Raw genomic sequence first — 72,089 nt, 5'->3', positions numbered from 1 at the left:
CTGTGATAAAATAACATATCTTTCTACTAATTAATCTCATTAAACGTCAGGTCCTAAACAACTTCATCTGGATTGCTAATTACAGTACAGGTTACAAAATTAAAAAATACAAATTAGACAATAAAAACAAATTGTCTTAAAAAATCTGTAAAACATTAGTAATAAACTCAAGGAACTAAAAAGTAAAAACTGGTTCATACTCTGGGAAAATAAAGTTTATTTGAAACCAAATACCACATAATTGTTTGAATTAATATTTTGAACAAGTGGTAAAATTTACTTCAAAGTGAAAATGGAATAGAAATGATAATGGAGGTCTCCTCTATCACTTATGGTCACTAACATCTTTATAAAGAAATATTTGAGCAAAAAAATATGGTTTCAACTCAGTTCAATCCAAAGATTTAATGGTTACAATATTTGGATTTACAACTGTATTCCTTCATGAAAAGTAAATGATTTTATTGTCCCATACAAATAGCATTTTTCTCTCCAATCACCTAACCATAGAAGTAGAAGTCTAAAACAAACTTCTCTTTATTTATGTGTATAATGGATAGCAATGTTCTTCTTAAGACAATTTATTGACACTGGTCAATATTTAAATTTTCAATCAAACCATAAAAAGCAATGATGAGTTTAAAGAATAAATAAAAAGTATGAATCATATCTTATACAAAATGAAAACCATCAGTCTGTCAAAAAATAAGTGCAAAATAAATTATAGGAAACATCCTGTTTCAGTAAATGATAACAAAGAAGAATATACATTCATGTCCACCCCTTATGTGCTAAGATTATCAGAGAAAATTAGAATGATAGGTCGAAAATCCAAGTTTAGAACCCAAAACACTCTTAGGCTGTCTCAAAAAACTAAGTACCATGACTGGATTCCTTCGAATATATAATTTTCAATATTCTGTTATTAGTTTTGTAAAAATGTTAAGCTAATTTTAATTAGTAAATTTTGTACAGAGTAAAAAGTGTACATACAAGGATTATTAACTTGTAATCACAAGAAATATATTTTTATATAAAATAACATTTTCTTACCTAACCAATAAAATACGGTCATTGCTAAAGCCAAGATAAAACATACACTTCTCTGAGTGACTGGTATTTTGACACATTAAACTCTCCGACTTTATCAGTATATCAGTATAAATCATTCTCACAAGACCAAACTGTTTAATTACAAAGTTGAAGCTCACAATATGTAATTTTAATTCAAATTACTTCTTCTTAGTTCCTTTAGACTTTGGGGACAGTGGTTTGTCACTAGCAGCTTTTCCTTTCTTCCCATCCTTTTTCTTCTTTGTCTCTTCCTCTCTAATTGGCGGATTGTATGTCCTTGTGAACTCTGATCTGGCTGCTGTTTGGACCATGTTCACTTGACTCTCCTGTGCCCCAGTGAAAATGGATTGTCGAGGAGCGATCATGTTGACCAACACGATATCTTCAGGCAGGGCGATGTAAGTGGCAGCAGTGTTCCTCAGCCATGTCGTGCTCCACTCACGGTCCACCAGATACAGGTTGTTATTCGTGTCTGCGATCAGGGAAAGCATCGACAGGTAAGATATGTAATTACTCACGGGTAAAAGTTTAGATGCAGAGTATTTCCAATAAAGATAAAAACTGGTTTTGTTATCAAACTCAGGACATACTTCTTTAATCTTTGCGTACAGGTTTGGCAAATTTGGAGTTGCTGTGTTCAAATATATTGTATATTTTTCAATGTGTTTTATTTCAGGATCCACTGGGTCTGGACAGGGTTTTCTGTACAGAGATAGATCCTTTCCAGGTTCGTCTACATACCAGTCGCTACCCAAAATCTTTTGTTTGGCTCTTATTTGATAAGGTGGTCTCAGAACATACAAGTTGTACTTTGCCATTTTCCAAAAATCTTAACCTCTTTTAACAACATTACATCACAAAATCAGCTGATAAACAATTTTAGTCTGCTTTTAAAAAAAGATAAAAACAATGTTCTGGTTTGTCTCTATCAAAGTATAATAATTCTTAGTTTACCAGATATTTATGATATTGTATTGGAATAGTAGATAAACACAATTTGTTTTTTCTCTTTTAAGCCTCAGCTACAGCTATGTAGGCTTTGGTGTGCAATGGTTTATTTTCAAAGTACACACACTTTTTCGTGTCTATACATTATTGGCCCTCCCCGGGATTTGAACCCGTGATCTCTCTAACTAGAGAGCCGAGACTATAACCATTAGTCTACGGAGGAGGACATAAACACCATTGTGTACAATTACAACCAATTATCATCAAATTTGCTTTACTTCATTACGTTTAGCAATTAATGCATGCCTTTTTGCCACAATTTAGATTAGAACCAAAAAGCAAAGCACTGAGTTATATAGACAGATAAACTAGACACATCATAGCAACTTTTTATAGGAGCAGTAAGATGATGAGCAGTCAGAATTTTCTTAACAAGATGTGAATGATATGGTAGCTAATTTTGTTAGTCTATTTAAAGTACTGTTTACAAGTAAAAACACTATACACATGGTTGGCTCAGTCTAATATGAATGTATGTGGACTCAACCTTCTTTTTGTACCTTTTGAATTTCCATGCAGCCGAGTCATTCACTTTTGATTATTGAACTACTCTGAATTTGTTTAACTTCAATTATTTCTACATTGTGGTTGCCGATTCTGAGTTACCAGACTTAAAGAAGTTAAGTATCTATCTATTTCATACAGATTATTAATTAACTCTCCATCAGGCGCTTAAAATTAGAAACACCATCAGGCGCTCACGGAGGTTTCCTCCAGGTTAGAGAAATAATGGATATCATAGTCGTTTAAACTGTTTTTATTTGTTTAAATATTCATACTGATTTAATTACAATGTAATATATTCATTTTTAGAAATTAAATAAAAATTACTCTCTTATGTAATGAATTTTCCAAATAAGAAATTCAAAATAAAAAAAATGTTATTGTATAATAACAACATGATTTATTTTAAGAAATAATGCAATTAATTGTAAAAATGTTTAACCTACTGCAATAATATATGGAAATTAACTTAGTTTTTAACTTCTTTACAAAAACAACTTACTTCAATTCTTGAGATATACAATTGTAATGTCAATTATTACTCTAAAATCAAAATTTATTCTTTACTAAAAATTTTTTAAACACTACACAAAGTTTAAAAACATTTTCCTTCTGGTTCTTATAACGACAATGTTCACTCCATAAACAGTTACTGAAATGTTCCCTAGCACACGGGTACTGTACTGACAAGTCTCTCGTCTTCATTCTCCATTTCACAAAATTCAAATAAAATATATTGTAAAACTTAAAAAGAAACCATCACAGGTCACACATTTAGGCGCACACGGATTATTACTCCATAAAAACTAAACACTATAAGGCGCTCACAGAGATTTCGTCCAAGCACTACAAACACAACATCGGGCGCTCACGGAGGAATCGTCCAGTCTCGCACGGAAGTAGACCTCATACTGACAGATTTTGACAAAGATAAGCGGGAGGCTATTGTTTCGCTTCCCCGAAAGATGCTCTTGAAGTACACTGCGGGAAACGACTGTCAACATCAGAAAAGTAGTACTATTTTTTAATAATAAAAAATACACGAAGGAAAACTCCGTTTATAGCGCCCGATGTAGGGTTAACATTTTATCTTTCTTTGTTCCCACAGTGTTGTTGTTGGATAAACAAATTTTTGGTTATGATTAATGATTTACCTAGTAATATTAATTGTAATTCAGTCATTTTTACTGACAGTTTCAAATTTTTTAGCTCAAACATCAGTTTTAACACTCTTTTCTTAGAAATGCTTCATAGTTTAGAACAAAGTAGTTCCTGCCTCCTGGCTTAGTATAAATGATGTTTTGCAGAATGAAAGTAAAACTCAAAATATCTGTTTAGCCTTGGTTCTCAATCCATTCCTTGTAATAGTCTTGACTTGCAGTCAAATGTTAAGTTATTGGGTATCACTTTAGATAGTAAGCTATAGTGGAGCCCTTATGTGAGCAATGTTTGTAGTAGGCCGACAAGAGTAATATTTTTATTGAGTCACTTTAAAAAGTTTGTAAATAAATCACAACTTAAATTAGCCTATTTTGCTTTTTTTTTTCCATAGCACTTTATCATATGGTATGCTGGTACTGTGGGGAAATGGCCAGGATGTCAATAGGGTTTTATTGTTACAGAAAAAGGCAGTTAGAATTATGACGTCACCTTTTTTAGCTCACTTTAGTCGTTTATTTACTAGTGACGGAATACTCACAGTCCTCTTCCGTAGACTAATGGATATAGTCTCGGCTCTCTAACTGGGAGATCACGGGTTCAAATACCGGGGAAAGCCAATCATGCATAGATGCAATAAATAATATACTATTTTGTTAATAAATAAACAATGCACTTTGAAGCCAGAATAGCTCATTTTGAGGCTTAATAAAAAGAAATAAAAAAAGAATAATCAGTTTTCAATCAGTTCATTTTTTATAACCTAATTAATGTAAAAAAATACATTTACAGTTATCAGTTAAAAAGTTCTGTTCATGCTCATTTTACAAGAAATAGTCATAAGATTGACCACTCAGCAGGGTCACTTCTGGCTGGTTTATACCTTCCAGTTGAACCTATCATGGGCACAGCAAAAAACCGATGTGTCACTTAAATCTGGGCAACCTTATGGATGATCAGGAGCAGCATATCACTAACCGCAAATGTCAAGATTCTGGGGTGCAAGGGTGATTCGATAGATCTAGTCTACTGCAGGAGCTGACTGTGGTGGGATTCACTCCCGAAGTATCAGAGGTTCTTACTAGCCTCAGTAAGGGTGTACCACCCCCTGCCTGCTTTAACTGGAGGAGCTGATTCAGAGCTGGCCTCCCCTTCTTCCGGGGGAACATGACTGAGGTTAGTGCCCTAATTCTTCCTCATGGATCTTGATAGGAGGCGGTCCCTACCCCCTAACCTTACCTATCCTGAATATATTGTTACTCTGGAAGCAGCGTTGGGGTTCTTATAGGACTAAGTGCAATTTATAAGCTTCTTGTCCTAAGGGAACAAAAAAAACATACCAAAAAGATGGATTGACTGAAGGAATTCAAAGTGGAATTTGGGAATCTTCTCGTCTAGTACATCCTAACCTGAGGAATTCCTAATCCAAAAAGATAAATCACGGAACTATCACCTAGGAGATTAAGACATTTATGTATGAGATGAAGCTACAGGAATATTAGTTATAGAATTGTCAATGGCGGTTTCTGATTTATGATTCTCGTAGGAAAATCTACAAGATATGGAAAAGTAGTTTAAGCAAAAATGAAAGATTAGGTTTAAGAATTTTAAGAAATTGTATAACAGGACTATTTCTGAAACAAATTCAATGCAAATTATACTTTAATCACAAACCATTAAAACATATATAAAATGACAAACAGATCCCTTGCAAGTACTTATTTATACTATAATTTAAAGTGTGAAAGAAAATATTAATGTAATTTTTTGCTCATGAGGTTGTACATGACTATAACTCAAGGTTTCCACAAAATCTTGTAGCACCTGAAATACAACTGTCTCGAACCTACATTAGTTATAGTTACCAACAAGTTACCATTAGTTATAAGGGATTTACCAATTGGTTCAAATTTGTTTGGTTGTTAACAAATTTGAACTTAAGATTTCAGCTGCAACCTCATGGCGTCGCAACCGGAAGAGGGCACCTTCCAGTGGAATAATAATTAACCGTGGATCCACCACTAGATTCCCCCTACCCAAACCTAACCAGCTTTGATGACTAAAGATAAACTAATAATTTAGATATGGTTCCCTAACAACAATAATACTTAATCCTAGACCACGTACACTCACTTCCCCCTGGTCCACTCTACCCGATCGCTGCACAACGACTATCCACCAACCTCCGCTCTCTGCTTGCTAACCTAGCAGGAATCATCCTACCAGAACCTGTCCAGAAGAATACCGGATAGTAGGAGGCTCTCAGTTTAAGATATGACCTAGAGGTCGGCGCAGCTGGCTATCTTGTTCATGGCTACTGAAAGATTACGCGCGCCAATTTCAAATCTATAGAGGCACTCGCCGCACAGCTTGGCTGAAGTCTTAATGCCATTTACTCTACTGATGATTATATAAGCTGTTACATGTCAGATATATTTGTGGGTATTAATATAGTGTGCTTGATAAGTTCCAAAACAGTTTAATAACTTCTAAACCATTTCTTGTAAAGCAATGAGGCTTGGTATATTAATATTACCCAAAAAATTCTAATATTTTTGCGATTGTCAGGTTTTTATCTCATCAGGGAGATTTTAGGAGTTAGAAGAAAATCTTAAATTAGAACATAGGTCGAGATATTTCATCAAATTAAAGGTCTCTTTTAGTAGATATCAATGACTCACACCGGACCTCAAAAGGTTTTTTACCATATCCAAAATGGCAGCATTTTAAAATTCCCCTTAAATTATGCAAATTAGTATAACACATACTATTTTATTTCTTAAAGATAACATTAATGTACTGCAGTGAAATAAAAAAATCTAGTACTTACAGTTACATAAAGTGTTCAAAATATTCTCCGAGTGTCTGTTGGCAATATCCTAATCTATGGTAGAAACCAGTAACATTTTGTAACATATCCGGAAGTATTTGTGAAGTTTCTTCATTAATGCGATGAATTAGTTCTTGTGTATTGGCAGGCTTAGTTATGAGTTTTAAATAACCCCTTAAAAATAAATCTAAGGTTTAAATCTGGTGATCTAGGTGGCCACTCTATTGTTCCTTTATGTCCTATCCAACGATTGGAACTCTGTCCAGCATTAATGTATATAATTAGGCATAATCTTAATATAACTAGTTAACATATGTTTTTACATAAATATTTGTATGTAAAAGAACTAAGATTGTTATTTAATGGCTAATAAAGGTTTTGAATCTTCATTTTATTCCATGTCACTTTAGCATTTTATTAAGCATTGTCTAGCCTTTTCTCTGTAATGGTATACTACGTATACTCCTGAAGTGCTGGCTACAAGAACATCCTTTCTACCAACTTGACGAATTTTATCAACTGACTGACAATGCCTAACCACTGAATTTTAACATGTATTTCTATGACCCTTGTTCTTATCTCTATGATAATGTACAAAAGAATGTCAATAAACAATAAATAATAAACAAATAAATATAGTCTCTCCAACTCAACATGACTCATATTATGCTCTGTAACAAGTACTCCTGGATTAACTACATTTAAAAATAGTGGTCCAATTTCTGATGATGTCTTGTACATTTTGATGGAAACAGTTCAAATAATTGTTTGCAAGAATATGTTTGTCAGAATTTATTTTATATTTTTCTTCCCTTAATTTTTAGGTTTTCTTTATCCTTAGAGCTGTTACAAAGTGTAAAGGAGAAAATTCGTTATGTCACTAGATAAATATGTCTATTATAGCAATCAACACTAATACTACTAATTGACAGGTATACTACATGGAGAGAAGTCTTTCGCCACAAGAAGTAAACTGTTACTTCAGCTTCTTGCAGAGCTCTGTTCTTTTAGAGTGCTGCCTCTTGCCTGGACATGTCAGTATTTCAAGCAGTCGTGCTGTCTCTCCTAGGGTTTCAGTGATGGATTTAGAGAAGGGGTCATTATCCCTCCCTAAATAAGTTTTTAAAATTTCAAGCTTTAATGGTTGCTTTGAAAAAAAAACACTAATGTATAAGAACAGAGAACCAATAATTTGAAGACATTCATTCTTTTTTCTTTTATTTTGATGTGATCAACCATTCCTTAGTTCTATATAAGAATCACTTTGTTTATTAACTGCTACTCATCAACACCATTCAGAGGTGCAGCACAGAAACCAGTCCATGCATGATCCAGCTTGCTGACAATTCCAGGCTACCTTTATCATGACTTCTATCCCCACCGCCCATCAATAGCCGCCATTCATCTTTATCATCAGCTACCCATAGCCGACTCTCTCTCACATAAATTATCACTTGGCCTGGGCACCGGGGTAGCTTGGATCCTCTCCCTTTGAGATAGGTGCATGTGTGAAGTGAAACCGTACATCGCCGCTCGCACACCCACAGCAAACCATCAGGGAAGCGCGCGCCCATGGTGGCGAACGGGATGCCGGATCAAGACTAAACTAGGTAAAAAAAAAGAACAACCGTGGTCAGTATACTCAGGTTCATTTACTAAGACACACATAGGCCTATCCAGTCAATATAAATAAATATGTATATATACTATAAATAAAAAAAAAAAATAAAAGGTGCCTGCAGTAGTAGATACCTCAAACAATCCTTGTCAGGTGCACCTGCATACAAAAATTAGAAACGCCATAATTTGAAACAAGAAAAGCCAATTTCACCCGGTATCCTTCGGCTAAGGGCGGGCTCCTAATGAAATCCAAGAAATAACTAAATAATATCTAAAACTAACTTAAAATTAAATAACAAAATATAAACTATATAAATGGCAACAATAACAATATCACAGGGTATCACAGATGTTGACTGGTAGAAATGTCCATCATGGTGGCCGTCCTTCAGTAGAGCGCAAAAGCGAAGGTTCTCTGCGACCACGCATGATGGAGAGATGACAGGAGGAAACAATTCATCCCTTGGACCTCATCAGTGAGGGGCCGTAAACTTAGCCGCACATGTCAGAAGGAAATCAGCTCAGCAAATAAACAAAACACTTAATTAAACTAATATAAACTGGAGCTACTCCTAACTTGTACACCACGGCTCGGAGTCTTTGCCACTCTGCCGGAAAGGCCAAACGCCTTCAAAAGGTCAGTCGCCAATAAACCACACACACACTATATAAAACACACATGAGCCGGGGAGATATAGGTATTGAACCGGCTCAGACTCCCCCCCCAAAAGGAGGAACACCCCTCTGTAAATTTCTTCAAAAAGAAGAACCGAACGAAATGCCTCTCCCCCCAATGGTTGAAGAAAAATAACCGGAAACCCTGAAGTCAGCAGAAGGGAAAACCAAGAAAATCCAGTTGGAGGCAAGAAATCCCTCCAAGAGTAGCATGGTTACAAAGAAGAAAACAGGAACCTTGATCAGGAAGAAAGAGCAGAGGTGATCAGGCCTCTGGAGCTAAAACCCTCCCGCACAGACTAAAGAGGAATCACGGATGACTCCGGCAAGGCTTCAGATGGGATATGTGCGCCTTCCTGAAAATCTTCTCGGACTGAGGATCTCCCAGTCGGGCAGTCACCGGAGTCAGAAAACTTCAAGATGCGGTGGGGACCAGTCCACCTGTAGCAAAGTTTAGCAGCTCTTTTATCCACAGCCGAACTGACTGGGTGAGCCTTGCAGTAAACTAGATCCCCCACCTGGAAGGGATTGGCAATACGACCTCGGTTGTACTTCCTCCTTACTAACTCCCTAGCCCGAATGAGATTCCGCCTGGCTGCCTCCCAAGTGGCTTTCACATCGGGAGTACCAGGAGGTGGCAGAAGATCGCTAATTTTCCAAAGGTTCGCCAAAGGGTTGTTTGGCGGAAAGCCAAATAATAACTCGAAAGGTACCGCCTTGTGACTTTCATGCTGGGCCGTATTAAAGGCAAATTGGATCCAAGGTAGTTGTTGATCCCAGGTGGTCTGATTTTCCGCATGAAAGGCAATGAGAGCAGATCGAAGATTGCGATTAAAACCGTTCGGCGTGAGAAGGCTGAGGATAGAAAGGGGAAGTAGTCACATGGCGGATTCCGTGCCCAAAGCACATTCTTTTAAAGATATTGGAGACAAACTGTGAACCATTATCGGAAACTAAGGTGGCGGGGATTCCAAAGTGTTGAAAAAAATGGTTACGAAGTGCTTGCACCGTGAGCTGCGCGGTAGCACTCCGCAATGGGAACAACCAAACAAACTTGGAGAAGGCATCCACACAAACAAGTAGGAACTTATTTCCGGACTTGCTACGCGGGAGAGGCCCAACATAGTCAATGAAAACCTTCTCCAAAGGTTTTTCCGCCACCTCAGATGACAAAAGACCCAACTTGGTATTTTGAGCGGGTTTTTTGCTTAGCGAGCACAGTTCACAAGAACGTACTCGAGCTGCAATATCCCGGTCCATACCTTTCCAGATGAACTGATCCCTAATCTTCGCGATGGTCTTATGAATTCCTAGATGTCCACCCACAGGAGAAGAATGAAAATACTGAAAGACCATCGGTACAAGAAAGCTTGGCAGCACTAACTTAGGTTTTCTCCGCTGCTTGTCACGGCAGCATAGAGCACCTCGGTACAGAAAATAAGGAGGGTGGGCACCTCCGTTTTTAAGCTCATTGATGATAGCAGTCAGCTCGGGATCCTTAAGTTGGTGTGGAACAATGTCCGAAAATGCCAGAGGAAAGTCTAGGAGCACGCCACAACATGGCGGCTCTGATAAATTCTGGTGGTCGTTGGGTAAGTGATACATGCGTGACAGAGAGTGTCCGCTATGATATTTTGGGTGCCTCGCACGTGCTGCACTGTGAACTTAAGGGCAGAAATTTGGACTACCCAGCGACCAATCTTCCCGAGCTGACGGGGGTGGGCAAGGAGCCAAGAAAGTGCCTGGTTGTCGGTTTCCAACAAAAATTCTTTATGTTCTAGGTAACGCCTGAACTTGTTAATTCCAAACACGACAGCCAAACATTCCAGCTCATAAACAGAACAACTCTTCTTCTCACAAGGGGTTAACGTGCGTGAAGCATAAGCTATGGGCTGCCGGATACCATCTACTTCTTGGGATAAAACAGCAGCAACGGCTAAGGAGGAAGCATCAGTTTGCAAGACGAACCTACGACTGAAATCAGGCATAGCCAAGACTGGAGGCTGCATCACTGCCTCTTTCAGCTGCTCAAAAGCAGTCTGTTGCGCTTCACCCCACTCAAACTTGGCACCCTTTTTCCTAAGAGAGTTCAGAGGGGCCGCCACTTCAGCAACATTGGGGATGAAACGACGATAAAAATTTATCATTCCCACAAAACGGGCAATCCCCTTGGCATCCTTAGGAGGAGGAAACTCCCTGATTGCCTGGGTTCTCTCTGGATCAATACAAACACCTCGAGAAGAGACAAGATGACCCAGAAACGATATTTCAGGCTGAGCAAAACTCACCTTTTCAGGATTGACGGTAAGGCCAGACTCTCGCAGCCTAGTTAGAACTTCCTCCAGATGAGTCAAGTGCTCCTCATAACTCTCACTGTACACAAGCAGGTCATCCAGATAGTTGAACACGAACTTAAATTTGACATCATGAAAGATAGAATCCAGGAGTCTGGTGAGTGTTTTGGGCCCCCACAGCCAAGCCCATTGGCACTCGGGTGAGCTGGTACAAATTCCAAGGCACACAAAAAGGCAGTGAGAGGTCGAGACTCGTGTTTTAGAGGAATCTGATGGTATGCCTGATTAAGATCAAAAATGGAGAAATACTTGGCCTTACCAAACCAGTCGAAAGCAGAATGCAAATCGGGGAGAGGCACGGAGTCAATTTCTATCTGAGCATTGAGCTTTCGATAATCCAGGACCAATCTGGACTTCCCATTAGGTTTCGGCACTAGAAACGCTGGACTGGAAAAATTTGAGCAAGACGGCTCGATCACCCCACTCTTAAGTAAATCATCAATCATATTTCTCAGAATTTCCATCTTGGGCGGAGCAAGCTTATATGGATGGGAACGTACAGGACGGGTGTCTGTAAGACGAATCTCGTATTCCAAGAGATTGGTCGTACCCAGTTTTGTCAGTTAGGACTTCAGGAAAACTGGAACAAATCTGCCTTATGTCCTCAGCCTCTTTCGGCGTAAGATGTCCTAGTTGGTCAGGAGGAGTCAAGCTCTTATCTTCCATCTCTAAGGCAGCAGTCCCACGAGACTCGACATCTGAAAAGGGAACGATCACCCGCCTGGCGAAAGCAAAAGAAAACATGACTGGAGGCCAAATCCAAAATCATGCCAGTTTTTCCAATAAAATCTGCTCCCAAGATGAAAGGAAAAGTCAGGTCCTTAGCCACCAAAAAGCTCCAATCCCAAGAGAAATAATTAATTTTGATGTGAATCTGGGCACTACAGATAATAGGTAAAGGTGTGCGTGAAGCAGTCCAGCAGATAAGTGAACTAGGCTCAACCTGCCGTATTAGCCCAGAGGATTTTAGATCTGCAAAAAACGACAAAGAAATCAGGCTGCGTGCTGACCCAGAATCAACCAGGGCCTTCTGCACCACATTCCCCACAAGCACATCCAGTTGTGGGCAGGTTGAGCGGGCAGCCCTTACTCCCTGCGCAGCCAGAGCAGCAACCTCCCCTCTCGGCCAACGATGATAACTGCCCCCACGTCTATTTCTTTCTGTTTTCTTTCTGTTCTGTATTAAACCAGCTACCCTTTTACCATCAAAATTAGGTACATATTTGCCCTCAAAATTACCTTTACGGCACGAGTCGGGCTTACTCGTCCGCAAGCTTACTAGTTTTTTTTTATTAAGTGGACAAAACGGTCTAATATGTCCCACTTGCTTGCAGCCATAACAGGTAGGAGGCTGCCTACGGGAAGGAGCAGCTGCTGGCTCAGACTGCACCGGAGCATGGACCGGCCCCGGAGGCAAGTGAGGAAGATGCCTCGACATGGCCTCCCTTTGATCATCCGCATCCTGAACCCCTCTGGAGATGATGGAGAGGCGGTCCAAATCCGCAAAAGATGCGGGACGGCTACAAAAAATCAAACGGGAGCGTTCTTCAGGTTTAATGCCCTCCAAAATAAGGCTCACCAAATCCGTTTCGCTCAAGCTCAAGCGCAACACCCGGGCTACATCCCGTATCTCCCCGACAAAATGGCTCAACGTCTCGTCTGGTGCCTGAGGACGGTAAACGCGTTCCACCCGCAAGCGCTCCCTAACCCGAGCAGGTACAAAGAACTCCAAGATCTCGGCGTGGAACTGGTCAAATGTGGCACCTCGCTTAAGGCAGTCTAGAAGGCGATCAAAAAGCGGCCTTAAGGAAAACTGCGCTAAAATCTGCATAAGCATGGCATCTGTCATACCAGGAAATTCTCTTAGCTTAAAAACTTCCAGAAGGAAATGGATAAGTAAATTAGTGTCAAGTCCATCAACTCTGGGGAAGTGTTGTAAAACACTCCCCAAAGGATGAGGCAGTTTGCCAAAGCTAGAAAAGGAAGGCACAACTATAGATGATGCCTCACCAGCCGCTTCAGGAGGGCCACTACCCATCGGAGACATAGTAACTCTGGGAGTCTCGAAAGAAAGAGCCGGTGGATGGTTAGCAAAAGTAATGGTAGTGGGAACCTCCGTTGGAGTGACAGCGGTAAATAGTACCCCACCTTCTCTTTCACCGAGCGCACCTCACTCAAACCATCTAAGGCTTGTTTTAATTTATTACTGGCCGAAAAAGCCCAACTTTTAATATCAGAGTCTAAACTAGGAGCTGACATAAGTAAAACTATTCTGTCACGCCAATGTAAAAGCTGAGATGCCAATCTAGCCTTTGCTGACCCGGACATGGGAAGTGACTCAAAATTAATGTCGTCTTCTAACTCTTCCATTCGGGTTTTACAAAACTCAAATTCAGTATTAATTTGGAACTCTGCATTCCAGCTGCGGTCCAACGCTATACAAGCCCGTAATTGAGCTCTTAATGCCCTCACATCTCCCTCGGGCTTCTGTCCTCTCGCCAGGACCTCAAAAACCAACTCGGGCTTGCGCAGATGTTCAGGCACCAGGGAAAACGCCATACCAAACAATTCAGACAAAATAAATACAACAAAGCGTACACAACAATTACTTAGTAACCTAAGTGGACTCAACTCACAAAGGGCTTACACTGACGAGGTCCAAGTGAAGAACTTAATACCTGCCACCTAATAGAAGGATACCCTGCAAATATACACTAACCACAACCTACAAACACAGAAGCAATAAATATAACAAAACAACACATTGATAGGGGAGAAGTAGAGTACAGTTAGATAAATTTAGCGGTTAAGCAATTTAGAGTCCCTTGCTCCCTGCAAAGGGTAAGTCTGCAGGAAGCAAGACACTAAACCAATTCCACCCGGTATCCTGTGCTAGGGCGAGCTCCTAATAAAAAAGTTGTGTACTCTGACCTCCCCCTACCTAACACTAACCTATACCAACAAACAAAACCAGAACTGAGAGACAGCTGAGAGAGCAGCTAACCACGCTCTGCTACCATTGAAACCGTACATCGCCGCTCGCACACCCACAGCAAACCATCAGGGAAGCGCGCGCCCATGGTGGCGAACGGGATGCCGGATCAAGACTAAACTAGGTAAAAAAAAAGAACACCGTGGTCAGTATACTCAGGTTCATTTACTAAGACACACATAGGCCTATCCAGTCAATATAAATAAATATGTATATATACTATAAATAAAAAAAAAAAATAAAAGGTGCCTGCAGTAGTAGATACCTCAAACAATCCTTGTCAGGTGCACCTGCATACAAAAATTAGAAACGCCATAATTTGAAACAAGAAAAGCCAATTTCACCCGGTATCCTTCGGCTAAGGGCGGGCTCCTAATGAAATCCAAGAAATAACTAAATAATATCTAAAACTAACTTAAAATTAAATAACAAAATATAAACTATATAAATGGCAACAATAACAATATCACAGGGTATCACAGATGTTGACTGGTAGAAATGTCCATCATGGTGGCCGTCCTTCAGTAGAGCGCAAAAGCGAAGGTTCTCTGCGACCACGCATGATGGAGAGATGACAGGAGGAAACAATTCATCCCTTGGACCTCATCAGTGAGGGGCCGTAAACTTAGCCGCACATGTCAGAAGGAAATCAGCTCAGCAAATAAACAAAACACTTAATTAAACTAATATAAACTGGAGCTACTCCTAACTTGTACACCACGGCTCGGAGTCTTTGCCACTCTGCCGGAAAGGCCAAACGCCTTCAAAAGGTCAGTCGCCTCTGCAGCCAATAAACCACACACACACTATATAAAACACACATGAGCCGGGGAGATATAGGTATTGAACCGGCTCAGAAGGAAGTTGGGCTCTAGAGCGTATTGTAGTGCAAGAGCCAATCAAAATTAGCCGTTTTGGCATAGTTTATAAAAACTATTATTTTTTTAATGAATATTTACACTTTTTGTTTTATTTTTAATAAGACTGTTTGCATGAAGACAACATTAACTTTTAAAATACAGAACAAATGAATATTTTAAATAAAAATATTCTCTTATCTTGAAAATTTTATTGTAAATTAACCACGTTTATTGTAAAATTTGTCCTGTAAAAGATTTGTCACTCATAAAACAGTATTTTTTAATAAAATATATACTTTTGTACACACACTCTAAAAACTAAATACTTATCTTAAAAATAAAGTTATTTTCAAAGTACTAGCAGTGTGTACGGCCACCTGATCATGTATTTTTTATTTTCAAAATAACAAATAATATATATATATATATAAGATTTTTCCCTCAAAAAGTTATTTTCTAATAACAAAATTAAGAAACTTTAAATAGATTGAACAATTTTTTAAATATTTTATTTCAGACTGCTTCCTAGTTGTACATTGGTTTTTCTCACACAGATTTTTGACTTGCTCCTATTCTGGTGTTACGACTTAAAACCAGTCCATTAATTTTTACAAAGGTAATAAATAATTTTATTCATATATTCTATAACTTTAATGTTTTAATTTAATACAAAAACAAATAACTTTATGTGTATTTACAAGCATCTTATTTTACAAAAGTATACATTAAAAATGTCACTAAGCTAAAACTACGATAACAAAAAGTATTTTAAACGCAACATTTACTTGACAATAAGTAAAATTAAAATACACATCAATACTGTTATATTGAGAAATATAAGTTTTAAACAGCCAATTAAATCATATTGTACAGAGGGAAGTAAAATATAAATTGGACTTTGTCTCAAAATCTGGTTTACGAGGTGAAGTGGGCAACCTTGGAGGGGGGGGGGGTTCGAGTTGGGACAGACAGTTCTATCTCAACCACTTATCAGTACAGTCCAATTAAAGGCAAAAGAGATTAGGTTGACAATACACCATATTTTCTACTTTTTATCCTCTTATCCAATGTAATAGAATGGCTAGTTTTACTAATAAAAATGCCTTGGTCAAAATATTAAACTTCACAATCTTATCCAATTTTGAGGAAACAGGATTTTTCTAAAAATTGGTCATCCTTCAGTGATATAAGAGATCAGTAACACTAAGTTTCAAGACATGAAATTTTGATACCTTACTCAGGCGAATAACTAACCCAACACATAACTAAAATCTATTTTCCAAGAGGGTTCAGCTCTGGCTGGATTATACCTTCCAATTGAACCTACACTAGGTTCAGTAAAAACTGATGTGTCACTTAAATCTGGGCAACCTTATGTATATCCTGGAGTGGCACATTACTAACCGCAAATGTTGAGATATTGAGGTGCAGGGATAGATCAAAAGGTCTAGTATACTGCGGGGGATGACTATTGGAATTGGTGGGGATCCTTAAGTGTTAAAGGCATTTGATAGCCTACACATATTGCCCCCTGCCTGCTTTGACTGGAGAGGCTGATTCAGAACTGGATGCCCCTTCTTCCAAGGAGACATGACAGAGATTAACACGCAAAATCCAGCCCTCATGGATCTCGACAGGATGTAGCCCCTACCTCTATACCTTACCCATCCAGAATATCCTGTCACTCCGGAAGCAGTACATAGGTCCTTTTAGGACTAAGTGCAATTTCTCAGCTTGTACTAAGAGAATGAAAAAATAAACTACAATCTAGATTTTTAAAAAAGAAACAAATCATACCAGAGTATTGTGAAACGCATACATCCAGGATACATACTGTGTTTTAATGGAAAAGACATTTTTTATATACTTCCACATTAAATTTATTAAAAAAGCGCTTTCGCCGGTAAAGGCATCACAGAATTTTTTTTTTTCTTGTAAACAATGTCAAACTGATGATGCCTTAACCGGCGAAAGCGCTTTTTTTAATAAATTTAATGTAGAAGTATATAAAAAATGTCTTTTCCATTTAAAAAACCTACTCACTTCCACCAAGGGGTGGTGGCTCATAGTGCCTAAGCTCACAGCGCCACAACGTGAATTTGCTCACAGCGCCACAACGTGAATGTGCTCACAGCGCCACAACTCATAGCGCCACAGATTTGGCCGGAGTGCTCACAGCGCCAACACAACCGAATAAATAATCGGGTCCATGCTCACATCGCCACAGCTCACAGCGCCACAGCTCATAGCGCCACAGATTTGGTCGAGTACTCACAGCGCCAACACAACCGAATAAATAATCGGATCCATGCTCACAGCGCCACAGCTCATAGCGCCACAGGTCATAGCGCCAAAGATTTGGCCGGAGTGCTCACAGCGCCACAGCTCATAGCGCCACAGATTTGAGAGTGGGGGAAACACCCGCTGGAGGGGTAACCCGCCTTCCCTGTACCAACCTCCAAAGATATAATTCCCGTGATAACCAAGAAACATTGTTTCTATTGTTTGAACCGGTATTTTAAAACCTATTATGTGGTAATCACGCTTGTATTAATTAATTAACCTTTCTGTGTATATCTGTCTTTATAATGTTTATAAATAGATTGTTATTGTTAATGAAATAACAGTAGAACAGGTATTAATTATCACGAATTGATTGTAGTTTTTTATTTTCTGTACGCATCAGCTTTATGTCATTGTGAATTTGCATGTTGTATATTGAATTGTAATCGCTTTAAAATTAGTCCTCACACTCGTACATGCATAATTGTTGTTAACATGCTATTTTGAACTACGTGTGGGCTATGTGAATACTTTTTGGTTTTAGTTAAAAAAAATTTTATTATGTACCTATACCTTTTTTAAATGATCGGATTGTTTTAAATTCTTCATGAATGACATGCGTATTTGAAAGAGAATACAGTTATTGTTTAATGGACGTTCAGATACATATTTAGTGTACTAGACCTGAACTATTGTATTAGTACATACTAACATTAACAATACTCATGTAATATTGTATGTATTTAGTAATAACAAAAAATACTATATTCATGGGAAACATATGTGCAGATCACGTCATTGATAGATAAAACAAGTTTACTTAATTAAAAGAGAAGACAAAAAACGAGAGAAAAACAACAAAATGTATTAATTCTCATCTCACCCTGCTAGCGGTCTATTCTTAAGCGTAGTAGCCTCGAACATTGTACACACACACACACACACATACACACACACACACACACACACACACACACACACACACACACACACACACACACACACACACACACACACACACACACACACACACACACACACACACACACACATATATATATCGTGTGTGTATATATATATATATATATACACATACACACACACACTTCCTTAATTTACGGATTCATAGAAAATACTTTTATTACGTTTATAATATTAATTTATGTATTTGAAAACGGTCAAAATATATTTCATTGTGTAGATCCCACAACTAAGAATTCTAAATCGATAAGCACAAGAACACACAAGAAAAGATATCATAGGCTATGTACCAGATAATTATGTTTTTCAAAATAGAAACACTAAAAACATAATAACAGTATCCAAAGTGTTTATTAGTATAATTGTTATAATCGGTTTATAATCGGGTACCTTACGATTAATTAGTGAAGACAAAGACATGTATGACATGTTTCATAGCATATGGTTACATGCTAACTCAATTTTATAACTATCGCCTAAGCAATAATTTGTTACGATAAAATATTCTTGCCAAATTGCACCACAACGAATATTTTTGAGCTATGAATTTTCAAGGACAAGTATACAAAGAGGGAAAACTAAGGAAGGTCGGATCATAGATAATCTAATATTTCCAGTATATTTTAATCTAAGAAATTATCTAGAGGAAGAATTTCAAAACAATCTGTATATCACAATTTTTTAATGAAATTGAAAACTGTCCAGTGTACTCGTATGTCATAAAATCGTGAGATTAAACGATTAATCTAAGAGATTATCTAGAGGAAGAATTTTAAGACAATCTGTATTTCACAATTTTTTGATGAAATTGAAAACTTTTTAGTGTATGTCATCAAATCGTGAGATTAAACGATTCTGAGAGCGGTCATGGGTAGGTCTGTAATGTGTGCAGTGACCCCGTCTTGTTAAAAGTACAAAGCATCAATATCAATATCCAGCTCCTCTAGTACTGGAATAAAAAAGTTATTCAACATTACTACATACCGCGTAACCGTTTTCCCCCCGTTATCTTCAAATAAATAAAATCCAAACATTCTCTCTGTCGGTCGATACTGCACTAAAAGCTTAGGTTGAAATCTCTCTGAGGTTATAAGCACTCTAATAACTCATTTTTGTTTGTTAACGTGATCAGAATGGTAAAAGTGTATTTCATCAGATATAATCAACAGGTTAGAAACATTAGGCCTCATTTTTAATGTCAACTATTTATCACACAACACAACTCTTTTTCCATAGTCCAGATCTTTAAGTTCTTGCATAATTTGAAATTTGGAAAGAAAAAAAATGAATGTCGTGGTGCAAAATCCTCAGCGGGGATATGTTTTTGAAAACCCTAGCCAACGCTTGCTATCAGGCCGCCTGCTCTGGACTGCGACTAACTGCAACTCTTACTCTTTCCACATTGTTCGGTGTTTGAACAGTTTGTAGACTTCCTTCCCTCAGTTTTCTTTTGGGTAGAGGCCGTATTTGTAAATGAACTTATCCAGATTTTAATTGTTTTTAGATCTTGAACAGCGCCGTGCCGACCAATGTTAAAGTGAGTTGTAAAAAATCTGTGAGTTTTTACATAAGAATCACTGTTCTTAAAACGTTTCTACAGCAAAAGCATGTTGGTCAGTATTTATTTTCTTGGTTACATGATGGTTTTTTGTGTGCAGTGTAATCGCTCACCTTTAAATTTGAAAATAGGCCTACATTTTTACAATAAACTGCTGGAACAGTTTTATTGACGGGTGAATATATGAGAAACAGTCATTAGCTGCTAAATAATATAAATCACGCAAATTATAACACTTTCAGCCATCCTCATGTGCTTCCTCTTTTAGATCTCAATAATAGTTTTTCTTGAACTGTAACCAAAAGAAATGTATATGATAATAATGATTTATTTTCGTTCTAAAGTAAAGGTTACAACATAGTACATGTCGGAAAAAATACTGTCCAATTATACAGTATACGGACAGTAAGAAGTGAAAAAAATATTTACAAGTATTAACGTTTAAATATACTAAATTGAAGTATATATATATATATATATATATATACAAAAGCAAAGATACCAGACGTAAATAACGTCAGCATTCCGTGGCGTCAAAAATTAATTTACAAGTAAACAGAGATCAAATGATTTTTCACACACAAAATGAATAAACCACAAGCACCTTTTAGTTTGCAATATTATAATAAGTACAGTTAACTGAAAAGAATATTTAGTTTTTAATATAAACCATAAGTTTAGATTGATACTGAGTTCAAAAATTAAATACTATTATTTTGAAAAAGTCGTAGTCAATTTAATTTAATTTTACAACTGAAGTAGTACTAAAGTATTTCGGTCCGGTGAATTCAAAACATTGTCAAAGACAGATTTGCTTACTTTGGGAATTAAAAATTTATTGTGCTGGATGTTTCTAGTTTTGTAGTGTAGGTCACTTGTCCTCAGTTACCACTTCTAACAAAAAATAATTCTAAATTCGTAAGTACTTCCCCAACATATCAAGTCATACATACAACATATCATTTGTTATTCCCAAGAAAAATTTTTATCCAAAAGTCAATCCTACATATTTAAACTTAGAACAAGTCCTATTATTTGACAGTTTCAGTTTGTAAAATTAACACAATTACAATTTGAATTGTGATTTTTAAGAGTATGTTGAAAAGTGTATAAGATAAGAGCGGAACCAGTCCAAGGTCACGCCCTGATGCCAATCGCCTGCAGTTTTGATAACAGAATATTGTGAACAACCATATCTAAGTTTTCTTCAAGTTAATAAAACACCGGTTACTTTATTGTTGTTAGTAAAATTATTTTAATGAAATTTGTTACGTTTAATAAAGCATATTCCGTTGATTTATCCCTCGTAAAGCCAAATTACATATTACTTACAAGTTACTTACCAGAGCCGCAGCTACATATTTTTCCAGGGGGGCAAGCCCTAAATTTGCCGCCCTTATCTACCACTCAACATGAACTGTAAACAAAATGTTTTGCTGTTTCTAAATCAGCATGTAAATAATCTAGAAGTACTTAAAACTATTATCATATTTGTTAAAAGCAGTTATCCGCGGCTTTGCACGCGATTTTCAAGATCTAAGAGCGTCCTTTTTAGTGAAATCATTTATGATGACAATTTTTCACTCAAATGTAGGCATATATCTAGTAATTATAATTTTAATGCCCGTGGTTAAGAGATTTAAAAGTCAAATAACATTTTTACTGGCTTATTTCAGGTTTTGCGTGAGTCGAAGTATATATTTTATGTTTAATTAAATTACATTTCTGACGCCACAGTTGAGTCTCTTTCCTAATATTTCAATCAAGGAAATACAATCAGGCCTCAGAAATCTGCTTTGGTTAAATACATATACTTCCGGCCCTCTTAATGTGCATCCGTTGAACGATATCTCCAGTGTTTAAGTTGACTTAGTCTTATTGTCCCTTTAAGAAACTATATATACGAAGAAATTAAAAGACGGTCTACGGCCTTTTTATCAACATACGGTCTAAAAGCGCCTATTCCCACAGTTCAGTTTGCCTTGCCATTATAAAGAAAATATATACATATGTTGGTTTTCAAGCCGTACTTTTGTCAAAACGTCTACTAACGATCCTTGTAATCTATTTCCGGTCAAAGATACTTCAAATGCCATAATTTGGTTTTCCTTTTTATTACGTCGAAGAAAATAAATATACTTTCGTAAGGTTGAAAAGTTACTATGGTTAAATGTATCTATTTCAGCCGTTTGAATTCACTTCTTTTCTAATTAATTTACAGTTTCATAGTTGAGTTTGCGTTGTTGCACCGATCAAGAAAATATGTAAACATGTAGGTTTCGAATGATAACTTACATGACATGAAAAGCAGCGTCTGTTTCCGGTTTACAACATTTCTGGTAGGCCTAATATATTTGATTTAGATTTTTTTACTCCGATCAAGAAAATATATGCATACAAAAGCTTAAAATTACTACTTTGGTCGCTTTTGTTCCTCTTCCGGTATAAGGGATATAACATACAATTGTTTCAACTATGTTCATTTCAAATTTTGAAATAATCGATTATAAAAACTTTGCGAGATAACATTAAATTTGTGTTCTCTTTCAGACTGTATTATAGAAAATAATGAGTCGTTGAGGTATATTTGTATCCATTACCCTGTTTTTTTTTTTTTTTTTTTTTTTTTTTTTTTTTCAGAAATCAGGTTAAATTGGGCATACTTATGCAATAGTAAGCCTCACGATGTTGGTTTTGAGAAAAATACAATTAACTTTACCTTTACACAAAAAAATGTATGTTCAGAGTACAATTGTAGGGCTTTATTTTAACATTAGATTATAATATTCTAAACTTAATTTAATAAGCTTTAGTGACCAAATAATCTATTTATTAGTTTTTTTTTTGTAAATTTGTGACTTGGATCCTTATTGCAATTTTATATTTTTTTAAACACTTAATTTATCCATAGTTTTTATAATGTACTTTCTTCAAGACCTGATGTCTAAACAAACTAATTTTTCAAGTTGAATTCGACTTTATTTGGTGAAATGAATGTGTTATGGGTGGCTCAATTACAGTTTTATTTATTCTGCAATCTTCTCACTGCATAAAGGTTACACATAAAACCAATGTATAAAAAGTGTTAACGCTAAGCCAAATGCCACGGAGTGACATACACCATTGTTGAACTTATTATTGCTAATTTAAAAAGAAGCCTAACGCAAAATTTAAAATCTGTAGGTCAGTTCTTTTTGGAGATATCGCGTGTACAGACAGACAGATATACAGAAATGAAAATGTTTAATCGTCACGAGTGATAATTACCTATTTTATAATTAACTACTATTTTGTAATGCTAAAACATAAAATGTTGTATGATGTTGTATTAATCTAAATGAGAGCTGGTCGCCCAAGAGTTCATGCTATCCTGAAAAATAATATTAAAATTTAATAAATCATAATATAAGGCTTAGGCTACTTGCACTAGACCACGGGCTGTTTCACGTAAAATGAAGAAATAGACATAGGCAACACTACACATCCGCCCAGCTGCCCGCATGTCGCTCTGGGATCATCTAAAAAATAAAAAATACAAATTTGTGTGATTTACTAATAAACAATATATAAACGCCACATAAATCGGGCAGTACATGTATACCTTTATTATGTGTCTTGTAAAAATTAATTATTATTGCCGGTAGGTATAATATTGCTGGCAAATAAGTGTATTAGTATCAATAAAATTGTATTTTTTTGATGCAAAATACTCAATTGATTGTTACGAAAGACATCGGTAGTAATACAATCCCAGGAGTACACTATATCTTATAACCAAAATTAGATATACATACACTATTGGTAATATACATTTGCGTTGGAAGATATAGCTTAGGGTGGAGTCCAGCACTTTTGAATGTGTAAACATAGGTGCCGTTAAGCACTACATGGTTTAAAGTGATGTTTCTTAAAATCCATAGCGTTTCAGTTTCATAACAACCAACTGGCTACCTTACAAAATAAATAAATATTCCTGGGGAAGTTTTGTGTTGTTAATGTCCTTTGTGATCATGTAAATAGGCGTATCCAGGGGAGGATGGTTTGGGTGTTGCAACCGCCCCTCCCCTTTAATACATATATTCAAATTATATTTTAACTTGCGTTAAACTGAAAGTATACTTGTATTTGAACAATTTGTCATTGTTCAGTTTTGTTTTAATTTCTTTTGAAATTTAACTATAATAGCTGACACAAGACTCATGCTTTGTAATTTTCATAATGACGAGTCCGTTTTGCGACCCGAAGGGTTTGACAAAAATAATACAGACACTATCGTTTCCTCACTTCCCGCGCTTCCGGTGAGAGAGATAGAGAGTAATGGCCATGAACGTCTACCTGTCATCTCTTATAACGGCTAATTTGTAATAGTCTTAACATAGTTCTCATCGCTTTCGTTGTCGGCGCTAGTCGTGTATTAGTGACTTTTGTTATTAATGAGTATTGATGTAGATAGTACTAAAAAAACTAAATAATACCATAAAACCTCTAGATATCTAATTTTCAGTTTAGAAATATTATAATTCCTAAAAGGGAATATATTTTACTCTCTGTTACTTATAAGAAATTTACGTTCTTGAAAGGTTCAAGAAAGGATCCGTGTACTTAGTTGATCTTTTTATTTATTTATTCATAGGCTTCCTAAAGGATGTAGAGCCTTCTCATTGAACAGGATACGGAGTTGACTTTAGTTCAGTTCGCCCAGCTGATCAGTCCGGCATTTTCTTCAATTGAATGTGCCATTATTGTACCTGTAAAATACAGGTTTAATTTAAACATCTAGCTGTTTTATTTGTGTCCAAACAACATTTCATATTTTATTTTGTTTTTAAAAACATAGGATAGATAGGTGCTCGTTTAGCACGCTGACGGCACAGAGGCTGGCCGGGCCGAAACGCGACATTTCTAGAATTGGGCACCCATGATTTTTCAAGATGTGCACCCACACGTACAAGTAAGGACAGTCAGTAATAAATTAAATGCTGCAGAATCATATAAATATATCTGTGTGTATATATATATATACATATATATATATATATATATATATATATATATATATATATATATATATATATATATATATATATACAGGGTGATTCATGAAGTTCTCCCCCCACTTCTACAGCACATTGTACTAGTAAAAATAATGAAAAAATGTTATATAAACATAGGTCCGAAAACGCTTCGTTAGCGAGTTACAGCTAGCGAAAGATTTCGCCTGAATTCCTGGGTAAGAGTAAAATAAAGCCATACTGAACTTTTGGAAAGGTTAATTAAGTAAGAAATATCGTGGATTCTTTTGTATTTTTACCTGATATAGCTAATAAAATAGGTTTCAGAACTGTACCTGTAGTAGTTTTTGAGGGATTCAGGGTAACAATATTTTTTTAAGTTTGATGTACAATAACTTTGTTAAATTGGTAATAAATACATAAAATCAACGAACATTAATTGTAGAAAATTTAATTCTGAGAAAATTGATATAATCAAAGTCTAAAATAAAACAGAAATAAGTACCAAAAAATCGATTTTATTCAGTATAATACATTACTAGCTGTAAAGAAATACCGTACGGTATTTAGTTAAAATAAAACAAAAACAAAATGTTTGTTCCTTAATGATGAGATAAATTGAGAAAACAAGATTAACTGTTAAATAAATTTGTTTGTAAATAAAAATATCATGTTTTATTACGTTGTATTTTTGTTTAATAAAAATTTACATCAAATGTTCGAAAATAAATGAAGCAAACATTTTCCCATTATTGTTTACTAATCATCGAAATGCAGTTTTTTGTTTTATTAATTTCTAAGTTGGTAACGCACGAATAACAGCTGATCAACAATGGTATTCTGTACTGTTACGTTAGAACTGTGTATTAGTGGTGTTTTGCAAGCTACAGCAGGAGATCGGGTTCTGTGAATCGTGTTATTAAATGCAATTTTTCTGTGAGTTATAATTCGATTGTTTATTCAGCGAAAAAAATGCCGTAATTATTTACATCAGAGGAATACGCTGATATGGTTTTTATTTTGGGTTACTGTAATGGTAATGCTAGAGCTGCTGTAGAAGAATATGAACTACGTTACCCTAATAGGAGGATTCCAGATACCAAAACAATTTCAGGAACTTTTCGTACTCTTCGGGAAACAGGATCACTACCAAGTACTAGAACCAATTATGAACGAGCTGTCCAACTTGATGATGATATTGTTATTAATGCTGTTCATCGCAGTCCAGGTGTAAGTACACGACGTATTTCTAGGCGGGTAGGAGTTTCGCAGTCAACGGTGTGGAGGTCACTTAATCGAAACAAATTTTATCCGTTTCATAAACAAAAGGTTCAACATCTACAGCTAGGGGATGGTCCGCTTCGCTTGGAGTTTTGCAACTATTTGAATATTAATAATCAACTCTACAAGCGTATTTTGTTTACGGATGAGGCACAATTCACTCGGGATGGTGTCAATAACTTGCACAATGAACACTCATGGGCCGAAGAAAATCCACATGAGGTAGTGGAACAGAACTTTCAACACCGATTTAGCGTCAATGTCTGGTGTGGCCTTTTGCACAATCGGCTGATTGGACCTTTCATATTACCTGGACGCCTAAATGCTGAGTTCTATTTGCATTTCCTTCAAGAAGAGTTGGCGCAGCTGTTAGAGAATGTTCCTTTACATCTCAGACAAAATTTGTACTTCCAGCATGACGGAGCACCTCCCCACTTTTCACGTGCCGTTTCTGCTTACTTAAATCATCAATTTCCTGGACACTGGATTGGTCGTGGAGGGTCTCACCCTTGGCCACCAAGATCACCAGATCTATCTCCATTGGATTATTGCATCTGGGGATGGATGAAAGAAGGATGTATACAAGAGAAAAGTGAATTCTCGTGATGAATTAATTGCCCGTATTATGGATTCGGCTGTGCAGATACAGGGAAGTCCTGAAAAATTAAGAAACCCAACAAAAGCAATACACAAACGTGCTGCAAAATGTATTGATAATGATGGCCTCATTTTCGAACATCTATTATAAAATGGTGCGTACGGTTGGCCCAACCTGATTAATTTTGCTTAAAACTAGTAATGTATTATACTGAATAAAATCGATTTTTTGGTACTTATGTCTGTTTTATTTTAGACTTTGATTATATAAATTTTCTCAGAATTAAATTCTCTACAATTAATTTTTGTTGATTTTATGTATTTATTACCAATTTAACAAAGTTATTGTACATCAAACTTAAAAAAACATTGTTTCGTGCCCCAATTTTTTGCATTTAACCCTGAATCCCTCAAAAACTACTACAGGTACAGTTCTGAAACCTATTTTATTAGCTTTATCAGGTAAAAATACATAAGAATCCACGATATTTCTTACTTAATTAACCTTCCCAAAAGTTCAGTATGGCTTTATTTTACTCTTTACCCGGGAATTCAGGCGAAATCTTTCGCTAGCTGTAACTCGCTAACAAAGCGTTTTCGGACCTATGTGTATATAACATTTTTCATTATGTTTACTAGTACAATGTGCTGTAGAAGTGGGGGGAGAACTTCATGAATCCCCCTGTATATATATATATATATAATTATTGGTTGTATTATTTGTATTATGTATTATTTTTGTATTATAATTATATATATATATATATATATATATATATATATATATATATATATAATTCTTTTGTGCGTCACTGAACCCCTGCTAAGCACATGAACCAATTTTAATGACATTGTTTGTGTGTCTTCAGGTAGATTCGAGAATGGTATAGATTTACAATCCGGTCTAATTTAAATTTTTTAATTTAATAAGTTTTTTTTATTTATACAGTGTTGCTGATTTTGGAATATTTTAATTGATTCCCGAAGACTGCGCTATGCACGTAATACAAAGTGTACTGATACTTAACAGCTGTTAATACTTTCACCTGAACTTCGTCAAAGAGGCAGAAACATTTGTTAAAATTTAAATTTCAGAAAATATTAAACTATTTTAAAGTGCTTGATCAGTCGTATAATGCAGATTGCAAAAGCGAAGTTATTGTCTAATTTTAAATTTAGATTGCACCAATAATCAATAAACCATGACTGTGATGCAATGAAAATACTATTTAAACACTGTTATAAAAACTACCTTATTGCACAAAGCAGTGAATGTTTGCACATAAGCTAATCGAATATGGTTAACTCTCTTGACATTGTGTATGGCATTTTTATTGTAGCTAAAGAAAAGGAAGGGGAGCACACTCTACCCCATATAAATTTTTCTTGATAAGTGAAAACATCAAAATCACTTCAGTATCAGAAATTAATCTAAGTTGGATTCCAAAAACCAACAAATGGGATGATTTTTTTGTAAGTGCAACAGCATAATCCAATAGTGTAACCGTAAATATGGCCGCAGTAACTTTTAAGTCACATTGTAAGATATATATTTTCTTCATCGGAAAAAGAGGCTAACTATAAAAATGTCGCCTTAAGAATCATAGATCGAAAAAAAATTGAAAGAGTCAAAAGAAGACGCTGTATGATCGAAGTTGGTTACTGTTAGTATATATTTTCTTGATCGGGGAAAACTCTACAATAGTACCGGAAATGGACGGAACTTGGAGCAACAGTTTTCTACACATAACATAGCTGTGGTAGGAAAGATGTATTGAATTCGAATGTTAAATGTAGCTCCAGTTCACCTTCCTTTTATTGCAGCTTCTGTTATCTGACACTGTCTCAGGCTTGACTCCTAGTACCTCATTCCTCTGAAGGGATCCAAAGATAGTCAGAAAGTCAGAATGAAATTCAAAATACAAATTTAACCAACCCTTCCCACCATATTTACGTTATGTGTAGAAAACTCGGTTGCTCCACTGTGCTTAGAGACCGTATCAGATCATAGTAGTGCACTCAGTTGTGCATATGATGAGATAATGAGAACACCACTCCATCTATTTGTAGGTGTCTCTGATGATGTAAAGGTGTTAAAGCTTCGTTTTGAGCTTCTTCGTCGCCGACTTTCTTTGGGGAGTTTGAGACAGCGTCAAATACCACACACTGCTATAAAAGGATTGTGAATTGCAGCTAAATTCAACATTCAAACATCATAAGTGCTTTGAAAGAGCAGGGAACGGCCGCGTGTAACAGCTGGTTGATTTATAAACAAATAAATGTCTAATGAGGATAAATCCCTATCAGTATTCACATGCAGAACGTGTAATATCATACAGTGTTTATTAAATCTCAAAATAATAACTGATAACCGATTTTGTAAGGTTCTTCCTGATTTCTTTGTATGTCGTTCTTCAAAAGACAAAATGCAGAATAAGAATAAGGAATAATGATAAGTTAACGAGGAGAAAGCTTAAATTTTAAACAAAACTGTTTTTGGTTATCATATTCCAAAATAATATACAAAATATTTTTCTTTTACTTGAATACATGTGTGAATACAACCTAATCAGTAAAAGATTATTCCAATGTGATATAGGTATATAGACTACTTTAATGTGGTAGAAGTTTGAAATAAGATGTTTAGCATGTAAGAGAGGTCTTCGGGTCCCGGTTCCGTCAGGTATATCCTGTAGAAAAACAAATTATAGTAAACAATTTTATGGCATGGTTGTGTTCTAGTTTTTAAAATGCTTTCAAAATCTTTAGTTTGTCTTGTGCGGTGTAACAATTTTCATTTTTTATTGTACCAAAGGTATCAGTGGAGAAAAGCAGTGTTAAACCATATACCACACAATGGGCTCCCCATTAAGTATTTTTAATGTGAACTTCAACATCTGGAATCTGAATTGGGTTCCAAGCTATTAAAAAATCGTACAAATTAATTTACATTATAATTTTGTTGTACGTATAGGCTACCGTATATTGATCAAGAACTTCAAAAGGGAATGGTTGTTGGAAAACAAGTGCCCAAAATATTAAAGACTATTTAGGAACTGGGTGTATCGAGTCATCAGCCGATGTGGCCAGGAAATAAAACGTAGGTCGGGACCGGAAGATGAGCAGATAAAGATTGGAATGCGCGGAGCGAGACAGCCAACTTAGTTCGTAGCTTGTGGGATCTCCGCCTGGCGCGCAACACCACCGAGTCTGTGTTTCTCACCCAAACCACACATGTAAGAACAACAGAGTGAAAATCGATCTTCTTTAGAAAAACAATCTATACTAAAAGAATTGGGCTGCTAATTGATATGTGCAGTTTTTAACTGCAATAGTATGATATAATATGTAATCAAGAAGTAAAACAAACTTATGTATAGAGATAACTAAAATGCGACTGCAATATCATTGCATTATCCACTACATGCGCCGTGACGGTGGTTGGGCCGCTTGTCTGCCTCCGTATTTCCCCTACATCAAGTGTCCCCCTCCAAAGTTATTATTTAATAAATTTGAACCAATAGGAGGTTGTGGCGCTATGCAACACCAGAAAGTAGAGACTGGCTCATAGCGCCACAGAATTGGCCCGAGTGCTCACAGCGCCACAGCTCATATCGCCACAGCTCATAGCGCCACAAATTTGGTCGAGTGCTCACAGCGCCAACACAACCGAATAAATAATCGGATCCATGCTCACAGCGCCACAGCTCATAGCGCCACAGGTCATAGCGCCACAGATTTGGCCGGAGTGCTCACAGCGCCACAGCTCATAGCGCCACAGCTCACAGCGCCACACATTTGTTGTGGCGCTGTGAGCTGTGGCGCTATGAGCTGTGGCGCTATGAGGCCGCACCCACCAAGGATACAAAGCAGAAAATACATACTGTGTGTCAACTCCACCATCACTATCTCTGTTGTAGTTATGTGTTAGATTGGTTGTTCATCTGTGGAAGAACTTATCCAACAGTTGAGTCTGATCAGGTTACAGATCTCAAAACATAGTGTTACTGATTTGTATCACTGGATGATGGAAAATGTCCATAAAAATCCTGTTTCCTACATAATTTCTTACAAATTACATACAATACCCAAAAGAAATTGTAAGCTGATACTACAGTTTTTCCATTTACATAAAAAATGAACTAACAATAATTAATAAGTAACTGATCATGGAGATAAGATTGAATTTCCCCATACATCTCCGAGGCTGCCCACTGTAATTGGTACACAACTACAAAACCAAAAATCCCACTTATATTTCACTCACCTTTATAAAACACACTATACTAATTCTAATAATAAACTGAATATAAAATTATTAGCTTTTTATTGCTTTATAAAGAACAATTATACCAAAACAAACTCAGGTTTCTCCTTAAACCAAATAGTTGCATAAGGTGGCACAATTGATTTTTAGGAAGGTTTAAAACAATGTTCTCAGTTACAACTCTTTAATCCTGTTAAGTGTCTCAGGCATATCCTCGTCATATTCATAGTGCTCGGGACGTTTTCTGTAAATCTTCAAGTATTTAGAAAAAATATAACATACAATGGTTATGCAATAGTGCCTTATTTTCTAATAAACGAAAAAGTACGAAACAATTTAATGCTGTTCAAAGAATAAAAACCAGTAAAAAAATATGTTTATAATCTTTTACATTGTTTGTGTAATTACTGTGTAGAGTGAACTAAACCAATTTTTGGTATATCTAGTTTGATTTTAAATGTTTTGGAATTATACTGTATAATATGAAAAGACCACGAAGGAGTCTAAGCAAATTTAGAATATACACTTTCTACATAATTATTATAAAATAACTACTCGATAGATTTTAAAATTTGTCTTAAGTATTGGCAATTGTTAGTTGAATAAAAACATCAATTTATTGTTGAAATCAATTTTTATAACTAAAGACAAACTTTGTATAAAATTATATGTTATACCCATTTTTACCAAATGTCAAGTTTCATAAATACATAATTGTATCAGATATTTCATAGCTATACTATGTAAGAGACCATAAAATATAAATAACATTCATATAAAATACATGCTTCTGAGATATAAAATGAAACATGGCATTGTATTTAAGGTCCTGAATAAAGTGCTAGCAGCTGTTGCAGGCCAATTGCCTCAATATGTTTTGATCTACTTCGCCATTGGTCTTTGCTTCCTGTTGCTATTATACAACAGTTTCCTTTTTATAACTTCTTATAAAATATTTTATTCGTAGTAATGTTGTCCTTATTCTAGCATACATAGTAGTTCTTAGCATCGTGTTGTTAGCTAGGAGTATTAGGGCAAATATTTTGTATATTGTTAGTATGTTATACTTTTTTCAAGTCCATAATTTTTTTCAAATAAATAAGAGTAAATTAACATAATTCATTGGCTGAGCGTTAGCAAAACCTATCACTCTAGAGTCAACAAAAGTGTTATTTATGTCTATATGTCTGCATTATATCTCGAGAATGAACTAACATGTAGACTTGGTTTTGTTTCAACCTTCATTTCTATATAAACACATCGAGTTTTATGGTCGTACATTTCACTTCACACTAACAGCGATGGATACACACTGCCACTATCGCTGCTGTCCTAATGTTGGCACAAGACTCATGTCGCAGTGAAGGTGTTAACAACATATAATACAACTAAAGAGGTATCACTGTATAACACACTGACAGCGGTGGATACACACTGCCACTATCGCTGCTGTCCTAATGTTGGCACAAGACTCATGTCGCAGTGGAGGTGTTAGCAACATATAATACAGCTAAAGAGGTATCACTGTGTAAACACACTGACAGCGGTGGATACACACTGCCACTATCGCTGCTGTCCTAATGTTGGCACAAGACTCATGTCGCAGTGGAGGTGTTAGCAACATATAATACAGCTAAAGAGGTATCACTGTGTAACACACTGACAGCGGTGGATACACACTGCCACTATCGCTGCTGTCCTAATGTTGGCACAAGACTCATGTCGCAGTGGAGGTGTTAGCAACATAATAATACAGCTAAAGAGGTATCACTGTGTAACACACTGACAGCGGTGGATACACACTGCCACTATCGCTGCTGTCCTAATGTTGGCACAAGACTCATGTCGCAGTGGAGGTGTTAGCAACATATAGTACAGCTAAAGAGGTATCACTGTGTAACACACTGACAGCGATGAATACACACTGCCACTATCGCTGCTGTCCTAATGTTGGCACAAGACTCATGTCGCAGTGGAGGTGTTAGCAACATATAATACAGCTAAAGAGGTATCACTGTGTAACACACTGACAGCGGTGGATACACACTGCCACTATCGCTGCTGTCCTAATGTTGGTACAAGACTCATGTCGCAGTGAAGGTGTTAGCAACGTATAATACAGCTAAAGAGGTATCACTGTGTAACACACTGACAGCGGTGGATACACACTGCCACTATCGCTGCTGTCCTAATGTTGGCACAAGACTCATGTCGCAGTGGAGGTGTTAGCAACATATAGTACAGCTAAAGAGGTATCACTGTGTAACACACTGACAGCGATGGATACACACTGCCACTATCGCTGCTGTCCTAATGTTGGCACAAGACTCATGTCGCAGTGGAGGTGTTAGCAACATATAATACAGCTAAAGAGGTATCACTGTGTAACACACTGACAGCGATGAATACACACTGCCACTATCGCTGCTGTCCTAATGATGGCACAAGACTCATGTCGCAGTGGAGGTGTTAGCAACATATAATACAGCTAAAGAGGTATCACTGTGTAACACACTGACAGCGGTGGATACACACTGCCACTATCACTGCTGTCCTAATGTTGGTACAAGACTCATGTCGCAGTGAAGGTGTTAGCAACGTATAATACAGCTAAAAGAGGTATCACTGTGTAACACACTAACAGCGGTGGATACACACTGCCACTATTGCTGCTGTCCTAATGTTGGCACAAGACTCATGTCGCAGTGGAGGTGTTAGCAACGTATAATACAGCTAAAGAGGTATCACTGTGTAACACACTGACAGCGGTGGATACACACTGCCACTATCGCTGCTGTCCTAATGTTGGCACAAGACTCATGTCGCAGTGAAGGTGTTAACAACATATAATACAACTAAAGAGGTATCACTGTATAACACACTGACAGCGGTGGATACACACTGCCACTATCGCTGCTGTCCTAATGTTGGCACAAGACTCATGTCGCAGTGGAGGTGTTAGCAACGTATAATACAGCTAAAGAGGTATCACTGTGTAACACACTGACAGCGGTGGATACACACTGCCACTATCGCTGCTGTCCTAATGTTGGTACAAGACTCATGTCGCAGTGAAGGTGTTAGCAACGTATAATACAGCTAAAGAGGTATCACTGTGTAACACACTGACAGCGGTGGATACACACTGCCACTATCGCTGCTGTCCTAATGTTGGTACAAGACTCATGTCGCAGTGAAGGTGTTAGCAACGTATAATACAGCTAAAGAGGTATCACTGTGTAACACACTAACAGCGGTGGATACACACTGCCACTATCGCTGCTGTCCTAATGTTGGCACAAGACTCATGACGCAGTGAAGGTGTTAGCAACAAATACAGCTAAAGAGGTATCACTGTATAACACACTGACAGCGGTGGATACACACTGCCACTATCGCTGCTGTCCTAATGTTGGCACAAGACTCATGTCGCAGTGAAGGTGTTAGCAACAAATAATACAGCTAAAGAGGTATCACTGTATAGCACACTGACAGCGGTGGATACACACTGCCACTATCGCTGCTGTCCTAATGTTGGCACAAGACTCATGTCGCAGTGGAGGTGTTAGCAACATATAGTACAGCTAAAGAGGTATCACTGTGTAACACACTGACAGCGATGGATACACACTGCCACTATCGCTGCTGTCCTAATGTTGGCACAAGACTCATGTCGCAGTGGAGGTGTTAGCAACATATAATACAGCTAAAGAGGTATCACTGTGTAACACACTGACAGCGGTGGATACACACTGCCACTATCGCTGCTGTCCTAATGTTGGCACAAGACTCATGTCGCAGTGGAGGTGTTAGCAACATATAGTACAGCTAAAGAGGTATCACTGTGTAACACACTGACAGCGATGAATACACACTGCCACTATCGCTGCTGTCCTAATGTTGGCACAAGACTCATGTCGCAGTGGAGGTGTTAGCAACATATAATACAGCTAAAGAGGTATCACTGTATAACACACTGACAGCGGTGGATACACACTGCCACTATCGCTGCTGTCCTAATGTTGGCACAAGACTCATGTCGCAGTGGAGGTGTTAGCAACATATAGTACAGCTAAAGAGGTATCACTGTGTAACACACTGACAGCGATGGATACACACTGCCACTATCGCTGCTGTCCTAATGTTGGCACAAGACTCATGTCGCAGTGGAGGTGTTAGCAACATATAATACAGCTAAAGAGGTATCACTGTGTAACACACTGACAGCGATGAATACACACTGCCACTATCGCTGCTGTCCTAATGTTGGCACAAGACTCATGTCGCAGTGGAGGTGTTAGCAACATATAATACAGCTAAAGAGGTATCACTGTGTAACACACTGACAGCGGTGGATACACACTGCCACTATCACTGCTGTCCTAATGTTGGTAGAAGACTCATGTCGCAGTGAAGGTGTTAGCAACGTATAATACAGCTAAAGAGGTATCACTGTGTAACACACTAACAGCGGTGGATACACACTGCCACTATTGCTGCTGTCCTAATGTTGGCACAAGACTCATGTCGCAGTGGAGGTGTTAGCAACGTATAATACAGCTAAAGAGGTATCACTGTGTAACACACTGACAGCGGTGGATACACACTGCCACTATCGCTGCTGTCCTAATGTTGGTACAAGACTCATGTCGCAGTGAAGGTGTTAGCAACGTATAATATAGCTAAAGAGGTATCACTGTGTAACACACTAACAGCGGTGGATACACACTGCCACTATCGCTGCTGTCCTAATGTTGGCACAAGACTCATGTCGCAGTGAAGGTGTTAGCAACAAATACAGCTAAAGAGGTATCACTGTATAACACACTGACAGCGGTGGATACACACTGCCACTATCGCTGCTGTCCTAATGTTGGCACAAGACTCATGTCGCAGTGAAGGTGTTAGCAACAAATAATACAGCTAAAGAGGTATCACTGTATAACACACTGACAGCGGTGGATACACACTGCCACTATCGCTGCTGTCCTAATGTTGGCACAAGACTCATGTCGTAGGGAAAGTGTTAAAAAATATTAAGTCATAACCAGCAATGTTTTCTTTACACATTCCTGAATAGACAGTCTGCCACCATCACTTGTGCATGTAACACATATAGTGTAGTGCTCTTGGTTCTGTGCAGTGACATAGCTTGGGTTCATCCTTATCAGTCTGGAATTCATGTTGTTGTTGTACCAGTCATGAACTCCAACATTTTTTTACGTACATTTTTTTGTTGTCAAATATAGTTTATTTTGTGGTAAGCCTTTTTTTTGCATTTTTAGCCTATTAGGGTTTTTGATACCTGAGAAATGGGGATGGATTTCAATCCTCAAAAACGCAGTGTTCTATTATTGTAACATACAATGATGGAAAAAGTCCACAACCCTACTATCCTTCTTTTAAAAAAAGGGGAGAAAAAGGCATGACTTTTTTTTAAGTCTTATTTGCCTATCCTCATGGACCACTGGCCTGTGTAAGGATCAAACAGAGTAAGGGAGAGAGTCGATACAGTAAAACATCTATGGTGCTAATGAAAAGTCCTATGGTCAAAGACAGGATTTGAACATGCATTACCTCTAACTCAGTTAACAAAAATTCCCCCGTCATGAATATCAAACTTTAATTTAAGTCCATTTCTGTAATTACTTCAAAAAAACAGTTCCTAGAGGCGCTAAAAAATGTAAACAATTCAATTCAAATGTATACAAACTTCATTCATTTGACAAAAGGTAAACTAAATCGTAACACTTTTTTGCTTAAAAAGAATTTATTAACATATATTGTGTAAAGATATTTATTGATGGTAGGTGATTTTGAAGAATAGCAGGATTTCGGACATTTGCAATCATTATATATTACAAAAATAGAACACAGTTTGTGCACATTTATGCAATAGTAGTAATAATATACTTTTAAACTGTTTGTTGGATTAAAATATCCACTACTTATTGGTACAAACACGTAACTCAATATAAATTATCACTATGTCAGCTGTCAGAAGAAAACATCATTACAATAATACAGAATAAAAAGAGCAAATAACAATATAAAGTTTATATATTGACGGTCTAGAACCCAATAGAGTACATAGACTACTGCGGTAACATATAATACAGATATTGTATTTCCTTTCAATGTCACTGGCATTTTTCATCCTAGTATGGGGACTGCTCACAGCATTTCCCTGCACTAACAATGTATATCCTTCTTACTAGACAGCAAAAATAGTACTGTTTATCATTCAATGAGGAATTGCAATTATTTCAGGAGTAATATGAACCATTCTGAAATTACACGGAAGACTTAAAAATAAGGATATGAAATTTTTACAAGATGTATTTAATGTATTACTGAGGGTAATAATATTCTTTATATTATGACATAAATAAAATATAAAAAATAAATATAAATAAAACATATATAGACATAAAACATGTCATTCACTTGTCATAATTCATATAAATTACGTACAAACTCATATCTTTACTATCAGCTGTTTTCCATGGGCCTGACATTAACATTACTGAAAATGACAACTTTAAATAGCTATATTCCTGGTAAAGTGGTAGGTAGTTAATTATGTTCAATTATTCTTATTTCCAGGGAAGTTATCGTAAAGGGTTGTGACTTAAATTCTGAAGAATTAACTCAACAAAAAATCAACTTGCGCCACCTTACACGAACAGGAACTGAAAAAGTACAAATTCAAATTACTCCGTCATGGGCAAACTCAACAAATTATATATTTATAAAAAACTATATTGACAGTGGTTATGACTAAAAATTGTTTTAAAATGTGATTCACCGGTTTCAAGAGTAAAATTTCGAGTGTTAAGATATTTTGTGAGTTTGAATGTCTATTCTGTGTTGTAAAACACCCAGGAGCAAAAATTCCGCTGCCACAATTGGTGGAGTTGATCCCTTCACTTTAAGCTTCTTCCACAGAGGTTTGTCGTCAGGATGAGATATGACAATCGTCTGGTCCGGCCACTTGGATGGAACCTTTGGCAAAAACTCTCCACCACAGCTTTCTACTATACCTGGAAAAGAGAAAGGAAACATCTATTACTGAGAAAAATCTATCTAAATAACGTAAAAAAATAGGAGGTCTGCTTCCATAAATACTTCTACACCTAATCTACCATGACTTCTGGTAAAATAAAATAGTAAAATCATAAGGATTTCTTACATATTTATATTTACTGCAAATGCACCAATGTATTATTTCATTTATACAGGATCAGAAACATTAGGAAAATTTTATTTATGCAAATAAAAAATATTCCTTCTGTTATCAGTCTGAAGAAGTACATAGATTTTGTGAAACTGCAATATTATTAAATGATTGTTGAGGATTTAAATGTATTCAATACCTTAAAAAGGTTTAGGGAAGTGTTATAAGTATTTCAGAAGATATTTTGTATTTTCTCTAGGTTCATAAATAACAGAGTTGTGGATTTAAAAAAAGTTTAAACGGGCCATGTTGAAATGTGCATACCAAATTGGTCAATGAACTTAGCAGAGACATTAATAAGATCAATTTTGAGATTGCAACTTGTTTGGGAGTTTTTTGGGACAGATCGTTTCCAAAAGCCACATTTTATATATTATTTATATAATATATTATATATATTATTATTATATATTATATATATATAAACACACATGGCGTTTAGTGTCTTAAACTTCTTTCGTTGATAGTACTTATGACTTCAAATAAAAAATATCATATAAACATAGATAGACAAATGTGTCATTAAGCCGCTAACCAACATTTTGTATTTTTTATAAATAGAACTTTTTATCTCTAGAACATGAAAACTACAGATACCAAACTTTAAACATAAATTATGAATAAGAGGAAAACTAAAAAAAAAAAAATGTGTGTATGCTTTGCTATTAACAAAAGAGTGCCTGTTAAGAATTTTAAATGTCAAATAACACAAAAACCCAGTATTGCTATAGCAAAAATTTACAAGATACCAACTATATTGCAATTTTTTTTGCGATTCCCAACAGTACTTTTTTCAAAGAGCTTAATACCAAAAGAGATCAAAGCTGGTAAATGAGTATAAACATGGTCGTATATCCACAAATGATGAATGAAGTTCTGGATGTCCAGAGGAAGTGACTACATCTGATATAACTGACAAATCCATGGTTTTAACCTTAAAGTGATCGACGAATCAAAGTGCACAAAATAGTTGAGGCCACATGTTTTTTCACAAGGTACATTGTCTTAAATTTGGCATGGATTTTACACGATGGGTACCGTGTTTACTTCCAGAGGAGATAAATACAATTGTGTTGTCGATTCTAAGGCTGTTTTTTACTACTTATCTATCAGAATCCTGATGAGTTTCTACATCAATACAAAATTGAGAATAAAACATGAATACACTACTACATTTCATAGAGAAAAGAACAACAGTGAGCAAACGCTTCAATGATCGCAAAGATGGTGAAATTAGCTGGCAACGGTATTTTGTTGATTACTTTGAAAAATAAAAACAATAACTGTATTATTCTTGTAATTGCACTGGAATCAAGAAAAAACATCCTTATGTAAACAAGAATGATCCTCTTCCATTGAGACAATGCACATGTGTACACTTGTGAAGTTTAAATATCAATAATTGTATCCACTAGTCTACTTACTCTTAATGTCATCTGGGGGAGGTTTAACGCTGGGCGTTGCATAGACTGTATAGCCAGTTAACATTGGCTGCTTCTTTGCTTCATTTATCGTTAATCGAAGATCAAAATTGAATCTCGACTGGGCTTCCACATCCAATAGCAGATGATTCATAGGGTCTACAGACAAAATACAAGATTAACTAAATTCAAATATTGTACATATGGTAACTTTAGAACTATTTTTAAACGTAAAAAGCAAAACCGATTCACTAGTAATCTAGAACAATTGCAATAGCAAACGAGAATGTATTTACAACTGGTAAAATGTAATAAATTGAAAATAGTCAATAATCTTTTTCTAAAAATCAGAACTATAATATGCGGCAACATACTATCTGCAACTGTTACAATTAAATAAGGCAACAAAAACAATCCACTGAATTACATGCATATAACTATATACAATATCTGTACTGCAGAGTGTGGCCTTTCTGATCTGATCTGAAAGTGTCTAAATCGAAGTTCTTTTTTTCTCTCAATTACTTCTGTCCTTCAGTTCCATCCTAATGTCCTCAATACTTCTCTCAAAATTTTGTTTGCAAGACAAATTAACTTCTTAATTGATGGGTGAATCCTTAATGGTTTCTGACGTAATATTACAATGTTTTGTCACTATTTACAGAGTTCTTGGTTGTACTACTGTTATGAATATTGCATTCTTCCTCATAAATAAAATTCGAAAAAAATCAAATCCGAATTTGAGATGTTCAACACAATTACCTTCAAAGCATGTGCAGCGCCACGACTTCTCGATCCACTCGGGGTCGACAATAGGCTTGCCCTGACCAAGCACACACAGGAACTTCACAGTTCTACGCACTTTGTCAGTAACAAGCACAGTGCAGTTGTCAGGAGAGTCAACCACAGTTCCACCTACACACACATGGGAGAGTACACGGATTAGTACTGACTATATAAAATATAAGTTGAAATGGTTTGCAATTTTAACCCTTAATAGGCCATCAATAATTTATGGATTTTTTAGTTACACTGGAAGTGCCTATGAGAAACTTTAAAGTATGCACTGAATTTTGTAGGTTTTACAGAGACGCTTTGTAAATTTTTATAAAAAATCTTGTATGTGATTCACAAAAAGCGCCGGTTTTAAAACGCCTGGTAAAATTTCGTTTATTGTAGGCAACAAAGTTTAACCTTGTTTCTATTTCCGGGAACATTCCAATTGTTGACACACCTGGTATTTCTCTCGTTCTTGGATTGTGAAAACGTTGGAGAAAATTACTTGTGCACAACAAGGGTTAATCGTCAAAATATTTTACAGAGTGGAGAGAATTGTGCGGCTACTATCAGGTGACTTTGAGCTAGTGTAATCAAGCACCTAATGAATCAAAAGTTTGCAGACTCGTAAAAAAGATTTTTGAGGACAGTCAACCTTAAAAGTTCTGGAGGAATTGAACAGAATATTGCGTTGTTTTGTAACAGTGTGGCTATTAGCCCAGCGAAATCAGTACATCACCATTAAGTCTGGCCTTTTTACTTTGAATTATAGAATTTTTTTTGCTTAAATGGTACAAGAGTGAAATTAATCCTTAATTTAAGCATAATCCATTAGTTATTAGAAATCTGAATTGGAAATATTATGTTAGCTATCATAATTCAGAAGATACAGTCAAAACATATGCAAAAGGCATGAACAATTTCCAGGAGTGGGTTAAATAACGCACTACAAGTGTTATGTTATACAGTATACCACTGTTGGCTATGGTATAGTAAGCAATGTGTGTAGAGTACGTAAATCGTTCTTTAGATCAGTTCATTCCTTTGTTTTAGATAGATTTGAATAAAAATTCTATTCTTGCAAACTGTATCACAATACAACTTTGTAAAAATTCGTTCATATTTTTTTCGTTTCACGACCACATTAAAAATTACATAAGTTCAAGGAGCTACAAACCTACTGTGTATGTGCACAGGGGCAGCAAGCATATAAATAAAGAGGGGCAGAAATATGAAAAGGAGAAATCTGTACTTTATGGACTGTTGTATTGCCTAAGCTCTGAAAGACACATTTTTGAAAAAAGTGCAAATTGAAACAAGAGTACAAGATAAAAATAGTCATGAATTTTCAGATTGGTAAACTAATTAATGAAGGATTTGCAAAGTGCTTATGGAAGATAAAATTACGACACAAATAATTGAATTTAAATTTTGCTTACCTAATTTTTTTATGTTGGCTTCATATGTTGCGTTGCTAAATCCGGTAAACAAAACTTGTTCGCCTCTTTTAAACTGATCGCCTAGGGCTCTCACTCTGAAAGTAACAATATTTAGTATAGATTACAACGAAGAACTGTTGAAAGTAACAATATTTAGTATAGATTACAACGAAGAACTGTTAAATATAGAGAAATATTTCAATTTAACACGTTGGCTGCAGCAGACGCCTTATGGCACAGAATCAGAGTAATAGTAGTTGTGTCACTCAGTATAAAGCCGCAGTGAGGGTGTTAAACGAAAAACTATTAACTTAAATTGCTTAAGCCTTCCAGCTTCTGTCATGGTTAAATTATTATGGAATGAATCAATTGACTTTGTTCACTTCTTTTCCCAATTTGCAAGAATATCCAGTAACACAGTTTCCACTAACTGTTTCCGAGCAGCGTGCTAAACTCCACAGCATCCAAATAGAAATAAAATGTTGGTATTGTTTATAGAAATAATAACAACAACAATTTTCTTTCCCCCCCCCTCCCCAGGAAGAGAACCTCAGGAAATTTCTACTACATTTAAACCTATAACGCGTTCTACCCACACTAAACAATACAATAGTCCTAGTTTACCTAAATTAAGCTAACTCAGACCACAATAGCACACTTTCCCATATACAATCTTCTAAAAAGTCATGACTAAGAATGCTGTCATTGTGCAATTGGCAAAGTGAAGAGAACTCCTCATTCTCTAATACAACTCCAAAGGTTAACAGTGTTTGTAACCTGGAGGGTCAGTTCACTGGAAAGCTAGAGGTCTAAAAAGATAGAGTTGCAAATAGAATATTAATAATTCTGTAAATAAACTACAAAGAACAAAACTACTTTAAATTAACAAACTAAAACTCACCGTTGATCGAATGCTAGTTGAGGTTTCGCTTGAAAACACTCTCACTTCTAGAACCCCTTCTAGATTCAACCTTGTCACTTGTTTTTCGAGTCCTTGAAGTACTTCTGGCTTTATCTGGGCTACCATGATCTTTTGCAGACTCGCTTTGCTTTGTTCTCTTGGGGAAACTAGTTCTTGACGGAACTGCAAAGGAAGGGTCATCAGTGTTTGTGGTCTTCTTTGTTTCATCTTCTGAAGTCATATACTCAGAACTGCCAAATGTTCCCTTCCTCTTCTGGACTTTAGATTTACTCTTTCCATGTTTTCCATTCGTAGAAGATTCTGATTCAATGCTGACATCATCATTCTGAGATGTAGTAACAGGCCTACGACTTTGTGAAGTCTCTCCTGAAGAATTTGGCTCATTGCATACAGACGTTCCTTTCCTCGTTGTTCTCCTCGACACAGAATGTTTTGGAGAAATGCTTCGGGATAAATCTGATTGAGCGCTGTCATTACTACTTGAAGATTTGATGGTGCTTCTTTTGGTTCTTTTTCCTGAAGTTGCAAGCTCTAAACTTTCAGATACCAATTTTCTTTTTTGTCTTTTTGACTCAAAAGTTTCCTTTGTAGTGGGAGAATCTGATTTTATAGAATCTTCAACTAAGGATTTGACATAAATTTTTTTCTCTTCTAAAATATTAGATTCGTTATTTTCTCTTTTTCTTCTCCGTTTTCCTTCATTTTCCATGGAAGAATCTGATTCAACATTAGCATCCCGGAATCGAGCAGGTTTTACTCTTGTGCGTTTGAAATTACTGCCCAATCCAATGTCCGTTAGTTCTGGTTCTCCCCTAGTTTTATTAAGTTTGTAACCTAAATTTGTTTTATTATTAATTTCTTTAAAATGAGAAAATGATTTAGAAGATTTCATATTACTCAAGTCTTCTGATTTATCGCTTTCCAGCTTCCTTTGGTTTATTGATTCACTAACATCCTTTAGAGGTACATTTTCATACAAAAGATCCTTTTGTAGTTCTGAATCAGCTAAATTCTTTTTTTTGGATCGGTTACTTTTTCTCGGGATTGGTTCTAGTATCTTATACAATTCTGTATGAGATTCATTGCCGTTTACTTGAGGTTTTGGTTTATTTTCCTTTATTATATTAACACATGTGCTTTTTTCTGATTTCTCTGTTATCAGTTCTACACAGTCGTTATTAAGTATATTTCTTTCAGCGGTGCTTTTATAAGTAACATCCTGATTTATACCATTAGTTTTTGGTACAACAACATTATCTGATTTGCTTTTATTTCGCTTTTTTGATTGATCAGAAAATGTGTCATTTACTGCAATTTTAGCTATCCTTCTTGATTTCTTTAACTGTTTTTCATTTTCATATAGAGGATGTGTACTCTCTTCTTTTGATGTATCACTTTCCACATTCCTTTTGTTCTCCAATACTTTGACTTCCTTTAAGGACAATTGGTCTTTGTGTAGTTCAGAACCAGTTAAATTGCCCTTTTTGGAACGGCTACTTTTTCTGGGGCTAGCTTCTGATAACTTATTAAGATCCTTGTGAGATTGATTATCTTCTAGTTCAGATCTAACTTCATTTTCCTTTACTATACTACCATTTGTCTTTTTTTCTGATTTTTCAACTATTATTTCTACATATTCTTTGTTGAGTAAATTTTCTTCAGCTGAGTTTTTACATGTTACCTCCTGCTTTATACCATTAGTTTTTGCTACAGTAACATCCTTTGTTTTGGTTTTATTTTCTTTTTTGGATCGGTTAGGTACATTTTCATTTGTTGCAATCTGAGCTAATCTTTTTGATTTTTTAATCTGTTTTTCATTTTGATTCAAAGGAGGTAAATCATCAATTTGGGAAGTGCTAGTTTTACTAGATTGTTCTTTCGTAGGAGGTTTTAGATCAATCTTGGGTTCAGATTTAAAAGTTCTTGAACTTTGTTTCTTTTCAAGAGATTCTTGATAAGACTCATTACAATATTTTTCAATTTTCACATATGAGTGCATTAAATTTAGTTTTGTAAAATCATCAGGATTTTCAGCCAGTTCATTGGAATTATTTTTTTCAATAAAGTCTGCTTTACTCAATTCTTTTTTTAATTTTCCTACAACACCTTTTTTTTGCAGCCAGGTTTAGTTTCTTCACTATCTTTCTGGTTTTTAGTAACTTTTTTTAAGACTGCTGAAGATTGTTCATTACAATTGGTTTCTTCTTCTTTCACCTGATGTAAATATTCAGCCATTTTTCTCGCCATCCTCTTTGCTCTAGGTGTTCTATTTACAATCAAAGGCCCATAATCATTTTTATTTCGCTGTGAATTTAAATTGCTTTTATGACTATACTCAGGTGTTTTGTCTGCAACTGCTATCAAATCTTCTGTTGAAGGTTATAAAATTGGGCTTTCGGACAGAACTTCATTACTAGGCTTTCTTTTTGGAGTGTGCAAGTTATTTGTCTTAATAACTTGAGTAGAGTTTACATTATTAAAGGGTTTGAATGGTGTGGATGATGAACATGGTTCATTAAAGAATATGCTTTGATTTAAAGTGTCACATGGTTTGTCATTCAAGAGCTTTTTCTTTGTACTTTCACATGTTAAGATTGTAGAAATATACACATTTTGCCCTACAGTGGAACAAATTTCCATATCGGCCACAGATATACATTTTTCAGTTAACTCCTCTTCTCTCAATTTAGTGGACTTATTCATTTTAACTTTGTTTTCCACATTAGTTCTGTTATTTCTATTCAACCTGGGATTCAGAATCTTTAAATTTGGTTGTGTTTCAGCTTCAAAGCCCACTTCATCTTCTACATTAAGTCTTCCATTTTTATCCAAGCTGGGTTTCTCTAGTCGTACATTGAGTTGTGTTTCAGCTTCAAAGCCCACTTCGTCTTCAACATTAGTTTTTCCATTTCTATCCAAGCTGGGTTTCTCTAATCGTACATTGAGTTGTGTTTCAGCTTCAAAGCCCACTTCATCTTCTACATTAAGTCTTCCATTTTTATCCAAGCTGGGTTTCTCTAGTCGTACATTGAGTTGTGTTTCAGCTTCAAAGCCCACTTCGTCTTCAACATTAGTTTTTCCATTTCTATCCAAGCTGGGTTTTTTCTAACCCCACATTCAGTTGTGTTTCAGCTTCAAAGCCCACATCATCTTCCACATTAGTTCTTCCACTTTTATCCAAGCTGGGTTTCTCTAATCGTACATTGAGTTGTGTTTCAGCTTCAAAGCCCACATCATCTTCCACATTAGTTTTTCCATTTCTATCCAAGCTGGGTTTCTCTAATCGTACATTGAGTTGTGTTTCAGCTTCAAAGCCCACTTCATCTTCTACATTAAGTCTTCCATTTTTATCCAAGCTGGGTTTCTCTAGTCGTACATTGAGTTGTGTTTCAGCTTCAAAGCCCACTTCGTCTTCAACATTAGTTTTTCCATTTCTATCCAAGCTGGGTTTTTCTAGCCCCACATTCAGTTGTGTTTCAGCTTCAAAGCCCGTATCATCTTCCACATTAATTCTTCCATTTTTATCCAAGTTGGGTTTCTCTAGTCGTACATTCAGTTGGGTTTCAGCTTCAAAGCCCACTTCATCTTCCATATTAGTTCTTCCATTTTCTTCCAATATGGATTTCTCTAACAGCAAATTTGGTTGTGTTTCAGCTTCACAAATATCAAATTCGTGTTTAGTTATTTTCTTTTTAAATTCATTACCTGTTAATTTAGTGGATTTATGCATTTCCATTTCATCTTCCATGTCAGTGCTATCATTTTCATTCAAGCTTGGCTTTTCTAACTGCAAATTTGGTTGTGTCTCAGCTTCACAGATATCAATTTTATTTTTAAGATTTCCCTCATTTACCTCTGTTTCAGCAAACAAATTATAAAGATTCAAGTTTAGTTGGGTTTCCTCAGCATCAATACTTTGTTCCTTTTTTACAGCCTTTTTCATAGTGCTCAAATATTCTGCTATTGTTCTTTTTCACATCACAAATGTTCAAATTAACTTGTGTTGCTTCATGAGAAAAATTATCATCTTCATCACTGTTTATGTCACAAAAAATTTCTTTCTTTATTTCAAATTCACTTTTAATGTTATTGAATGTACATTTTAGGTTCGGATCTTCAGAACTTGTCATGGTTGAATTTAGTAGTGGTGCTTTATCTGAATCACCTGCAAAACAACTAGAATCAGTGGATTTTTCAGTCTGAGCCTTTTGATTTCCTTTATTTATATTCAAGATTGGAGGATTAATACTTTTGTCATATGCTAAAATTATTTTGATTTGCAAGTTCAAGTGACCTATTTTCCTGGTAAGTATCACAACCAGATTCTTTATTTTCAACTAATTTAGTATTTATTTGTGTCAGAGCTTCTTCAATATCTTCATTTGAAGAGATACGTTTTGAAGAACAAGTCTCACTTATACTGATTTGATTGTCAGTTCATTTTCAGTCCATCTTGATTTAAATAGTTTTTACTGGTACCACTGTTGTCTTCATTTCTTTGCCATACATTTTGCCGTGTTAACTAAAGAAGTATTTGTGTTTGTTTTAACTGTGGCTTTAATTTTTGTCTGTTCTAGTATATTATGGTTACACTTTTGCTCTTTGTGAGCAACAATGCTTCCAGATCCATTTTCTTGATCTTTATTGTCTGCATTTGGTTGTGTGAGTTCTTTTGTTATGTCTTTTAAGCCATTATTCGAGGCTTTCAGTGATTCCAAACTACTGTTAACTTGTGATAAGACAGCTGAAAGTGCAAGGTCACTTATCTCATCTTCTTCTAAGGCATTTGAAGAGTTTACGTTATCAGTTCCACTTTTGTTCATATCATTTAATTTGTCCTCATTTTTAACATTTTCCTTCCCTGAACTTTCAAATTCTTTATTTTTGTTGTGAAGCTCCCTCTGACATTCAGCTAACTCAGATTCTGCATCAAAAATATCAATATCGCAACTTTTTTCTGCTTTTTGGATTTGCAGTTGACTTAGACCCATTTCTTGGGTTTCCGCCTCAAAAATGGATGTGTCATCTTGATTGTTCTGATCTCTCACTGTTAATTGTGCTTCTGTATTAAATACACACTCAGTATCAATATCCATTAAATTTCTGTCCTCGGGGACTCCAACACTGGATTTACAAACGCCATCAAAGTCATCACCTTGTGTTTCTAGTTCAAAGATATCCTTGCTACTGTTTATTTCCAATTTTGATGTAGAGGAATCTTTGTTTTTATAATGTTTAGCCACAACAGATGGATCAAAAATATCTTCAGTTAAACTTAAATCTGCCATTTTATTACTTTTATCTTTCCGGTTGGATTTGAATTCTTTGACTGTCTGAGATGGTAACACAAAGAATTCATCATCCTCAGTCTCATCCCCTGAAGCATCAATAACCTGATTGTGACTTTCTTCAATATCTTTATTCTTGTGTTCGAGAACAGACGAATCATCTAAGACTGATTCAGAAAATATGTCCACTTTCTTCACCACCAAACATTCTCTAAAACAAAAATAGAATAATAATTTACATAATTAAGTCAATGTCCTACTATAATCCTATTTTAAAATAGTAATTATCATCAGTATACTTACTACTTATTGATTACTATTTTTGTTGAATTACTAGGCAAATCAAATATAAACGGTAATTTTCAAAATTATATTTATTGAATAATACTATACAGAAACTATACCTTCAACATTTTTCAATGTAGTCTCCTGCATTATCTACACACTTCTGCCACCGATTTGGAAGCTTGAATATTCCCTGTTCATAAAAAGATTGAGGGCGAGTTGTTAACCAATCGCGCACGTGCTTTTCGACATCTTCATTGTTTTCAAATCGTTTTCCTCCAAGTGATTCTTTCAGGGGCGCAAACAAAAAATAGTCACAAGGGGACAGGTCTGGACTGTAAGGAAGGTGTTCGAGAGTTTCCCAGCCCATTTCTTCCAATTTATCCCTTGTCAACAATGCAGGTGTGAGGCCTTGCGTTGTCATGGAGAAGGATGACATCTCTAATGGGCACACCTCGTCTTTTGTTCCGGTAACTGGTTTTTGCTGACTGTAGCACCTGGCAGTAGTAAGCCGCATTCACTGTTCATTGATCGTGAAGAAAATCAATGAGTAGAACTCCCTTTGAGTAAAAAAAAATTGTTGCAAGAACTTTTCCGGCTGAGAGACGAGTTTTGGCTTTCACTGGGCAGCCTTCATCCTTCCTTCGCCACTCCTTACTTGCCATTTTCGATTCGGGATTGTAATGGTGGACCCACGTCTCATCACATGTGACGATGCGCCTCAAAAAATCTTCACCTTCTTCTTGAAATCGTTGCAGAAGTCTCCCAGCAATCTCCGACCTGACCTGTTTTTTATTTCCGGTCAACAACCTAGGAACCCAGCGAGCACTAATTTTTCTGAAGCCAAGGTGGTCTGTGATTGCAGACTGAACACTCCCGTAGCTGGTACCAATTTCCGACGAGATTTCTTGAACAGTTAACCGGCGATCACCTTCAATAAGCTGTCGAACCGCACTAATGTTGTCATCTGTAAGACTTGACCTTGGGCGTCGACCGTGACTTTCGTTTTCAACACGTTCTCGGCCATCCCTAAATTCTCTGGCCCACGTATACACTCGATTTTGAGACAGAGTAGTGTCCCCAAACTGTGCCTGCAAACGAGTAAAAATTTCCGAAGGCTTAACACCTTCATTTGTTAAAAATTTTATGACGATGCGTTGCGCAACAGATGGATGTACCTCTCACTCGGTCATGGCTGTACTGAAGGCAGAACACAACGCTAGTTTGAAGCAAGCAGTTTCCCCCCACTCCTATTAAGCAAAACGACAATCGCCCACAGCCGCATCACGTCCGAACGTGTTTGGTACAGTCAACAGCAAAATTACCGTTTTATATTTGATTTGGCCCTAGTAATATTTATTTTCATTGAGATTTTTTATTTATTTTAAAAAATCCTCCAACCATAATTCTAGCATCATGCACCTGATATTAAAAGGCAATAACATCTCAAAACACCAATCAACAATGCTGTAATTCATCTGAGCCTATTCATGACTTTTAACTCTAATACTGGCACACATTGATTTTATAAGAGTCATGATGCCATAATGGGAAATATAAAATCAACGTTAACGCAAACACATTATGCATTTTGCAGCCTTTTATATAGTGTAAAATCATGTTGATCAATAATGTTTTACACGTCATTCAAAAGCCTATTCAACCAATAATCAAATGTTTTAATAATGTGAACGATAACACAAACTGTTTTTCTACAATCAACATTTGAAATCAGTCAGTTTTCGTTTGATGATGGGACAGCCATTACTGCTGTTGTCGGCATCGTCTGGTTCCTACGGCATTGTTTACATTACATTTGCTAGATACAGTCTGATTATAATTGGTCATTGTGTTATTTATTTTGTTTCAATAATTGTAATTTTGTTATAATTTTAATTTATAGTGAAGTATACATAAGTTTTATGCTATTTTCATAAATGTCTGTTGAATGGTAATATGTATGGTACAGTTTTGTGAAACCCTGGCTATAGCTCTTTCTTGTGAACTAATAATCTTATTTCTTGCAATGCAAACTATTATCATAAGTAGCAAGGAAAACTTTCGAGATAGTTCATCAGATCTGAAGGAATTTATAGGCTTGGAGCCTGTTTCTGATCAATTAGATTTTGGAGGGAAGTGATATAGGTTATGTGGGTGGGGGGGGGGGGGGGTGGGGGGGGGGGGGGGTGGGGGGGGGGGGGGGTGGGGGGGGGGGGGGGTGGGGGGGGGGGGGGGTGGGGGGGGGGGGGGGGCAATCATGAATCTCTGAAAGTCTCCCATCTATGTTAAGCATGATAGGATATGTGGCTTACTGGGAACATGTAGAAATTACGTATGTGAATATAAAAATTGCTTCGATTCTCAGCTAAAATTTTAATTTAGTGAAAAGACCGCAGACATTCAAATGTAAATGAAACCGGCAAACGTTAAGAAAAACGTATTTGATTTAATTTTTGCAATAAGTTGACATATTAGTGCACAGAATTAAAAAAGGTGAAGAAGACGCGGAGTTTATTTGAGTATATGGTTCATTATGATTGAGAAAGATGTAAACCGTCTAATCAATTTCAAAATTTATAGATATGGGCAGAAATTGGCAGAAAAGAATATAAATATCTCAATTAAAGAAAATCTAGAATGCAGAAAGCGTTGAAATATAAACATTTCAATTGAGCGCGAAAGGTATATGCACGTACATTCGGAGAAGCATGTATTTACGTAACATTTTGTTCCAGAAAATTCTTGCAGTGAATACCGACGTGCAACCTGACATATAAACAGACGAGTTCACGTGATGAAGAACTTACTAGTAATTCTTTAGGCATAAAATCTAAAAGCAAACATGACTGATATAATTCCTCTCAATGCCAGATAAAGTTACGTATAGATCTGCGTGATGCAAATGGTTATTTTATTTATTTATTTCAACTACTGCAAATATTACACATTTTAGGTGATGTAAATGAAATAGTATCTGTAATCTACTCTATTTTTTAATATTTTTAATAAGCGTTTATCACATGACTTAAAATTAAATTAAACTGTCAAATCGATTCAAAACAAAATGAAAGGAACTTACTAAGGCTTTTGTTTAATAATTCCAAATTAACAATATCAAAGATCGCTAAAACCTACGCCGAATAAGTATAGTAAGTAGTAACATGTAATAGTGCCAACAAGTCACGGGATGGACTAGTGAACACTTAATGATGATAATAATTAAATTTTCCCATGGATTTAGCGATTAGGGTACAAAAGTTCCAATTTCAAAGCGCAAATCATAAAAATGCCAAAACTATGAAATGCCAAACCTAATCAAAGCTAAAAATAATAATTGCCAAAATGATGAAATATTTTAAAATGTTTAAATGTTAAAAAATGATACCATAGAAACCTGAAATAAATATTTGTTGTATATATATTTCGATCTGATTTTACATACAAAATTGGCGCAACTTATAGCTAAAGGAAAAAAACTTCATATTTGTGTTACAATGGGTATATTTTAATCAAACATTCATCATCGGCTGCAATCAAATACTGGAGATGCAAATTCCATAGAGAATGTTCTTCTCGCCTAACCTCCACTATCGATGATAGAGGAAACATTGTTGCAACAAAAATAGTTCAGTTGCTAATGCAAGAGAAATATCCAAGTCTCTAAGCTTTCATAGTTGAAGTACAACGAGGACAAGGAGATACTGAAACAATGTTAAGCCAAATCGCATTGGGGCAACGTGTACGAAGAATGCCAAACAGCCGTTACCAAGCAGTGGATCGTAGAATTTTCAATATGGCAGCATATATTATGGAGTTTATATAAAGAAAATGGAACTGTATTTTAATATTTAAAAACATTTAAGTTACCATCTCCACGTTTGTAAGCAAAAATTATATAAAATAATGATAATGTTATTGTATGCTTTTGGCACCTAAATTTGGGGGATATTTTATTATTGGAATTTTAATTAAGTGGCATTTAAAGGCTTGTGGAACTTGCTGTCTTAGGCAGCGAATTATTGACCTGTTTTGTCCTTTGTACAGACAGTCGTGCCTTCTGAGGAGTTCATTTAATGTTACTAAGTTGTTGTTAATAACTTTCTATAATTTACGAACAATAAACACTATATCACTTGTAAAAAATAAAAAATCCTTCTACTGTCAAACAGCTCCATGTCTTACTTGAAACAATTTACGTTGAGTAAATAAAATCTAGATTTGACACATGACTCAAAAAACTTTGTTATAACTGCGCAAAGTTGTGTAAATAATAGTAAGAAGGTCTGGCTCTCGCATCTCACTGTAAAAAATTGCTTCTACATTATTACTTTACATTGAAAAAGTTTTTATGAAACTTTTAATATATTTGTAAAACAAAAAATGTCTAACTTAAGACCTGTTTTAAACGTCTAGAGATTCTATTTTATATTTTCTAGCATCCATTATATAAGACCAAAATTAGCTTATTTTACGACGGCAAAAATGTGATAAACGTAATGTCTAATTATATTTACTGTCACTACCAACATAGTTACATTAAATAATCAAGTAAAGCGACGCATATTAATTAGGAATGATAGATACAATTTTTTGTAAAAACATGAATATTAGTGTTAAAGATGTCATGGACATGTGCGTCAGGGCAATTAAAGTTTCAAGTGTTTTGTTTCAATTATAGGGGCATATTTCTATTAAACAACATATTTATATTTATAATTTACTAGATTAAACAAGTTTTTAATCGTTAATTAAAAGTTTATATAAATAAACGTATATAGATAAAATTATATATATATTTTTCACCCTTTACATAAACAGTTTATTCTCTTCTTATAATAATAAACCACGGTATATTTTTGAAGCAACCATTTATTTAAAGATACATTAATTTATATATATATATATATATATATTATATATATATATCATTTCCATATACAAAGCCTAACTTTACCTGTTCAATTGGGCCAGTGAGACAAGTTTATGGTTAAACAAATCTGCAAAACAGCCTACTAGTTACCTGGATTGTTTCTTTTACGTTATTTATCTAGAACATCGAACTTAACAAAAAGGTATATTAATTCTAAAGGCATATCGCACACGCATTGATTTCCAGTTAGTATAATGCCGGCTAATTGCTATTCCAATTCATGAACGTTCCGTCGTTGTGGGGTGGGAGTTGGGGCTCGGTGCGTTATGACCTGTCATTAAAATGCATTCTTCATTCCTAATGGAGCAAATATATTGATGGCTTTACATTAATGTTATTAGCTGCATAGGGATCTTTTTTTGTAGAACATCGAAACAATGAAGCCACGAAAAAGAAAACTTTGATCTCTTATGCATATTCCGGTTTATTTAGTTACACTCTGATTGGTTTTCTGGAAATGGTAAAACCTATTGGCACAGTTTACACAAAGCATTACGCTCAAAGTGAACTGCAGCTAGTACCGGTTACAAAATTCTCATTTTCTCATTACTACATTTTAAGCAGTACTAAATAGATAGAATTGAGATTTACAAAAATACATGTATGTCGAAAAAAGAATATACTTTTAAATAGCACATGCAATTATATTTTACAGTTAATAAACTTAATACTGTTAAATTACACTGAAGGTGTCGCGTACAGGCTTCGGTGAGTTTGCATGCACTTTAGTATGCATTCTTCTGTATGAGAAATTTTAATTTAAAATATAATGCATAATAGCTGTAGTCCTATACAATGACGTAAAAAGTGGAGCCTTACCCTACAAATAAAGGTCATTTAACACTGGACATAAACAGACAGGCAATTCTTACAACAACAACAAAAACTTATTACAACCTCTTCGGTGAAAAAAGGTAAATTGAGTCATCCTAATAAGCTGACACTCATGTGAATTCCATGGTTAGATATGAACTACAATAGAAATCATCCTCTTTCAAGTAGAATTGAAGTTACATGCAAAATTTAAATTATACAGACGAAATATTTCTTCAGATATATGTCCTCATGTTATATTTAAATTTGTTCTTTACGTTGGGTTTCACAGGCGTGTTTATAAAATAAACCTCTACACACCAAGTGATGGTGTTTAATACTATATGGTGCAGTTATGGTCACACATGTTTTACTATGCTACATATTCAAAGTAGAGACTAGAAAAACATATTGTACTGAGACTGTTAAACAAATTGATTTATTATCTATCGTTTTTTTTTTCTGATTTATAAATGCGATTACCAATTAGATTATTGTAACAATTATTAAAAATTTTCACCGAAATCCTGATAAGTATTATAATAAAGCTGAAAATGGATCATATATAAATTACGCTTTATGTAAAATATTAGTCTATAAGTAATTTCTTTCTTCAAATATCTTATATCAATTATTATATCAATTAAGGAGTTTTATTTTGAAAGATGCTTATTATATCTAAAAATAGGAAAATACATTTTAAAACAAGTAGTATCATACTGTGTATGACAATTTTTCAACTATGATCTGTTCATAAAATTACCACAAAAAATTTAAATATAATTCATAATTTTTCATGTGACGGGAAAGGAAAATCTCCCAACGTTTAAAATAAAAGTAAAATTAATTCAAATAAATATAGTTGCTTTTTGTATAGCTAATTACTATTCTTGTAAGGCACTAGTACAATGATTTTTATGTAATGTTACGTTTATGAAATGTACAATTTTGGAAATGTTTTGATATCAATTTTATTCATAGGTAATAATAAGTATGGTGTATGTTTAATACATAATGAGAACTTTCAAACAGTTAAATATAAATACTATTTTAATATAGAACAAGACATATCGACAAACATATTAGGCATCTTTAGTTATAGATAATTTTCACATTCATCTAATGCGTTCTCTAATTTTTGTAGTTTTGTGGCTAATTGTAGAATCACCTAGTGTACACAGAGACAATAACAAAATATCAATTATTTACCTAAAGATTGCTTTTTTTTTTTTTTTTTTGCTATGTCGGATCTTAAATGAAACGGAGTTTTCCAGTTCCTGACCATTCGTTATATTAATTTTAAACCTGTAAAAGTGTTGTTATGACCTAATTAAAATACATTTTCCAATTACTTGTGCAGAATAGCCTATTGTTAAAGTATAGTGTGAGTACGTTAATTAAGAAATTTCTCATGCCTTAGCTAGGATTCCAACCTGATTTAAAATTGTACTTAAAGTTAATTAGGACGAATTCTCTAGATCATAGTTACTTGATTACCACGACATAAAAATGTATAATAAATTAAGTATTTAATTTGAAATTATAAGAAAAAAATTAAATTAAATTAAATATTTATATTGGGAACCTCGAAAGTTAAATTGTAATCAAGTTAATATTATTTAAATACTAAACATGATTAATAAAAATCTAAAGGAATGTTATTTCTTTCCATACAGTAGATGTTTGCCTGACACGTATAGCTAGCTGGAATATCCAGTGTGTACTTAGTTTAACATAGCAATGGCTGTTAATTAACGTCTAGTCGCTGAGGTTTGAATAAACCCGCCCAACCACAATCACCCATCCTGTACAAACATTGACACATCTGTGTTGATATACACTGTACTTGTATAGTAGTACACTTGTATCTACAGAAGTATAACTGATTAATCTGGATTTATCTTTTATTAAAATTATAAATTTAGCAAAGTATTAATATTGACAAGTTTATAGGTCAGCTTATACCACCATTATTCCCATTTTTACAAAACTTTGTCTTCCTTAGCTTTCTAGTGCATCTTTTAAGTCAAACCGATGTCCTTGTCCATAAACCAACTTTTCTAAAAATTATAAACTTAAAATTATGAAAACAGTTCAGACCTGGAGGACAATGCACTACTACGCAGTAGAATTAATGCAAGTAGGCATAGCCATTGCTTAATTAAAAATAACAATACGATATTTACCATGCCGTAATGGTAAGAACACTGCTCTCTAGCCGAGGTCTCGGGTGCAATTCCAGGAATGGATAATGCAAATTTTTAAACGGGTTTGGACCATAAAAGAAATTGTGAAAATTAATCAGAAGGCATTTTTGCAAATCATCAATATACGAGATAAAAGTTATTCTGTTGATTTATGTCAACATTATACAAATATTATTGTTTGTTGAAAATTTTCAACAAACCAAAAGCCGATTGGAATACTAAAGAAGAGTTAAAACCACAATTTGCAAAACAAGGAAAAATCTGTACCTTTGCAAAATCAGGCCACCCGCATCAAAAGACACACAATAACTCTAAATGTAATTCTTAAAAACAGTGGTTTTTTGGTGAATTATCGAGTAAAGTTTGAGTGAAAATATTTTATAACCCTGACGATGAGGAGAACCTTTCTTTTCAATTATATTGAATATTATGTTTCTATAACGTATTGTACTGCATCCTATGACTCCACTACCACCACTTTAGTCACTGAGATCCATGCAGTGAAGTTAGTGTCTCTACTAATTTTAGAAGGATCTGTCTTAGAAGGATGCTTTCCAGCAAACTTCGTCCTGTACATTCATTAATGGCAATACAGTAATTTAGGGTTAGTGGAGTATGATATTGGGAGTTTTGTGGAATCCAAAATTTCCGCATGAACAATACTTGTTTTTTATATTGAATAGTTAAATAAGATTGAATTTTTAATATAGTCGCTTTAGCCTAGAATGAATTAGAACAGTCATACTAATGAACCAATTATTTCATTGTTTAATATCTTGTAAAAATTACTAAATAAATATTTTAAATGTCATAAAATGTTTGTAGTTTTAAATTAAAAATAATTAAAACAGCTACGTTTTAATGTGTACATTATTTAGCTAGCAATATCTAATTAGTTGCATAAATTTCATTTATTTTATGAATATAAAAGATTTATTGTTTAGACCACTACATTATTAATTAAAATCCTTCCTTTATTTTATTATTATTAATATAATTTAAACGTGGGAAATTATATCGACAGTTAAATTACAGTTAAAAACCATATAAATTTCCAGTTGATGAACAGATTTAGTTGCCTCCCGTAATTTCAGTTTACTACCTCCTGCATTCCATTATTTTAGGTTAGCAATATTGAGTGAACAGAACGAGAACTTACTTATACTGTTAAAGGTTATATTCTTTTATAAAGCGGGAGACCGACATCAATTTAAGCTTTAAAATATTTTGTTTTATGCAATTAATAATTTAATCGTAGTGCAGATATTGGGTTATTCTGTTTTACTATTATTTTTTAGATATCTTTTGGAGGCCTTCTGTTCTTAAGAAATATTAATTTTAGAACAAGACAATCTTAAAAAATTGTCATATACGTGCTACATTGTTTAATTTCTAATTCACATTGCTAGTTTTCATTCCATGAATTGAAACTAAATAAAATAAAATAAAACTAATAAAATATTAAATATTTTACTCTTTCCTATACAAGTTTTAATGCAGTCATTTAAACGTCTCTATGGATGAGAAATATAAATGATGTATATGTAAGCAAACATATATTTTTCCTCGAAGAGGGTTTTTCTATGACAGTGGCCTCGAAAGGGCTGGAAAAATTATATTTCTGTTCTTATAATTCTGTTTCTGTTCTGGCTTGTTTATAGCCACTCGATCAGTGTAGAACGGATTGCATAGGTATCTCCCATTAATTTAGTTTCTATGATGGAACAATAAATAATTTACTATTTTTTAATAAAACATATTCTTATGCATTTGACTTGAAACAGTATTAAACACACCGATTTATTTAAAGCGACCAGTACAAAAACACGTATATATATTTTTATTTTTTAATAATATTTTATATTCAGCATATATTTATATATAGATATATATATATATACTGAATATAAAATATTTTTATTTTTTAAATAGGTATGGTACTGTATTTTATAAAGGGTTTCCCGTGGGCAAAGGTGTACCAAATGTTTCATCAGATCAAGTTAAACACATTCCATCTTATGAACATCGGTCTCCGATGCTGTTTCCCTTCTGTCTGTCTGTATATGTTTTTTATCTAAGTAATAATCAATTAAAAACCAATAAATAAAATGTACGAAACTTTTGCTCAATTTTGTATGATAACATGGCCAGTTCATAAAGAATATTATGATAATATCTTTAATATTTTCAAAATGGTGGCATTTAAAACTGAAACTTTGAATATTTAAAAAAACGAGTATATCTGCTATAGAATTTTATTTTTGTAGGATTTTATTACAAATATAAAGACACAAAAATTACTTAAATCAATTTATAAATAACTGATCTATAGCAGATTTACTTTAAAAAGACTACAAAACTAATAAAAAGACTATATTCTCAGAAACATAATGAATATATATATATATATAATATATATATATATATATATATATATATATATATATATATATTATATTTATTTATTTATTTATATCTTCAGTTCTGCTCTGAAGTATCCGCAGAATTTTAACAATTTTAAAATCCATTTTAAACTAAATCAAAACATTACAACATCGGATTCTTTTTATTACCAGGTAATTTTTTTCTTCAGTATTCTGCTTTGAAATTTTTGAAACTCGTATATTAATCCAGGCTTGTATGGACAAAAAAATTCACAATTTAAAATGAAATATATGCAGATAATTTCATAAATATTTAACCTATTGAGTATAATGTTTTATTATAATTAGGTTAAAATATTATTTCTTTCGTAATTCTCTAACGATTCATGTAATAAATGTTATATTAATCCAATGAAATGATGTGTGTAATCGTATCACATACAAAGTTAGTCCTCGTATAGCATTTCCAAGCATACTGATAACGTCAAGAAGGAAAATAAAATATGTCCAATGTGAATTGGAGTGACAAATTGTTTGACCAGAGAAACATTGCTTTAGAAATAACTAAATTAGCGCCCACTATCACTACATCCACACTAATGGAATTACAAACGTTTAATTAATTTTTCGCTATCTCGCTGTCGAACACTTTAGTAAATTGAATTGTCACCAACTCGCTAATTACATCGCGAGACTAGGAGTAATAATAGTTTCCTTATTAAGTTACTATCTGTACTGCTTCAATTAACTACAGTTTTCTTTTGTGTAGTATTATATTTTGATATTGTACATTTGTAGTGATAGCACTGTTCAAATTCTTTGACTTAGATCTCAATTGGTCTTCTATTTAAATAAGTGAAATAAAAATAGAGAACTTCTTTAATGACTAAATTTTCACAATGATAAAACCAACACGAATGTGTCTTTGTACCACCAAAACGAGTTGAACTTGTGTTCAAAAATGTTCATCTTAAGTTAACATCCACAGGACTTGCCACTTAGGCAATGTAGGTGTTGTATTTTTATAAAAAATGTATTCTAATAAGGAAAGGTGTTAAAATTTGTAATAAATAATACGTAATTGTAAATAATAATTCTTTTACATATGCTTTTGTAAGTGTCAAGGTGCAAAGTACAATTACGTTTCATTTAAATATTTTAACTTTAATTCATATAAACATTGAGAAGGCATATTTATCACTGATTACGAGTAAGACATTTTCTTCTTAAACTTTTCTCTTGTTTCATGAAATTAAATAATTGCTCTTATTTATATGTACATCAAAATAATATTCACTTAGGATCAGATTAACCCTTTGAGTGCCAGTGATCTCGTTACGAGATGATTGTAAAAACACGCTTGAGTGCCGAGCATCTCGCTCCGGGACAATACGTTCCTACGCGAAGAGTGCCGGTGTCTCGGAACGAGTCGATTTCTATTTCATTTGTAGTACCTCTATAAATTATCCCATACTGTCTGATAACATACGAAATTAATTCAAATATATGAACTAAAATTACATTTTCAACTATTATTAAATTTCGACTTTTTAATGCTGTTAGGTGACATAAGAAACTATCTAATATACAACACTTTCACAGTTGGTTCGCGATCGCGGTGTCGTGACGAATAGCGGAACATTTTTGAGGTTATGTAATTGTGCGTTTTTATTAGTTTAAAATAATTCTAAGTTATATTATATATTAAAATTAATAAAAAAGTGATAACAGTCAATTCCGCGTGCCCATGAAGACAGTGTAGTAGAGTTTGTTTGAAAATTGCCCTGAATAAGGTTATGTTTATCTTTCGAGTTTCATTTGAGTTATTATTATATTATATTACACATGATTTTGCATTGTTATAAATGGATTTTATTATTAAAGTTTAGAAAAGAATTAAAAAAAGCTTTTTATGCTCTTTATCATCAAGGTATTAACATTTAAAAATAAGTTTTTTCTTATATTAGATATTTTACCTAAAACAGGATTTTTATTTTGTTTCCCTAGAAAAGTCACTATCCAGAGTGAGTTTTATTTTTTTTTAATTATATAAACATTTTATCGTTATGTATTTCATGATGGAAAATTCATTTACCTTTAAAAATAATTAAAAACAAAATTTTAATGATCAAAAATAAATTTTAAGTGGATTTTTTTCTGAAACCCTAGCGTATTAGTAAAAATAATCTCTAAGAAATAACTATTTCAAAAAATTTTGTTTATGGTACAATATTAGGTTATTACACGTGATTTTGGGTTGGTTTTAAATTATGTTATCATGAAAGTTCAAAATAAAATTTTTTGTATAATAGTTATTGTACCTCAAACTTGATTTGTATTTTGGTTACGTGGAAATGTTGCTGTTTAAAGTGATCTTTTTAATTTAAAACATTAAAACAAAATTTACATGTTAAATAGTTTCTGATACTTAATTCATTTACTTTTACAAGGAAATAAAAACCAATGGTGCAGTTAGCGGGTACGGCGGTTATTGCAAGATCGAACAACGTCGAGCGGGGCCGCTGCTTGGATAGGTGACCGCTGAGCGATCCTCCTGCCCGTGGTGGTGGTTCGGAAGTCACCTTTAAGCCGTTGGTCCCCAGGTTAAGTGTCAGAGAGGGCTTCTTAGCCCTAACATCGCCTGGTAAAAGCTTTTAATGATCAAAAAATATCTTACACAAATTTTTTTCCTAAAACCCTGCTTTTTCGTCCAAAACTCTCTGGCACTTTTTGCATAGCGACACAAAAATAACTCGGCACTTTTCAACATGGATTTGATTTTATATCTGGCACTAAAAGGGCTAGAATAGTTATCACGAATCAGAAAAACACCACCTTTAAAAAATTCTATAATCTACTACATTTACTTTCTCATTGCACAATATGAACATCTCTCGTAGAAATTCCTTTCATTTACACAGCTATGTGTAAAATTCTACTTAAACACCTTTTACGTCATAAGATACACAACATTTATGTTTCTGATGTATCGTATTACTAAAATGACACGAGTTAAATCTAATATTTAATATTTTTAATTAGTCTATAATATGCAAACTGCGGCTGAATTTCAGAAATACTTTTGTAACTTATATAACTTGAGAGATCAAACTGTATCCAATACGTCAGGCGGCTGTCAGAATAAAATATCAACGTTTGGTATGTATTGGCGTCAGCTCGTTACTTCTCGACGTCAGCCAGCTGGCAGCTGAATATAAAAAACTCATAAAACATGATGGTATGAATATACTTGTATCATCCTCACAGACAATACAAATCTTCTAATAATCATTTTAAAAATTATGAATCCTATTGTAATTTAATGTTAATTTTAGAATACTTTTTAAACAGAAGTAGATTACAAATACTGTGAAATGTGATCATTCATGTCATGATATAGTGTGGGGAGGTACTGCCATAATATAGGCTACCGCCTCAGGAGATTCTGGCCGCAAATATCTAATGTATCCATCATCTAGAATTTATGCTGTTACCCCTATTAAGTGGAATATACCTGCAATCATGTCAGAGTTTTGCAGACCTTTATTCCATTCAGATCTGGGTTTTATATACTTATCTGAACACATTCTGAATATTACAATGATGTTTACGTTTAAGAATTCCAACTCTCTTTAACTACCCTACTCAAAAGTCACGTTACATTATATATATATATATATATATATTTCCCCTGTGAAATAAGTTGATTGCAAGCCACGGTAGCTTTAATGAAGGTCGAAATAGTATGGTATCGATAAAGTCAAAATACGAAATTATATGACTTTTTAATGATAAACCCTTAGTTCTCTGACATCTCAGGACAATACTTTATGTGCTGTGTGTGATGGTCAGTTTTAAGTGCATGAAGATAGGAAGTTATATGATAAAAATATTTGTATGTGTTTAATCCTTTCTTTACCCTAGAATTTTATCTCCTAATTGAATTACAGTTGTTGTTAATTACTTATCGTATTATCTAAATATTCTCCATGGATTCAAAAGAGATGATGTACCTTGACGATTCAAATTTGCTTTAGATCGCAATCTTAGTACAATGAAGTCTTGTTGAGAGCAGCAAAAGAGAGACAAAATGCATGAATTAAAATTAATCCGTAATGATAATGGATTAACGTACCTGATTTTAGAAAAAGATTTTATTTTGGGTTCGACAGATTTTGTGAGATAAATTTATTGTCTCGGTGTAACGTACACTAGAAGTCACGTGCAAACAACTGAGTGTATCTATCTTCATTAGTCTGTTGTCATCTTTCTTTCTGTACACCCAAAAATACAAACAAGAGCAGTTCCAAACTTAAGTTCCTTGTACAATCATCTCTGTCTTCTTTCTTCACCACACCCAAAGTAAACAACAAGAGCAGTTACACACTCAAGTATCTCATGCAATTAATTCTGTCATCGTTGTCCCCCCACATTCAACAAAACCATCAAGAGCAGTTACAAACTCAAGCTCCTCGAACAATCGTCTCTATCAACTTTCCTCCCCATTGCTTCCTTTTCTGAAGATCACTTGTATATTTATTTATTTATTTATTTACATACGGTATACACCATTTTCACATTTGTTATAGGTATTGTGAAAATACAAGAGGCTTGATATAAACAACTTACATAAATAGTTTACATGCATACATGCTAAAGCAAACAGAAGCAAAAAAATATGCAAAACAAGTGCCAAATAACATCAACATCGCGAATAAAAAGAAAAATTACAACAGCAATATAGTTCATAAACAAGTGCAACATGAAGGTGAACCGTAAAAAAGACTTAATTAAAGTACCGTTAGCGTATAAAAATATAGAGTTACTTATATACTACTGAGACATACATATGCATATGAAAACAAATACAATACGAAAGAAAAAATAAAGATTAGCGTAGCCTATGTTCATTGATATATATAAAAAAATCACAAGAAACCATTTCCATTTAGCAAAATAAAAAACATGCTACAATACATGCAAATTTTTATGCTATTATAATACTATATGAACAAAAGTGTTAAGAAAATAGCAAGCAATATATAACATTCACAAGAAACCATCTCTATTTAATTGAAATATACAATATTGCGGACAATACATGCAGGGTTTGATGCCATTAAATATAAACAAAAGTGTTAACAAAAAAACAAAACAAAAAAAAAAAAAAACAAAAACAAAAAACAGCAACCAAAATATAACGTTCAGTGTCAGAGTTTCACGTGTGGCCAGAGAGATATTTAGTGACCTCCCTCTTGAATGATGTGTCGGACATGCTGAACAAATCAATATGCGCAGTAAGACCATTTCCCAACCTGTGAATTCTCGGTATTGTACTGTTGTACGCATAGTTCGTAGCGAGGAATTCCCTCTCGAAAAGCTGCACAGATCTTGAAGATGGTCGAGGACAACGAAGATTGATCCTCTCTAAAAGTCTCGGGGAATCACAAGACGACGACAAAATCTTCTTCAAGAACATCAGGTCAGCAATTTGGCGTCTGGGTGCTCAAGGGTAGGAGCCCAAAGTGGCGTTGCAGATCTTCAACAGGAACCCCGTCGTAGGCAAATCCAAGTCTCAACCCAATCAGCCTGATGAATCTTATCTGAATTCTTTCAACGAAATTCAAACCTGACCCAACAGGTAGGGAGACCATACAGGCGAACAGTATTCCAATATTGGTCGAACCAACTGGATGTACAGGGCCCGAAGTGTCCATGGTGAAAACCCATCTCGAGAAGTCCTAAATATAAGACCGAGGGCAATAATGGCTTTCCTAGTAATCTGCAGACAGATGCTGTTCAGGGCTCAGTGACGAGGACAAGATAACTCCCAAATCATGTATTCGTTTAAATGTTCAGTTAATTTCTTTACCTCTTCCCTTTAAGTTATGAACAGATAATAAAAAGTAAAAATACTTTATATTTGTAAGTTAAAAAAAACAACAAACTATATTTGAAAAGCAATGAATCTTCTATAATACTTTGATATTATACATTTATCCAACCAACACGTTGATAAATATGTTAAGTTATTTTCAGGAGAACCTCGGTTTAAACGTAATTAGAAAGACCTTACTACTACTGTTTCCGGGAATCTGTGGTTTACATAACAAAATTTGTCGACGAAAATGCAAATGAATTAAAAAATATTAAGTACGAATTTTAAAAATCTATTTTAGAAGAAGAGACGACAAAAAGGGACTTAGTCTGAAGAGAAATTATACAATCGATTACTACCAGTATCATAAATTCCATTTAATTGTAGCATATAGTAAGTTAATTAATTTTAAATTTTAAGTTAGAAGGCAGTTTAAACCAATTGTTATCTAACAGCAATCTTACTAGACGAATGCCTCGTAATTTAAATAATACCACTACTAAAGGATCAGAGAACCAATATGATTGTGAAGAAACCAAGTGGTTTTTCAATGAAATGAGACTGGTATAAACATTTATTTCTATATTCTAAGTGTCTTTTTTTAAATACATGATGAATTTCTCGATAGATTCTCTTCATTACAGAATTTTTTTACATTTACCAATATATAAAATGAATGAGTTCCATAACATTTATTTGGGTAAGGAATTATGAACATTTGTTGACTTTAGAATAATTACAAATTCTATCTTAATGCATGACTTTATTACAATATAATTTTTGAAGGGTTACTAATGGTTCGTTAAAAATACCTTTCAACTTCTAGCAAAAGCTATGTTTTACCGACAACCGATTGCCTCCAGAGAAAGGACGCTGTTACACTATAGTCCACTCGACCCCTGTTGAGAAACAGACCCCTGCCTGAGGCGTAAAGAGCGAAACTTGAATCACTCTTTCTACAAATATATAATAAATTTATTGATTTTATTGTTTTTCATTCATTTAATAAATCTTACAGCACTTTTTGGCTGAGTGGTGGGAAAATCCTCTCCCACCAACTTCTGGTGAACGATCTAAAGGGTAGAATTCGGTGTGAAGCTACGTCTACTATCTCAACGCGAATATTTAAATATATGAACACAAGCATTAGTTGGTTAGATTTCTTCTAATGGTTAATAATGTTTGCAAACAGAAAAATAGAGAATTAGCAAAATTTATTTAATCATATAACATTTGTCAGTGCTTCAACACATGGAATGCAAATATTTATTTAGCTGTAAACCAAGTGTGTTCAATTTATTATTTTGTCTGTCATTTTTGCACTAAACATGGAATTAAAGGGAGCAAGGATTCTACGTAAGGTAAGTTCTTAACTTATTTTCTTGTCTGTCGTTTTAGTAAAAAAATATTGCCTTTAAAGGAATTTTGCAAGTCTTTAAAGTTAGGAAAACAGCTCAGAACATGATAAAATGCGATAATATGCAATGCTGCTGTACTTTGTAAAATCTTACATATAATTAATTGTGTGTTAACATATTCATAAGATAGTGCCCTAAGTAAAAGAAAAACATTTCTTTCTGCTACCTCAATATATTTTTTTCAAAAAGATTTTGATGCTTTTCTTTATTTGCGTGCTTTTACAGACGTTAAGTGAATTACGTTTTGTGGTGACTCCTGTATGGAAGAATTTCAACAATGTTACTAAATATTATACATAAAATTGGGTTTCCTAGAGGCTTAAGAATAAATAAAAGGTTGCAAATTTAGTGTTAAAAGACAATGTAAAGGTCTAAATTCAGTGAAATCTTGTGTTATAGTATCCTCCTTACAACACCTAAACTTTAATAATTTGAACACTACCTACTATAAAACCTAACTTAATGAACAAAAATATGTCATATAGCAAGGTTTAATTTTATTTTAATATGTGATATTTATAGCTGATAAAATATTTTATGTTACATAAAAGAAAATGTTTGCAGGTACAATGGAACGAGGTAAATATTGAATGGGTGAAATCAAGCAACAAGCTCTATCGTGTCAATTGGTGAATATATCACTTCGATCTGTGGATGTAAATTAAAAACAACAACAAAATTTCAAGGAACAAACATGCAAAGTTATTATGCCGTTTATGAGGTATTATTTTTTCTTTTAACTGAAAATACATTAAGAAGCTAACTGGAAGGAATTAAATTATTGGTTTAGAGAAACCTTTATTTATTTCAATATACCTCAAAACATTTCCCAATTTTTAGCACCCTATATAAAAAATATGGTTATGTGACGGCCCATTAAGAAAGCCCCTGACCATTTGACACTGTGAGGTCAATATTATTATTGACCAGTGAAGTACTACAGTATTTTATATTGTAGTATTACCAACCAACGATTCTGCATTGTTCCTAACAGTAAAATGTAAGTGCTATTACTTACAAAATATCTACCGTCACCTAAATTATTAAAAGGAAATAAGGAACAGTGATTATTATATATTTATTTAGTAAGATATCAGTCCAAGTGATAGTTGCTCGGAATATTCTAGTTGATCTCAACTGAGTTGTTAAGCGGAAGTAGCCGATACCCGTGGCAGCTTTAGCTGCAGCTGGCTGAGGAATTTGCTGATTCTGCTGACTCCAGCCTGTGTCTGGCCAAGTTGTGTCGTTTCTAGACTCTGTTACGCCCAAGTAAAATCGTTTGGGAGCAGCACCGTACGGAGTCTAGTCCGCCATTTTAATAAAAATTTTGTAGCGAAAAAGTATGTGCGTGGAGTGAGTTGATCGCCGGTACTCGAACGCAACGCGTCGCTCCGTGTTTGCCCTTCCCTCTAAAATCTAAATTTTTTAACCTAATGTTTCGCTGATGAATGATTAATATATTTTTAAAAGTACAGTTTAGGGAATGTGAATAGTATCGTAATAATTATTAATGTGAAAGATTGAATTAAAATCAGATTTTTGCGGCCAACTAGTTTTCTGATTATCTAATTCCCAAGTCCCGTCTCGTCCGTTACAGTTATACGATACAATATTGAAGACAGAACCTGTGATAGATGCAGCGTTGAGGTAAGCTTCGTCGAGTTTGCCCGTAGTCTGTACGAGTTTCCAATGTTAAATACGAGTTGGAGATTTAATTTGTGTCAGAGTTGACATCGAGTTACAACCAAGTTTGGAAACCCAAATCCACGTTAGTTTGACGTCCCAATTTTGACCTGGAACATGTTGTAGGGATTGTTACCGTTCATATATCCAATTGCTTAAGATAATAAAATATTTTAAGATTTCCAGAATACAGTAATCTGGGTTTTACATACTTGCAGTTTTCACCAAATAGGAAATTGGAAAAATGTGTTGCCAACTCTTAATATTATTTTTCGTTTAAAGTTACCACATTTTTCTTAGATTTTTATTCTATTTTAATTTAGTTAAAAATATAATTGTTGAAAACTTTGTAATAAAAATAATAAGGATTCATAACAAAAATCTTATTATGTTGGATACTAGATATTTTTCATATAAGCTCGCTTTTATAATTACACATTATACGTTTATTTATTGTACAAAGTGGATATGGAAATAACGCCTTCTAATAATCTGTTCAAATTAAATTGAATGGTATGAAATGGAACTGAACACGTCAATGAACATTTTTAAAAGTTGTATTTTAATCCTTAGTACTAAAATATCTCTGTTTGTTATATATTACATATAAAATTCAGGACATATTACAGAAATTTTCTAAATTCTTCGTTTCCTCTGGAATAATTGTAAATTGTGTTAAACATCAGGTCACCACAAATAACGAAGCATTAAGTATTTTTAATTTTGTAACTAGTGATTTAATAATTTTATTTCATACATAATAATCAAAGGGTAACTTACTAAGGTGGCATTCAGCTGATTTGTTTCTTCCCTTAGAGTTATTCTTGCTAATCCTCATCGAACCTGCGGGTAAGTGAACTTTTTAACTGGAGTCCAGTCAATATTTTTTCTTAATTATTTTGAATAATTTTGGGGAAAGAAATATTGTAAATTTAATGGGAATTTAGGAACTTATCCTTTTGATCTGTGCAATATAAAACTTGTTGGTGCAGTGAGCACATGTATATAAAATTTTATGTAAAAATACTAAAAGAGTTTTGTAGTTGTTACAGATACTTTCAGCAATTTAATTCTCTAACACTGAAGAATTATTTATTTCTCTAACACGGAAAAGAAGTAATATTGAAAGTAAAGTAAAGAAAATTAGTAACAAAATAAAATTGAATTTGAATTGAAGATTAATTAAAGTGAGGAATTGCCGGATCAGATTAGAGTGTGAAAGTTTTTAATTTTGAAAATTGAATAAATAACAAGCTGTAAGAACTTTGTACATTTTTGAGTGACGAATATATTACAAGTTTGAATTTAAAAGTCATCAAGTAGTTTTAATTTTAATTTTAAATCCAGTAATTATTTTCAAGAAGAAGTTTTTATTTTAGTATAAACTTTATTTATTTTAGAAGATTTTCTTTTCCTTTTGAACCTTCACAAACTCTTAAATTTCAAAGCTAACCCCTCATGTGCCAGTAAAACGGTACAAATTAAAAAACATGCTACAGTTAACATAATATGTCGGTCATATGTCTCAGGTGCACCTCGATAAAAAAAAATAGGAACAGCTATAATTTAAAACAAGAACTACCAATTCCAATCTGTATCCTTCGGTGGTAAGCAAGGGTGGGTTCCTAATGCAAACCAAGAAATAACACTAAATGGCATTTAAACTAAACTTAAAAATTAGATTAGAAAATATAAACTATAATAAATAGCAAAAATAACTAAATAAATAAATAACAAATAGCAGGGTATCACAGTTGTTGTGTAGTGTTCAGCTAATCATGGAGGCCAGCTTTCCAGCAGAGCAGGAACACCCTGGAAACTGTCCACGACCACCCATGATGAGAGAGCAGCAGGAGGCAAGAGTTCCTCTCCTGGACCTCGTCAGTGCGAAACAGCAACTTACGCCAGCATGCTAGAGGGAAAATTAAAAAATAAATAACATTAAATCTTGAAAAGGTCAACAATTTTCCACAATTACTTCCTCTAACGTGCAAGAATTTAGAAGTTCCTTGTCACTCTGAAGAGGATGTGCAGAGCGCTCTCAAACAGCACAGTCAGTGCCTTCTACAGCCACAACGAACAACACTTACATATACTATATAAATATACACAACATGAGCCGGGGAGAACTGGGCTCTAGACTTAGAACCGGCTCAGAGCACTGATAAGCTCGAAACAGTTAATGTGTGCTTTCCGCTTAGTGCAGGCAGCATCTTAAATCTAAAACTAATACAGAAATCCGTCAAAATTAATTGACTAATATGTTTAAATCGAACCCTTTTCATCTTCCTAAAGCTATAAAGAAGCTTGGGCTGATTACCCTGCAGCTTTCCAGTGCAAACTAAATGAAAAGATAGTATCGTTATACCATCAGATGCACAATTTAAGGCACTGAGATATTTTTCAAACGTTGCTAAAGCACGGTGGGCCAACCTAGTTTCCTACATTTATATTAGCTACAGTGGGAAGAGTTAATTTAATTTGTATTTTGAGTTAAGTTCTATGTCACCTTACTCTTAATGCAGCGTCTAAAATCTGACGTTTCACAGATGTGTATTATAATAGAAAGATTGAATAAGTTTAAAAAAATATATTGGAATTCAGTAAAATGGTAATAAATTATGCTTTGTGATTTAAATTTAACCTAACCCAAATAGCTGAACACACTCTCAGCTGTTCCTCATAGAGGCTAAAACATGTTTTCACATAAAATTTTAGAACTTGATCAGTAGTGTAATGAAATAGCAAATGGAGTAGCAAAGTTTCAAAACTCATTATGTAGATATAAAATAATAAAAAAGGGTTAAAAAATGTTAGTATTTTTATTGACACCTAAAAATCCTTTTGATATAAGGATATTTAAAGCACATAAATATAATAAATTTATTGTTCTCTTATAATATTTAGTTCTATATTCGGTTTGTTTTTAAAATGTAAAAAATTAAAGAAAATATTTTAATTAAGGAACTTAGTACATAGGTGTTTCTTGCTATGGATAATTGGTTAATGGCATCACTATATCACAATTATTGATTGCTCATATCAATAATTATTGATTATAAAAACCAATTTCATTTATTATCAAAATTATATATTTTATTTTTAACAAATTCCACAGCATTAAAAGCATTCTATACACAATTACATATGGGTTCGAATCAATCCACTGAATAATCATAGGTGAGGTAGATCAATAGATAATCAGATAATGAAGATTAACGCATATACTGTTTGGTTGATGTGTGGTTCCAATACCATTACTAGCCTACATAGGATCAGAGAGCAGTATATGGTGTTTTGTCAGTAATAACCACTGTCTGATTTATAGTTGATAATAGGAATTTCGGCTTGTCAAAAACAAGTTGATTGTAGTCTGAATGAACGGTGCCCTGCTCAATAAAAAAAACTTATTTGTAGTTAAAGTATTTTGATCCCAGGTTATATAATTCCAATTATAATTTATTCCTGTTTGAAAGCGATACATGGTAGAATGTAATGTAAACATCTCATTGAAGTACATGCATTTTGTTCACGAATCAATAGATGCCTGACTTGTTATCTTACATACATAAATGAATGGTTAATAATAAATCATAATTTATAAATGTTAAGCTTCAAAAGGTTTTGATTTCTTTTCATTTAGTAACAGTTCCATATTATTTGAACGTTACAAGGCTTTCACACGAGGAGCTGGACATATGACATATATGTTTGTCTATCTGTTTGTCAAATGTAAAATTTCATTACAATCGGTTAAATAGTTTACGTGTGACAGCAAAGGAAACAAACAAAGGCACTTCCGCGTTTATAATATTATTAAGATAAAACATAATTTCACACCTTATTCACTTTTCACAATGTTGCATACAATTAATAATGAATAAATATTCCCTAGCGTTATCCTACAGTCAGTAAAGGTAGAATGAAGTATGTCCAATGTGAATTGGACCGATAAATTGTTTGACTCGAGGAATATTGTTCTATAAATTAATTAAATATTGTAGCTCCCGCTATTCATACCTCTGTATTACGGTTTTAAACTTTTAATTAATTTCTCGCGACATTGGCGCTGAGCACTTTATAAAATTGAATTATCACCGCCCTTGTAATTTGTAGTATCCCAATATCATCAAATACTTTGGTGATATTAATGTGTTTATTCCCAAATTATATGTCTTCTGCTTTTAGGAATGTTTTATTTGAAAATTTGTTTTATTCCAAAAATAATTAAAACTGAAATATACAGACTGTATGGATCTTCTTAAGCTTAAATTTTATAATATTAAGAAAACGAAATACCAAAAGAATCTTGTTACTAGTTGTACCTGCATTGTTACTTAAGTTTGGCGTCCA

The 72,089-nt window shown here is 34.4% G+C and overlaps 1 protein-coding gene across 1 annotated transcript; it reads right to left on the bottom strand.

Annotated features, from left to right (window-relative positions):
- Nucleotides 1-37,096: 37,096 nt before the first annotated feature.
- LOC124368265 lies at nucleotides 37,097-48,862 on the bottom strand. Its single transcript, XM_046825540.1, has 8 exons — nucleotides 48,729-48,862; nucleotides 47,442-48,349; nucleotides 46,053-46,504; nucleotides 45,597-45,955; nucleotides 41,929-42,023; nucleotides 40,475-40,627; nucleotides 39,716-39,871; nucleotides 37,097-38,097 (listed from the first exon to the last, which is right to left on the bottom strand). The coding sequence occupies exons 1-8, from the start codon at nucleotides 48,860-48,862 to the stop codon at nucleotides 37,889-37,891; spliced, it is 2,466 nt and encodes an 821-aa protein (XP_046681496.1). The 3' UTR covers nucleotides 37,097-37,888.
- Nucleotides 48,863-72,089: the final 23,227 nt, after the last annotated feature.

This window comes from Homalodisca vitripennis, chromosome 8 (genome assembly GCF_021130785.1).
Source record: "Homalodisca vitripennis isolate AUS2020 chromosome 8, UT_GWSS_2.1, whole genome shotgun sequence".
Classification (NCBI taxonomy): Eukaryota; Metazoa; Arthropoda; class Insecta; order Hemiptera; family Cicadellidae; genus Homalodisca; species Homalodisca vitripennis.
Note: the sequence above shows the minus strand (reverse complement) of the source record. Positions and strands in the feature narration are given on the sequence as shown.

Excerpts from the sequence above, each read along its gene's own strand:
- LOC124368265 (XM_046825540.1), bottom strand. The coding sequence starts at position 48,862 with ATGTCATCCTTCTCCATGACAACGCAAGGCCTCACACCTGCATTGTTG. Across the intron at positions 45,956-46,052 it reads AAGCTGAAACACAACTCAAT|AAAAAACCCAGCTTGGATAG; the intron begins GTACGATTAGAG and ends ATGTGGGGTTAG. Across the intron at positions 40,628-41,928 it reads AGCCAACATAAAAAAATTAG|GTGGAACTGTGGTTGACTCT; the intron begins GTAAGCAAAATT and ends ATGTGTGTGTAG.